Source organism: Quercus robur, chromosome 2 (genome assembly GCF_932294415.1).
Source record: "Quercus robur chromosome 2, dhQueRobu3.1, whole genome shotgun sequence".
In the NCBI taxonomy this organism is placed as follows: domain Eukaryota; kingdom Viridiplantae; phylum Streptophyta; class Magnoliopsida; order Fagales; family Fagaceae; genus Quercus; species Quercus robur.
The window spans coordinates 77,527,507-77,588,454 of record NC_065535.1 but is presented as its reverse complement, the minus strand read 5'-3'; the positions used below and the strand labels follow the sequence as shown (position 1 = coordinate 77,588,454).

The 60,948-nt window shown below is 35.0% G+C and overlaps 4 protein-coding genes across 4 annotated transcripts; all 4 read right to left on the bottom strand.

The window, feature by feature from the left end:
• Positions 1–1,050: 1,050 nt before the first annotated feature.
• Positions 1,051–4,474, bottom strand: LOC126715124 (uncharacterized). The gene is made up of 4 exons (XM_050415566.1): positions 4,273–4,474; positions 3,629–4,110; positions 2,090–2,690; positions 1,051–1,607 (listed from the first exon to the last, which is right to left on the bottom strand). The coding sequence occupies exons 1-4, from the start codon at positions 4,357–4,359 to the stop codon at positions 1,167–1,169; spliced, it is 1,611 nt and encodes a 536-aa protein (XP_050271523.1). The 5' UTR covers positions 4,360–4,474; the 3' UTR covers positions 1,051–1,166.
• A 2,895-nt stretch (positions 4,475–7,369) lies between these two features.
• LOC126703729 (geraniol 8-hydroxylase-like) lies at positions 7,370–8,071 on the bottom strand. The gene has a single exon (XM_050402814.1). It carries the CDS (start codon positions 8,069–8,071, stop codon positions 7,370–7,372), a length of 702 nt encoding a protein of 233 aa, XP_050258771.1.
• Positions 8,072–18,055: 9,984 nt separating this feature from the next.
• Positions 18,056–20,244, bottom strand: LOC126715125 (geraniol 8-hydroxylase-like). The gene is made up of 2 exons (XM_050415568.1): positions 19,195–20,244; positions 18,056–18,939 (listed from the first exon to the last, which is right to left on the bottom strand). Exons 1-2 carry the CDS (start codon positions 20,083–20,085, stop codon positions 18,334–18,336), a joined length of 1,497 nt encoding a protein of 498 aa, XP_050271525.1. The 5' UTR covers positions 20,086–20,244; the 3' UTR covers positions 18,056–18,333.
• A 3,618-nt stretch (positions 20,245–23,862) lies between these two features.
• LOC126703725 (disease resistance protein RUN1-like) lies at positions 23,863–36,242 on the bottom strand. The gene is made up of 9 exons (XM_050402809.1): positions 36,237–36,242; positions 35,788–36,119; positions 30,270–31,368; positions 29,863–30,171; positions 28,911–29,777; positions 28,035–28,804; positions 24,952–26,072; positions 24,561–24,868; positions 23,863–24,104 (listed from the first exon to the last, which is right to left on the bottom strand). Exons 1-6 carry the CDS (start codon positions 36,240–36,242, stop codon positions 28,091–28,093), a joined length of 3,327 nt encoding a protein of 1,108 aa, XP_050258766.1. The 3' UTR covers positions 23,863–24,104; positions 24,561–24,868; positions 24,952–26,072; positions 28,035–28,090.
• Between the last annotated feature and the right edge of the window lie 24,706 nt (positions 36,243–60,948).

Below are 60,948 nucleotides of genomic sequence, written 5' to 3'. Positions count from 1 at the left end.
CTCTCTCTCTCTCTCTCAATTTGACTAAGACTATCTCTTGTATATTTACTATTGAAATCTATTTTACTTAAAAAGTGGGTGGACCAGTCACTAGTGAAGGAGAAGCTAAAACAAAAAATTTAAAAAGGAAAAAAAAAAGAAAAGTTATATTTATCAACAAATTAAAGTGGATTTTGTACTGCTCAAAACTAGGTATTGTTTTTAGTTTATTTGGCACTTAACAAACAAGTCATTAACGAAAAAGGACAAAAAAAAAAAAAAAAAAATCATTTTGAAAACAAAATCAAACTTCCTCACTAACAGATGTAGCTAGTACTAGTTAGTAGTTTCTCACAAAATTATTTGTAGTATGCGAAATGATTGAGAATTCATGTGAGTTGGACACTAGTGTAACAGGGATTCACATGAATGCATGAAGGTAACTACAAAAGATAAACAAATTAATTCAAAATTTCAACCCTTATTTAGTCTTCATTTGACCTCTACTTGGCCTAACCTCTTTGTAATACATCACATATACTTGATTACAAAAACAAAAACAAAAATAAAAAAATAAAAGTCTTGCAGTTCAACTAACTGGCATTTTCGTGGGTTCCAGTTAGTTCAACTAGTAAAACATCTAATGGTTGAATAAAAGATTTAAGGGTCAATTTCCATTTATACCAGAAACTGACTGGTATCTTAGTCTGATGATAAAGAACTATTATTAAGAGTGGACACCATAAATTGAAACTCTAAAAAAAACCTAACTAACACTTTCTATTGTTTTTAACGCAAAAAGAGTTCAAATCCTCATTTCCTATCAGTATGACTAAATTATAAATAACCAAATCAGTTAAGCAAAAATTAATTAGTAGGAGGCCTTGGTCCAAAGGCCTCTCAAATGAGGAGGAGAAATTAATTAGTATCGCATTCCCGAAAGAATCATATAACATTAGGGCTAAGTATCCAACTAGACCATCAAATTTGATATATACATTCACCTCATGAAAAGTAAAAAGAAAATAACAAATTATATTTGAAAAATAATGAAAAAGGCTAAATAACAAATTAATTTCAAATAGTTTATATTTTATTTTTAGCTAGGATCGAACGAAAATAACAGTTACATGCCTTAATGAATTAAATGGCATATCTTTATTTATATATTACTGATCAAGGAGTACTCATGAGATGCAAAAGGCAAAGAGTGATGTTCCCTTAGGGGAGGATGCAAACCTATATCCATTACCCAAATATACACATCCATCACTCACCGACATTCCCCCAAAGACTATGGCTCCTGTTTCATATGACCATAGGATTTCTCCAGTTTTGGCATTCATCGCATATATGGGTCCTCTTGGATTTGTGGATCCAGCAAAGAGCACATTATTAGCCACAGTAACAGGACCAGCAGCGGTGGCATTGCTAGGATTGGCGGTGGACCAAAGGATATTGCCATTGTGAGCATTCATTGCCACCCATCCACCAGCAGTTGTAGTTGCCTTAGATGGTTTGAGAGTGAAGTTCTTGCCATCAGAGTTGGCAATGTTGGTATACACCCTCTTGGTGTCGGTGGCTGCTCCCCAAGTACCCCCTCCCTGAATGCCACCAGGTCCAGCTTCCTGCATCAAAATCTTAGTTAGCAGTAAGTTTCAGTTAACTCAGTTGGTAAAAAATTTTGTCGTTGAATAGAATATTTGGAGTTTTATCTATGCTTACACCAAAAACCAATTAGTAACTTGATTTGGTGATAAAGAGCAATTATCATGAAGTGGACAACATGGGTTTGAAATACTACATTCTCAAAATTAATCTTAGTTAGCAAACCTGGTAAGTAAGGTTGTGTATTCAGTAAGTCTAGATACACAAATGTTTTATGTTCACTGAAGTTACAAGTTGCGAATTGAAAACATTAAATTTGTATCAGTAGTAAGTCCGTGTAAAACATCAATAAATTATGAAAAATGCTCTGTCCCTAGTATTACTCATATGTATTTGATATCATATAAAAAATGTGTCAGAGACAATTTAAATGCGACAAACTAAGCATTTTTGCAAAGGCAAATGTTTCTAAGGCATTTTGTCTAAGATCAAGCCAACTTACTGTAGACCATATGAGGCTGCCATTATTACGATCCAAAGCCCAAGCAAAGCCACTTTTCTGAATAGCAGCAACAATATCTAATTTGGTCTCATTCCTCTTTATGCTTAGCATTAATGGTGCCTCCCCAAAATCAGCATCTAGGTTTGGACCAGGTGGACAATTAGGGGTGGAAAGATTGCTACATGCCAAGAACCATACATCATACCCTCCTAGTTGGTGATACCATTTTATCTTTCCAAAATCTAGATCAAGTGCCAGGATTGATTCTGAGTGGATATCAAGCTCAAGACACTCGTCTAGATGAGTTGGTACAGTTTGATTATTCTCCTTTTCCTGACATTGGGATACATTTAACGGAGTTGAGTATAAGTTCCCAGTGGCAATGTAGACATGATTCCTTGTGATATCAATGGAAGGACTACTTCCCCATATAGCAGCTCCAGAATATCCTCCAAGTTTGTTATGGTTATCAGGCAACATAAAAGTTTGCCATAAGATGGAACCAGAATGAACATCTAATTTGGATAAGCTACCACGGAAGGTGCAGCATTGTCCAATTCCAAGAATTTCTTCTAGTGAAGATGTACCAACATAGAAGCCCCTACAAAAATCAAATATAGCAAATATCACATGGGATGAGCTATGTAGGCAAAATTCACTAATCTTTAATAATATAAGTTCAATATGTTCTTTCCTCATTACTTAATGTGTATTTTCATCTATGGGAAGCGGAAACAAAATTTTCCTTAAAATTAGTGCAATCTAAATTGAATTTCTTTACATTTTTTTTTTGGTAATGAAATTGAATTTCTTTACATAATCGCATAGACTACTCTATAAGATTTGTTTTTCACTCTGCCCTTTTTTTTTTTCTTGTTTGGATATAATAATTTATTTATAAACGTTTTGTTTATTAATTTTTTACAGGCACAAGTTAAGGTCGAATAATATACGTTCATCTTGTTTTGAAATAAACTCAATACTCAATCTATATACATATAAAAAGCAGGTGCTCTCAAGTCTGAACAAGTTGGCTTTCCTTTTCGATCACGAACATGCACCATGGACCATGGCGGCACGGCTTCTTTTATTTTTTGGATAATGTTGCGATCACTAATAAACTATTATACGCTTTAGCATCATGGCAAGCGTCATCATGATCATATTGATCGAACTTATGGAAATTTATTGTTTACATCTAACCAAATAAAGAAATCTTTGATGTATATTGAGTTATTCTTATCCAAGAAAGATCTTTTATCTTAAAAAAATTGTAAAGAACTTGTATGAGCATTCATTGTATCAACATTTTAATAAAGTAGTGTAATCATGCTGGAAATAAGTAATTGAGGTCTTCTTCTTTTTTTGGCTACATAGTCTTTTTAAAAAAAAAAATTATTTACCACTAATTCGATAATTAGGAGACAAGAGATTTAAACCTGAAGTTTTTTTGGTTAGAAACACTAAAAATGATCAATCTGTGTAACTCTAATCTATATACACGCATGATTGGCTATAGTTTATAGATGATTTACTAACCCATTGAAATAAGTTCCAGACATGGTGATAAATCCAGCAGCATGGTTGTCTAGCTGTGTTGACCAAACATGCTTCCCAGTTGATCTTTCCACAGCAATAACCACAGCTGGTCCATAGATTCCAATGATGAGGAGGTCATCAGCTATTGTTGGTGTTGATCTTGATACTGTCCAGTTGACATTAGTTACAAACGCAGATGCTTTAAGGCCAGTTAACTTTTGCAGATTCTTCTTCCAAACTAGAGATCCATCAGACACTTTGATGGAATAGATGTAACCATTCCAGCTTGGGAAATATAGGTTACCATCGAAAATGGCTGGCGTTGCACTTATATTATCGCCAGCATAGAATTTCCACTTTAGACGTAGTTTTGAAACAGTTGTAGGGCTGATTTTGGTCTCCTTGTTGGCATATCTTCTATTATGCAAATCTCCACCATGATTCAACCAGTTTTGTGTACCCTTTGCTCTCTTACTATGCCACTAGCTAGCACCAACCACCAAATGTAATCATTACTGTAACAGTTTTATAAGTTATGAATGCATGTTTTCTAACTTTTATCCACAAAAAAGAAAAAAGAAAAAAAAAAGTTATGTATGCATGAATATGTGTGTGGGCAAAGAGAGAGAGAGAGAGAGATTTACATGGGATCCTGTAGTAGCTGTGATGGTTAATAGACAAAACATGAGGAGTAGAAAGACCAAAGGAGGGTAGAATTTATGAGACCCCATTGTACTGGAGCTTAAATTGTTCTTGGGGTATGGATTTGCGTAAGTCCTTATTTATAATGTTTAAGGGGATTATGAGGGACATTTTCATTCAAAAGCTATTTTGAACTTTGACTCTGAATGAAGACCACTTACTTTTCTTTTTATATTTGTCATCTAAAACAGATTCTAATTTTTTCAAGAATTTTGTATTTCAATAATGTTTCTCAATTTTCTTAATGTGAAAGAACTTATTGAAAATCTTTTCCAATGTAAACAATGAAAGATAAAATTAAGCATGTTCCTAATTCTTAATTCTTACAATCAGGTTGTTCCAAGATCATAATTCTATGTTTCAGTCTTTTTTTTTTTTTTTTTTTTTTTGAAAACTCATATACCATAAAATAAAAAAAAATAAAAAAAATAAAAAAGCGAAATGACAGGGTCAAAATCTTTAAAAATTTATGAACAGATTATACATTAACTTGCGTCAACTCAATTGCTGAAGTGTCCTTATCAAAAAATATATATATTGCTGAAGTATCTTATCAGGGGGCCACACAAAAAAAAAAAAAAAATAATAATAATAATAATTCTAGGAAATTAATCTTGGTTTATTTGTCAATTACTAGTTAACTAATAATTGACAAATAAACCAATATTAATTTCCTTGCCCGGCCAATATATTGTAATTCAATTTCTTAGCCCAAAGCAATAGCAGACACAGCTTGTTTATGTGGAAACAGGAGGGATGCCTGATATTGTAAAGTTAAGGGACTTGATTGAACAAAGTAAATAAAAAACACATGTAGATTTTTACTATAGAAGATGTGCCAACAAGCTGGAGACAAATATTAGCCCTGGAAACTGTCTCAAAACTAAGTTTGAAGTGGGAGTTGATATACACCAGCTATTTTTTTGTGGTACCCTTTATTTTCCTAGCTGGAGTGGATACATATATGTATCCATATACTCTTTAGCATTTGTGGTCAACCTGTCTAAATAATCAACAAAAGAAGTTTCATCACAGATAAACTATCATATACTCTTTAGCATCATGATGAGCGTCATGATCCCATATTGATCGAACTTATGGAAATTTATTGTCAAACTCTAACTAAATAAAGAAATCTTAGATGCATATTGAGTTATCCTTAACCATAAAAATATTTTTTATCATAAAAAAAATTGTAAATAATAACTTGTATGCCAAATTAACCACGTACCTTGTTAGCATTCATTGAATTCTACTCTAACCAAATTTTTGTGTATATATGTGAAATTTTCTTCTGAAAACTTAAATTCTGATCATTGCCCCTATATATTTTTAGGAACTTGTTAATTAATAAGTTCCTAAAAATATATAGGCACATGGCATTAAGGATTTTTCTTTCCTTCAGTCAAAATTCCATGAGGACATTAATCTTAATAATCCGTCACATATATACTTAATTCAAAAACATAATAACAAAAATAAAAAACAATAAGCAGAAGTTAATTAGTATGCTTTCCAAAAAGCACCATATAACGTGTGTGAGCACTATATATAAATATACATATATATATATATATATATATATCTTCACCAGTTCATCAAAAATATATATATCTTCACCTCATTGAAAGAGAAAAGAAAAAAAAAATATAATAAGAAATTATATTAGAAAAGTAAGAAAAAGGCTTAGATAACAAATTAATTAAGTACATCCATTAGGTCCTAATTCATATATAGATTATATATATAGCTGCGATTAATTGAAAATAACAGTTACATGCTTCATAATTTATAATTTATGAAATGGCCTATCAGCTTATTTAAAGATTGCTCGAAGTGTATGTTTGGATAGTACTGAAAAGCACTTTTCAGCTGTGTCTCATGTTTTTCAATGGGTCTCATATACTGTTCACAAGACCAGCAAGTAGTTTTTTTTAGCAAAAACAACTTCAAAACTAGGTCCCATGGTACTATTCACTTCCACATTTTTCAGTGGATCCCATACACTGTTTACTGGACTCGCAAGTACTTTTTTCAGTAAAAACAACTTCAAAACTAGGTCTCATGGTACTATTCACATATTTAAAAATTATTTTGCTACAATATTTTCAATTTTCAATAATAAGTGGTATCCAAACACACCCAAAGAGTAATAATTAAGGGAGGCAAAAGGCAAGGAGTGATGTTCCATGAGTGGCGTTTGCATAATTATATCCACTAGTCACTAACCCATGCGATGCACGAGAAAATTCCAAAAATGAAATATTTATGAAACATTCTAAATAGTTTTTTTTTTAAAATAAAAAAATTCAAAAGCGATAGAACTCCAACGCTTGTGCTTACTTATTGTACAATCTAGAAACTATCCTATAGGATATATGTCCTGCCTATTTCACAAAAAGCATGAATTTGTTCTAACACATCCGAAATCTCATTCAAGCATAGTTCATACAACCCAATTGATGCCAGCAACTTTGAGTTGGCAAGCTCCACAATCAAATCTTTGATCCATAGTTTGTGGTAAGAGTGTAACACTCAATAGAGCATGGTAGCCGTCTACAATAGGTTTCCTTGGCAAGGAATTAATTTAGTATGGACTATAATAGGAGAATCTTGACTATCTCTAAAAATAATGCCCAAACTTGCATAATAGGTGGCTTTGAAAAAAGGTCAGTGCTATGTCTAGTTTTGAGATGAGGAGAAACAGGATTTGCAGTTGTTGGGCTTACTTAATGTTTAAGCTTATGTTTTTTAGCGCAGTAAAATTTAAAGATATTTTAGGCTAGTAAACATTTAAAGTTATTTTGGTAATAAGTGGGGTAAGAATAAGTTGTCACTTGAGAGAGAGAGAGAGAGACAGACAAAGAGAGAGAGAGAGAGAGAGAGAAATGCTATGTCCATAATATATTGTCCATCAAAATAAAAAATAAAATAGGACTAATTATGAAAGCAATAAACTACTACTTATCCCAAACGTATTAGTGGGGACCAACTTGTAGGATTTTTACTTGCTCCGATACCATGTAATTAAACTACCACTTACCCAATATCTGAATCTGATAGAAAAGAAATCCAAGACAAAGATAGAGTAAAAATACTAACCAGCAATAGACGTTCTATCTTAGTTTTGTCCATCTCCTCACTTTTTTCTTCACTGATGTTGAGAAGGGTATCTAACATATCATTGTTCATGTTAGAACTAGACACTTTTCTCAACTCCAGCCTTTGGGTAATGATGTGGTCAAAGATGTCTAACATCCTTCCAAAGTTCACTGCTACACTTCGCCTTAATCCTTGGGGGTCAATCTTCTTAAGCACAGGAAAATAATCTGCCAAGTTTGGTTTCCCTGCATCTTTCATGACATTCCACACCAGCTCCTTCAACTCTTTAGCTTGGTCAGATTTGGACTCCACCATATCCATCGAATAGATTGTGTTTGATAACATGTTAGCCGTAGCCTTGAAAGCTGCTCTGCCAATATCTACTGCCTCACTTGTTAGGCTGCTTTGTTGAGTATCAACAAGGAGTTCTTGCACTTTCTTGTTGCGGATAGCTTGGTTTGTATCTAGTATCTTTTTGGAGAATAATTGTTCTATGCATATTCTACGAAGGTTTCTCCATCGGGTAGAGACGGGTATCAATGGCAAGCTAAACTCGTGGTGTCTGCAGGCATGAAAAGCATCTGGCACCCATCTGTTGGACAAGAGTTGGTCATGTGTTTGAAGGACTTTTTTGGCCATGGTTGCTGAAGAAATGATATTGTTGTTACTTGGCCTAGTTTCAGTTTCATTATAGGGCCATGAACCTTGGCAAGGTTAGCTAGGGACTTGTGGGGTTTGTCACCAAGGTCTAAGAGGTTTCCTATTACTGGAAAAGGTTTTGGACCTGGAGGAAGCATTTTGGGAATTGCTTTGCTTCTTGAAATTATATGGAAGACTTGGACTATGATCCAAATGAGGGAAAGAAATATTATAAAGCTCAAGAAATCCATCTTTCTCTGTGAACTCTAATCTTAAAGGAGGAAGAAGAATGCAATAACAAAACAAGACTCCCATTCTTCCTATATATACACAAAGAAGTAGCACAAAACTTCAAGTTGCAACACACCCACTTGCTCTGTAACTTCACCAAAGTCAGTGGTGGTACCAATATTATTTCTTAGAGGGACCGAGCTATATAGTGCCAACTGCCAAGTTGCAATAAATGAAAATCAATCACAAATGTATATACACACGTACATAGTTAAGCATGCGTTTGATTGAAAAGTCCATCCTTCGAAACTCTTTCTTTGCTCTCTTAACTTTTACTTTGAGAGTGACTACTTTTAACACTTAACAATTCTAACAGACTAGTGAAATATACTAAATATAGAGCATATTTAACAAATATGAAACTCAAAAATAATGAAGCAATTCACGAATCAAGAATCATTTTTAAAGGGTATCATTTCATTCAATCTTTTTTAAGAAATTGATCTCTTCTCTATTGACATACGTACCTTGGGTCATGGGATTTTACATTCTTTCCTACCCCGAAGATCAACAAAAATAGTAAAATGCCAGGGGAACAAAAGGAGAGGAAAAGAGTCATGCAATAAATTGAAAAAGAAAAAAATGTGACTATTCAAGATAAGAAAAACTACGCATTTCCGACACAACAAAACCTACACCTCTTTAGACAAATTTTCGTTACTTATTCCAACAACTAAATAATAGTTTCTACAATTTCATACATCTTATTTTGTGAGATCAATTGCATTTACAACCACTAAAGAGAGAAGATGCCTTTTCGAAGTTGAGGAAAGAGAATTTTATTTTATTTTTAATTTTAAGAACCCACGAGGAAAGAGATAAATTTGCCATTGAACAACTACAAATGGAAACCTTGGAGTTTGTTTTTGCTGTCAAGGATATAGAATTTGAGGTTTATGTACTAAAAAAAATGTTATATGTTAACATGTCTATTTGTAAAGAATGATCACATGTCATGGGCCGACTGACCTTTAATTTTTTCTTTTCTCTTTTTCTTAAACCTTTTTGGGCCAATTAGATTGTTAGGGATGTAATTTGTAGGGGTCAAACTTTTTAAATATTCTTGGGGTGCAATGATAACTCCATGGTATAATGATGAAGGAGTTTCATGTATGTGGAGGTTGCTGGTGTAGTGGCTTAAAATGTGGTGATCGATTTAGGGTCCGTTTGGATATAGTTGAAAATTGAAAACTGAAAAATACTGTAGCAAAATAATTTTTAAATGTATGAATAGTACCGTAGGACCCATTTTTAATGAAAAAGTTGTTGAAAAGTGAAATTTGTGAGTCCGTGAACAGTACACAATGTGCACTGATGGGCTGAAAAGGTGAGAAAAGTCAAACTTTGCAGCTACTATTCATTGAACAGTACATGAACAGTAGCCGAAGTCTCACAAACGCGTGAAAAAAAAAAAAAAAAAAAAAAAAAAAAAAAAAAAGAAAGGGAAAAACACAGACGCAGACGTGGATTTTCAGCCCAATTCAAACATAACCTTAATAAGCTTTTATATTCTGTCAACTGGTACAGCATATTGTACCTTTTTTTTAAGGACTTTATATGTTTATATTGTAAACACACAAAAATGCTAAAATTTTATACATAATTTCAAATATCATTTGCCATTTTTTGTGTATCTATGATGTAAATTTACACTGCAAGTACAATGTAAATATGTATTTTTTTTTTAATGTGATTATGTTTTATTCTATTAAAGAAATATTTGAGTACAACAAAGGAAAGTTGTAGAAAGAAGAAGGCAAAATCTGTAGAAATAAAAGAAGAATATTGTAAGTACATTGTTTTGTGGATGGCAGTTTTTTTTTTTTTTTTTTTTTTTTTTTTTTTTTTAAATAAGTGGATTAGTCCTATTTTGTTACCAATTAAAAAAATGTTAATAGAACAAAATTACAAAAAATTAATTAGTAATTTTGCATTTAAAAAATAAAAGAATAAAATTTAATATATATATATATATATATATAAACACCTCCATTTAGTTTTTGTCTACAGCCAAATGCATCGGCAAGCATCATATGGAAGTCTTCGAATGTGCATAGGCTATACGTAAGCAACTGGCCCTACCCCTATAGCTAAACGATAAATGCCTATTTGATAGTGGTGCTCACCGGGGCCACTATCACCACCTGTAGGCGACAGCCTCCCCTTTTTCTTTTTTTCTACTTTTTCTTCCTCTGTTTTTGGTTGTATCTGGGTTGTTTTGGTGACCGTTCAATTTGGGATGTGAAAAAGCTTGACAATTTGGATTGGTTTTGAAATTTGGGGCATTTGAGTGGTTGTTTTGTAGATATGGAAAAGTAAAGTCCATAACCAAGTTGAAAATGTTAGTAAAGGAAAAGAAGAGGAAATAACTTGAAAAAAAAAAAAAAAAGGGTATTTGGGTCTTGTTGTAAAATGAGTGATTTCTTATGTTCCATGAGTCCACGATATATATTTTTTTAAGATGGTTTCAACTTAAGGGTATGTTTGGTATGCTGTAATAGCTCATGTAATGGAATAATTATTTATATGTAATAGCAATTCAGTCATTTGGTTACATATTTATTACATAAATTAGTTATTACATTGGAATAACTATTTTTTAAATTGAAGAATAGCTATTCCTCTTTAAAATGAATGTAATAGTTATTCCTTAGTGCATATAATAGGTTTTAAAATTAATATATTTCCAAAAATACAAAATTTTCTTATATATCATCTTTTACAAGTTTTGCATATGTAACAACCAAACTTATGAATAGTAATAGCTATTCCATTACAATGTCTTTTATTCCCAGTAATAAAAATTACTATTCTTAATGTAATTTACATTCAGTGTACCAAACGTACCCTAAGTGCTTATTTTTTATGATAACTCTTTATCATTAGACCATCACATCAATTAGTTTTTAGTATAGACGGGAATTGAATCTTAGATCTCTTATTTAGTCATTAAAGACTTTACAAATTGAGCTAATTAGAACCTTGTGACACTTAAGAATTGCTTTATCATGCTTTTTTTCTACTCCTAAAAAGCAACAATATTTTATTAATAAAAAATTCAATCTTAATGGGTGTTGAACAACACCCAATAACAATAACCTTGTTAAGTAGTTGTTTTATGATTAATGGGGACACTATTTGTAAACCAAAATATCTAAAGAGGATTTGAAAAAAAATATCTTCATATATATATATATATAGAGCGGGGATTTCATGCAGGAGAGTTTGATGTTTTATTATGTGGTGCACCCTTTAAAAAGAGAAGTAAATACTTGTAAGCTACATTAGAAATATATTTTAGAATAGGAAATTTTTATTTCCTTTCATTCAAAGTTTCAAGACTACTCTATTTTCGTTGATCCAATGTTTCAAGATTACTATTTGTTTCCTTCGATTCACTTTTTCAAGACTTTTTTTTTTCTCTCTCGCACAAAAAACTCTTTGCATTTTCATTCACCATTTTCACCCATTGCACTTCTACTCCTTTATATACACATGCCTATAGCCCTTCATGACATTTCATCTCAAATACACCCAAACCAAGAATGATGTCATATACCTTCAACCTTTCAACAACACCTGCATAACTCCAACATTGTTGTACCATTTGATCCTAACCCGTATGAGTAGACTATGATCAAGAAAACAGGCTTGCATTTTTTTTATTTAGTGATGAAAGCTTACGGTTTGATATTGAAGTCAGACATTGTGGATTTTGTAAAGGCAGTGATTGACTTTGAGTCTTTGGGTGTGTGGGATTTTGGTGTGGAAAAGTCGTAAATGTATTTTGTTTTAAAAATGAAGAAAAATAAAAAAAAATGAAGTTAGCTATTTTTTATTTTGTTCTAAAACTCATAATTAGTAGGTTTCTTTGTAGTTTTTTTTTTTTTTTTTTTTTTGCTATTTTGTGCGGTATGAGCCATAGTGATAAAAATAAAAATTGATGATGATTTCAAAGTTTTTCTATATTTTTTTTTGTTTTTTTTATTATATATATTTTAAAATTTTTAAGAATACAAAAGCCCAACTAAAGGCAATTAAAATTTGATAAATGAATGTGCTTTTAGCCAATTTCTCTTTTTTTAATCACGTTCTCTTTATGCTAATACTTACAAATGATTTCCTTCATTTCATTGAGATAATGAATTGGGTGTTTGAGATTGGGATCTTTGTATTTGGTTGTGTGTGAGAATGGAGTGGTTAAGGAAGTGTTCGGGGGGTTGCTTAATTAACTTATGTAATTTTAGGATATAAAAAAAATTTATACTTTAAATTCTTAATTTTAGATTTTAATAAAGTCTATTTGTAACAATAAATATTATTTATTACTTAAAAAAATAGAGACTTATAGTGTTGAACAATTTTTTAAAAATAAAATATGAATTAAGAAAATCAAAGTTCAAAGCATTCAACAGTATTGCTGGCAAACATAAATATTATACAACAAAATAAGTATTATATAATATGTATGTGTTAATATACATAAAAATAATTTCAAATGAAATTATAAAGTATTTGAGCGTCGTGCTAGACATAAACTAGTATATAAAAAATGGAGGGCTTAAATATTGATTGAGATTGGGATCTTCATATTTGGTTGTGTGTGAGCCGGGTATGATTCGTTGTCCCTCTCTCCCCCTTCTTCAAAAATGTTTTAGATCACCAGCTTGTTGGTTTTCTTCACATGACCTTTTATAAAGACATTGGTATGGCAATTGAGCAAATGCAGTGCCAATATGTGAGTTGGTCTCAATGATCATGGAGATAAGTAGTTAGAGACCTGCATGATGTGTGGAAATATATAATTATTTTGAAATGAGGTATAATATATTATTCATTCACTAAATTTTATCCTACATAATTTGTTTCCCTAGAATTAAACAATTTATAAAAGTAATTTCTATCTCTTTTTACAAATATATAATTTTATAATTTTTGGTATTTTTGATTGATATTATTCTTTCGTAAAGTGGTTCATATTCTTCTAACTCTTTTAATATGCATTATATTTTCTTAATTTTTCCTGATAAATAAGCATATCCAGACCTCTTTGAATATCTAACTATTCTCTTAGTTAAGGCTATCCATAGCCACCAGTAACCCCCCAAAATCAACTGACACGGTGACGCCTAAACTGAGACTGGCCCAATCAGAGCAATCTGAGGTCGGCAGTGGGTCATCAACGTCAAAGGCCGAAGGGTGCAGGTTGAGTGGCGGTTTTGGGTTTCAAAACCCGATGGAAACCAAACCAACCAAAGGACTTTCACAGTAACACCATCCCTAACCCTCGTCCTCTCTCTCTCTCTCTCTCTCTCTCTCTCCTTGGAGTCGTCGAGATCTAGTTCAGATCCTTTGAGATTTGGTGAGATCTCGTCATTATCCAACGATATCTAGGCCAGATCTCAATGGATCCAGCCAAATATTGGCCAAATCTTGACGAATCCAGCCAAATATTAGCCTTGTTAACAAATCCCAAAACCAACCAACACAACCTAATACCTGACGAGACTTGAATTGGCCGATCCGCTACCAGGTCGGTTTCGAGCTACCTTTTTCCCCCACCCGAGTTTTCAGGTCAAGTCCGGGTTAGGCACAAACCCGACTTGTGGACAGCCCTACCCTCAGTGTATGTAGTCACTTATCCCACACACTCCAGGTTATTATATTTTCTTAATTTCTTTTGGTAGAACTAAAATTTTTAGTTTTCAACATCTGATTCTCTTAAGGAGATTATCATGATAATCAAAACTTATCACATAATTACAATTGATATTACTCAAATAATTGATAGGCGCATTTAAATATATAGCCATGTAGATTGTGTTTTGATTTAAACTCAAATTCTCACTTTCAAACAAACGAATGATTAACTCAAAAATAAAACAAACCAAAGTTATAAGAGGAAGAGAGAGGACTTGTGGTGGGAAACTCAAAAAGCACAACAATACAACACCTTAATAGATCAACCCAAAGTAGCAATATTAAAAAACATAAAAATTCATCTACCTAAAATAAAGTTGCAAGAAAGAATTAAAAATCTAGAGAGAGAGATAGCATAGTCACCTTTTTTCGGGAAGAAAATATGAGAGAGTTTAGTATTTTCTTCAACTTTAAGAGATAAAGATAATAGCTTTATTTATTTTTAGTTTATAGTCACCCAAAATGGACCAAACTTAACTAAATGGACTAAAGTAGACCAAAATGGACCAAATAGACCGAATTGGACAAAATTAAACCAAATTGATCAAAATGGGCCAAATTGGACCGAAGTGGGTATTTATTATCTCTATCTCTTGAAGTTTATGAAAATGACATATGGTTCTCTAAGTTTGCATGGAACTAAATCCCTCAATCTAACCTTGAATACTACATTAGCATACGAAATTGCAAATATGAATATAGTGATGACATATGAGATTTTTTTCGGATTTGTATAAACTATAAATAAATAAATAAATGGTGTCTCTGTTGAAACTATTTGTATTACATGTATTTTCTATTATAAGTTCTTAAGTTACATTTAGGTTCAAAAATGTGTAAAGTCATGATAGTAAAAAGTGATGAACCTATCATGATTAGTAGGTTACAATTAGTTTTGAAAATGTGTTAAGGCATAATACATTATTGCATACATTAATATATATATATATATATATATGACAACTTGTATATAAACAGTGTTACATATGCCTCTGTTAACACCAGATATATAACAGAAGCATAGCAGTACAATCTTCAAATAGTTAAATTTTTTGCAGCGACAAGCGATTACAATTTGCTTCTACTGAAATTTAAACCTTTAGCAGTTTTGCATCCAAATAACTTCTTAAAGCCATCACCAGACAGGACATTTTCTCTCTTTGTTTTGCCTTTTTAGATGAGGAAGAAAATAAGACAAAACAAAATAAAAAATGGAGAGTTTTGTAAAAATTAATACTTGGACTCTATATTCAAAACTCTTAACAACAATTTCAAAAAGTAAAAAATCAAACAAAAAAACTAATATTAAATCTAAGCACTTAGCAATAAAAATGTGGTATTGGTCTCTCTCTTAACTCACATGGACTTTATCTCTCCTTTGTTCAGTGGGTTTTGTGTGCATTTATTTGTTTGTTTTCTAATTTGGAGTGGAAGGCTTGGCAGTGAACGTATAGTGCTTGTAGAAAGATTCATCTCCAGGAATATTAGCCAATATGTAGTAACTTAAGTAATTCCTAGACACATCCAGGTCTCAGATAAATCTCTAAACCCAACTATTTCAAGAGAGGAGAAAGGATCAACGGAAAAAACCCACAAGCCATTTCCAAAAAATTGGCGGTGATACCAGTGCTCTTATTACCAACTCGCACACACTCCAAGGATCGTATATTAAATCAAAGAACGTTTAAATCTTCTCCCTTTCAAACTTGAAATAAATGTTGAACAAAATATTCACTACAATTACTACTAGAGTAAAAAAATTTCGACTGTGATAATTCATTATTTCAATCAAATAGGCTGAAAGCGGACTAGTTAATTAAGTGGAAATTATATTAACCTGCTTGATTAGGGGTCTAATAGAAGTAAACTTGAAAAAAAAAAAGAAGAAAAAAGAAAAAAGAAGAAGAAGTTATTTTGGCTGGAGCTTTGATGAATGGGATGCGGAGGAGAAGAGATTATGATGATTCTTAATTTTTACAAAATCCTCCCTTTTTTTTATCTTATTTTGTCTTGTTTTTGCATGTGTTTTTTGTTTTGGGAAGAGAGAGACATAAAAGTGGAACAAAATTACATATTTAGCCTTATTTTTATTTTTTAACAGATGTGAGTTACGAAACTTTAATTGAGCTAATTTCAAAAGGGTAAAGTGTCAAATTTCAAATTACAAGTAGACAATTTAAATTTTGGTCAAATCACGTGAGACCAAGTTATAATTTGCCCAAGCTAAAAAAAAAAAAAATAGCAATAGAGAAATTAGTCACGTGGAGATGAAAATGAGGACAAAACAAAGAAGAAGAAGGGGTTTCGTTCAGGACCTTTAGGTGACTTCCGGAATGATGAGGGCTACTTGCTGTGAGAGTTGAGTTCTTTGTTCGTTCAACTTAGATTTGTGCTTTCTTCTCCCTCTACTTCTTCTTCTCTATTTTTTCCCCTTACAAATCATTTGGTTTCTGAGGGAGATGGGATTATTTTGGTTTTGGTTTTTGTTTGGGTTTGTGCTAATGTATACTGTTTTGGTTTGGCTTTGGTTTGTACTAGGCTTGTGATATAGAGGGAGATGGGGACGAAAGGAAGAGAAAGAGTTGATCGGGTTTTTTTGGGGAAGGAGAAGGAGATTGATAGATGAGAGTTTTTTTATTTTTTTATTATTATTATAATTATCGAGTTATAGTTTTAGTTTTTAAAAGAAGTATCAGGTGGAGATATAGTGAGAAACAGTTTTTTTTTTTTTTTTTTTTTTTTTTTTTTTTTTAAAAGTAGTGTTGACATGGAAAAATGTGAGAGCTTCAAATCCTGCATGACAAGCTCCAAGGAAGTAAAAAAAAAGTCAAATATAGGTCAAAGGCTTCAGTTTTATAGTATATGTAGATAGAGATAACTTTTTAGATTAAAAAATATATATAAAAAAAAACTACTAAGCAGTTTGTTACTAGAAATGTTTACAATATTTTCAAAATAAATCTTAGATAACAGAATATTATTAGTTATAATTTAAGCATATCATTGAAATTAATTTTTTGCCTATTTATAACAGCTTATTACCTAAGATTTGTTTTAAAAATAATGTTGATGTAACATTTATCATTTATTATTGATAAATAAAAAAAGTGATATTAGTGATGAGCCTAATGAAAAAAAAAAAAAAAAAAAAAAACTTGCCAGCTCAACTATTGTGAAGATTATTGCGTTTATAACATTACTCAATTTAAATATGAATCTCATTAATGAGTGCATGCCGTGAAGGCTACAGTTAAGGTTGAGCTTTTATTCTAATTGATTTTTTTTTTTTTTTTTTTTGAGAAGTCACACACAAGTTAGTTAAAAAATATTTATTTATTTACTTTTACTACTTTTCATTATTTGACCCATCAAAAGAGAACAAGAAGATTATGAAGGTGACATTTGTGGGGCTTAGGCTATGAGTGCCATTGTCACAACAAAATTGGATCATATTTAATGGACCGTATGGAAATGTATTTAGGTTACTATCACAATTTATCAATTTATTAAGTTGATAAATTGTTATTGGAACATTATTTTTACATTAATCCATTACTAAGAGCATCTCCAGTAGATTAGCCAAATTTTTGTACTGTTTGGACAATGAACAGTAACATTTAGTTTTTAGCTACTCACTTTTTTAAATACACTTTCCAACAGATTCTCTATCTCATTTAAATATTATTTCTTCGTTCATTATTTATTTATTTTTTAACAACTACATATCTTCCAACATTTTTTTATTCAATATCTGATTATTATAATAATAAAAAAAAACATTTAAAGAATGAACAGTAACCCATCAGACTTGATAAGCTACTGTTCATGAGCTAAAAAAAATTCCGAGTATAGAGAGTCCATTGGAGACTATTTTTATAGTGTCATTCTCTATTATAGAGATTTTTATGCGTTTAATTACACCATTGGAGATGCTCTAACACTATATATCGCTACATTTATTGCTATGTTACAAGTACCAACTACCCTTATGGGTTACCATTGACAAGCTATGTATGTATATTATTTGGACCCAACAAAATTATGAAATTACAAAGATAACAAAGACAGCAAATCATAGTCACCCCTATAATTTTCCTCCAAAAAAAAAAAAAAATAGTCACCCCTAGAAATAAACATTGGAAAGTAGAGGAGCCAGTAGTAATTTATTAATTTATTAAGCTACGGCACTTTTCCTCCACTGATGTGACAACCTGAATTGAATAATAGGGCCCAGTTTTCAGCTGCAACCAAAGAAAATCTTCGAACTGTTTTTAAACTGGAATAGGGACAGCTCTTAGAGGATGAGCTTTCTGTAAGGTTAGGCCAAACTTATCTTCAATGTTCAAATCCTTAGGTTTAATCCCATCCTCAAGTTTCCAATCAAAGTCCTGGATAAGTGAACCCAACATCAAGTGTAACATTCTCACAGCCAATGGCAAACCAGGACATGTTCTTCTTCCACCACCAAACGGTAAAAACTCAAAGTTCCTGCCTTTGACATCAATTTCCGACCCCAAGAACCTCTCTGGCATAAACGATTTTGCATTGTCCCAAGAGCTCGGGTCTCGGCCTATAGCCCATGCATTCACTAGCACTTGTGCACCTTTTGGGATAATGTAACCATTGATTTCTACATCTGCTCCAGCTTTCCTGGGGAGTAAGAAAGGGACTGCTGGGTGCAGCCTCAATGTTTCTTTGATTATTGCTAGTAAGTAAGGTAACTGAGGGATATCTGATTCCTTAACTTGGTTGCCATTGCCAATGACTTGCTCCAGCTCTACTTTGGCTCTTGACAATGCCTCTGGATTGTGGAGTAGCTCCGCCATTGCCCATTCCACTGTGGCTGAAGTTGTTTCCGTGCCAGCACCAAATAGGTCCTAATTCATAACAACGTTAAGTTAGAGTTTCTTTTTGTAGATCATAAACAATACTATTCATTGTCCATCAAAATAAAAAATAAAATAGGACTAATTATGAAAGCAATAAACTACTACTTATCCCAAACGTTTTAGTGGGGACCAACTTGTAGGATTTTTACTTACTCTGATACCATGTAATTAAACTACCACTTACCCAATATCTGAATCTGATAGAAAAGAAATCCAAGACAAAGATAGAGTAAAAATACTAACCAGCAATAGACGTTCTATCTTAGTTTTGTCCATCTCCTCACTTTTTTCTTCACTGATGTTGAGAAGGGTATCTAACATATCATTGTTCATGTTAGAACTAGACACTTTTCTCAACTCCAGCCTTTGGGTAATGATGTGGTCAAAGATGTCTAACATCCTTCCAGAGTTCACTGCTACACTTCGCCTTAATCCTTGGGGGTCAATCTTCTTAAGCACAGGAAAATAATCTGCCAAGTTTGGTTTCCCTCCATCTTTCATGACATTCCACACCAGCTCCTTCAACTCTTTAGCTTGGTCAGATTTGGACTCCACCATATCCATCGAATAGATTGTGTTTGATAACATGTTAGCCGTAGCCTTGAAAGCTGCTCTGCCAATATCTACTGCCTCACTTGTTAGGCTGCTTTGTTGAGTATCAACAAGGAGTTCTTGCACTTTCTTGTTGCGGATAGCTTGGTTTGTATCTAGTATCTTGTTGGAGAATAATTGTTCTATGCATATTCTACGAAGGTTTCTCCATCGGGTAGAGACGGGTATCAATGGCAAGCTAAACTCATGGTGTCTGCAGGCATGAAAAGCATCTGGCACCCATCTGTTGGACAAGAGTTGGTCATGTGTTTGAAGGACTTCTTTGGCCATGGTTGCTGAAGAAATGACTATTGTGGTTACTTGGCCTAGTTTCAGTTTCATTATAGGGCCATGAACCTTGGCAAGGTTAGCTAGTGACTTGTGGGGTTTGTCACCAAGGTCTAAGAGGTTTCCTATTACTGGAAAAGGTTTTGGACCTGGAGGAAGCATTTTGGGAATTGCTTTGCTTCTTGAAATTATATGGAAGACTTGGACTATGATCCAAATGAGGGAAAGAAATATTATAAAGCTCAAGAAATCCATCTTTCTCTATGAACTCTAATCTTAAAGGAGGAAGAAGAATGCAATAACAAAACAAGACTCCCATTCTTCCTATATATACACAAAGAAGTAGCACAGAACTTCAAGTTGCAACACACCCACTTGCTCTGTAACTTCACCAAAGTCAGTGGTGTTACCAATATTATTTCTTAGAGGGACCGAGCTATATAGTGCCAACTGCCAAGTTGCAATAAATGAAAATCAATCACAAATGTATATACACACATGTACATAGTTAAGCATGCGCTTGATTGAAAAGTCCATCCTTCGAAACTCTTTCTTTGCTCTATTAACTTTTACTTTGAGAGTGACTACTTTTAACACTTAACAATTCTAACAGACTAGTGAAATATACTAAATATAGAGCATATTTAACCAATATGAAACTAAAAAATAATGAAGCAATTCACCAATCAAGAATCATTTTTAAAGGGTATCATTTCATTCAATCTTTTTTAAGAAATTGATCTCTTCTCTATTGACATACGTACCTTGGGTCATGGGATTTTACATTCTTTCCTACCCCGAAGATCAACAAAAATAATAAAATACCAGGGGAACATAAGGAGAGGAAAAGAGTCATGCAATAAATTGAAAAAGAAAAAAAAAAGTGACTATTCAAGATAAGAAAAACTACGCATTTCTGACACACAACAAAACCTACACCTCTTTAGACAAATTTTCGTTACTTATTCCAACAACTAAATAATAGTTTCTACAATTTCATAAATCTTATTTTGTACAATCAATTGCATTTACAACCACTAAAGAGAGAAGATGCCTTTTCGAAGTTGAGGAAAGAAAATTTTATTTTATTTTATTTTATTTTTAATTTTAAGAACCCACGAGGAAAGAGATAAATTTGCCATTGAACAATACAAATGGATACCTTGGAGTTTGTTTTTGCTGTCAAGGATATAGAATTTGAGGTTTATGTACTAAAAAAAATGTTATATGTTAACATGTCTATTTGTAAAGAATGATCACATGTCATGGGCCGACTGACCTTTAATTTTTTCTTTTTTCTTTTTCTTAAACCTTTTTGGGCCAATTAGATTGTTAGGGATGTAATTTGTAGGGGTCAAACTTTTTAAATATTCTTGGGGTGCAATGATAACTCCATGGTATAATGATGAAGGAGTTTCATGTATGTGGAGGTTGCTGGTGTAGTGGCTTAAAATGTGGTGATCGATTCAGTATCATCTTCATTTGTTTTGAAATGAAAGTGGTCCATTTCATAAGCAAACAACTCATCTACGTGGCATTCAGGAAAAAAACAAAAAATAACTCACGAGCTACAAGCCTATAACTTCGGGGCCCAATCTAGTTTGTCTGTTACTACTTATTTATCGAAGAGTGTGTGACCGCAATCTCTCCCATCCAAACATAGGGTACCCCCTTTATAATCTAGTCTTTTCCTTTAGAGTTTTTCATTGCACATACATTTTACCACACACTTTACATATTTATGAATTTGGGAATAGATTTCATCACTTACACATAGGTGTACTTGTGAAAATTAATCTAATCATAACTTCACACATATGCTAATTGTGGCAAGGTACGTACAAAAGTGTGTTTCTATACCTTTTGCTTCTATTAAATATCATACTAAAAAAAAATAATGTTGTACTTCTGGTTTTACTTTTTAATTCGTGCATAAGTTTTATTTATGCAAAAGCTCTTTTTGAGATATATTCATTGGTATCATTACCATATTTACTTTTGAATAAAGGTAAAACTTAGGTATTATTCTTTAGAGCAACATGCCTTAATTTCTCCCATCAAATTGAAACACATAGCATCATTGAATATAACTGTCCTTTGAAAAAGACAATATTATTTATACTTCATTGGCGAATAACATTATTATTTTTTTATAATTTAATTAAAAAATCTAATATATTGCACTTCCCTTATTAGAATGATGCATACATACTAAATGTACACACTATATTTAATGTTTAAATCCAATATTTAAAAAAAAAAAAGAAGAAATCAAATCACTAAAAAAAAAGAAAAAAGAAGAAGAAGAGATATTCAAAGTTTTGAGATCATATCAAAATTCAAATTGTGATAATATTTTTATTCATTAATATAAAATAATAATAATAAAATTTAAAAATTAGTAATACTTAAAAGAATACTTATATTATTATAAGACATAAATATCTATATGGAATAAATATTTCAAGATATATTAGTATTTATATTGTATAATTTTTTGTAAAAAAAAAAAAAAAGGACTAAAAGTACGTTTTTTTTTCATATTTTTCAACTTTTAAGAACTGTTTAATAGTGTATTTGAAACAATAATTTTTAATATTTAAACAATATAATATATTTTCATACATACATATTTTCAAAGAAATACAAATAACGTTGTAACAACGATACTAAACTGGCCACAATTTCAATATTTTCCTCAGGACCCACCCGCCTTTGTCACGTATTCTCCAAACAAAAATCTCAAATACCAAAATATCTCAAAAAAGACCTGGTCCCACCAAGATCATAATCCCAAATGGACCCCACTGTGTTGTGTGCGCAAAACAAAAACTGTCTACAACACCAACATGCATTGCAATTTGCATTTGCGTTTGCAAGTTGCAACTCTCGCAGTAATAAGTACACACGCATTGCCAACTTGAATACCTGCTGTCGATTGCACTCTCATTTTCACTGAGGTTAGCAATTTGAATGATATTTTTAATTTGTTTTTGGTATTAAAAAAAAAAAAGTTTTAGGGACTTTAGGGTCCGTTTGGTCATAATTTTTAAAAATTATTGTTTAAAAAGATGTGAAAATTGTGATTTAAAAAGTGTTATTGAAAAACGTGTTTTTAGTGTGGATAAAACAAAAAAAAAAGTTTTGTATCATGGTTTAAACAACATTTTTCAGTATTCAAAAAATATAAAATATGTGTTTGGTATGTGTGTTTTGAATGATAAAAAAAGCTGACCAAAGTATAAAATAAATATATTTTAAATCAAGAGAGAGAACATGGTGGGCCCATAAATCAGGAAAGAGAACATGGCTGACCAAAATATTTTTAAAAAAAACTGACTAAAGTACGAAAAAACTGACCTAAGCACTAGTGTTTGTTGTTTAAGATAATTACGGAATTGCCACTGAGCACTAGTGTTTGTTGTTTAAAAACTGTCCGGATGTGATCTCAAAAATGGGTTTTATAACATTGGTTTTTGAACAATGTTTTCCAAACAATAGGGAACAGGACTAGTACACCAAACACTTTTTTTTTTTTTTTTTTTGGACACTAGTGTTCAGTGTTTAAACACTGAACACTAGTGTTTAAACAAAGGTGACCAAACCGCACCTTAGGTTTTTATAGAAGAAAATTTCAATATAACCATTAATTTTCTTTTCATTACTTAATTGCTCATTTAAAATTTTTCAAATTTATGTTGGACAATGATGAGATTTATTTATACGGATTAAATGAGTTTGTGACAAAGTACATTAACCCATTTTGACACGAATAATGACTTAAATCATTTCAAGTTAATTATGTGTTAAGTAGATTAACATTAAATTGACCTATTTATTAATTGTGTCAAAGCAAGTTAACCTGTTTGACTTGAACCCATTTATGTTAAACACTAATTAATCTACACAAAAATATACTTATAGTCCTTTTAAAATTAGTGTCACGCAGATAGTTTTAAACATTTCCCTGCTAAACACATAAACACACATCTTATCCATGCTTTGTAGCTTAAAAAGTTTAAAAGAAAGACGACAACAATTAAAACGACTTAGCTCAATTAATAAATTTTTTTGTCGTCGAATGAAGGACATTTTGTATTGTATTATAATCAGGTGGTGATATCACTTATCTAGGTCCATTCCAACAAATTAAAGTATACAAACTACATATATAGAAGTTCTTAAATCAATGACAAAGCCTTTCTTGCGTTCAACCGATCCAATGACAGTCCATGCTAGTAACACCAATAACTGCTATGTCTTCAATCCCCCCTCTTGGAAAACCAAAAGAAATAAAACAAGTTAATAGACAAAAGTGGGTCTAAAAAAGACTTAAATCTAATTACAAAGATCATGTTTAGATTGATCTAAACCCAAATGCATATTGACTAAGCTAGAATTACAACGTCTTGTAAAATAAAATGACATATATATGTAATCAAACAATGAAAACAAAGTCTGAGATGCAAGAACCAGTTCCTGGAGAACAAAGAAACATTCCTTTGCTGGAGGCTGCAATTGCTATCCTAAGTGCTTTAGAGCATACAGGTATACTGATCTAACATCTTCATACTACCTAAGAAAGTCATTAAGATGATGAGCAGCGATTTTGAAAATTCCTATGGACTGGAAGTGACAACTCGCGTCCTAAGTAGCTTGGAATTCAATATGTGTGGGGCTCAGGGAGAGAGATTGATAGTACTTTCATAGGAAATACACACATTTATTACCATTAAATCATTTTGGTGGAGTTGATTATCAGGGTGTTAGTCCTCAAAATAGATGTTATTTCTAATGATCTGCTCCGGATAAAGAAGTCTTCTCAACCTTCCAGGATATGGGTCCTCATAGGAGCAACCAACTTCACTCTTTTGCTTATCATTCGAAGTATCACTTGCTACGGATTGATGGATGAAATCCATATTGTGAGAAAGCTCAGGAGAGCACTTAATGATTGTTTGCCCAAACCCTTCTAGCTCTTGATCAGCACATTCAAAAGTGGGAAGTAGCTTACAACTGGAACCTCAATGTGACGGCACTGATTCAAAAAAAAACAAAACAAATAATAATCTGAGAATAACCCAAAAGGTAAAATCTACATATCAGCATGTTAGAACTTACAATTCTGCACTGTCAAGCTTGGCCAATTTTTAGCAATTGAATCCTTAATAAAGATGAATCGTTAAATTGATAGCAGATAATCCCTCAACTACAAACATTTTACAGAAAGAAATTAATAATATTCATCGAGAGCAACAAGAGTGCATATTTTTGCAATTTTCTTCTTTCCATTTAATTTTACAACACTGGGATTGCAAGCATCTATTGCATTCTCCCATGGAAAATTGTAATAAATACTATAAAGAGAGACTAAAAAGAATGTGGATTTTACCATCGCATAATTGAACTAAAATGATGAGCACACGACCAGTTGCACCTATCTTCTTGTCTGCTATCAGTGCGACAATTTGTCCTCACCAACAAAGTCCAATAAAATGGCCCTTGTCACTGACTAAAAAGAGAAAAATGCAAGCAAATGCCAATGAATTTAAAAAGAAAATATAAATATACAGCTACGAACAAACAAGATTCTTTAGAGTGAGAAAGATGGTGACTTTTACACAATGGGGCTCCGCCATTAGGACTGAACTTGTTAAAAGAAAAATTACTGTCAATTCAGGATGTGTAATGTGTGAAGAAGGAGAAGAAACATTGGGCCACTTATTTACCAAATGTCCATTTGCAAGTGCATTGTGCTTTGCTTTGCCCTTGAATATCAGAGAGGACTCAATTCCATCTGTAAATCAATGGCTGAAGATGATCTCAGAGGATTATAAAGCTGATCATGTTCATGGAATGTTACTTGTACAGGAAAGCAGTGGTATCCTCTGGACAATATGGATAAATAGATATCCATCATGCTACAGTGAGAAGGTTCCTAATAGAATGGCCATAACCATCAGAACAGGGGGAACTGAGCAGATAGGTTCACAATAGATGTTTGAAATATCAGTATAGTATAATATGTTATCAGGGTTGGCAAGGAAAGTTTGTAGTAAATAATATTAAAAAAAAAAAAAAAAAAAAGGAGCAACAAGAGTGCCGAATTTACCCTCCAACACAATTGAACAAAATGACTACCATGCAATCAGCTGTACATGCTTTCCCGTCAGCAAGCAATGTGACACAGTTTCTCCTTTCCAACGAAATCCAAAAACTTTCTCGTACCCCGTATAAGGCAACTAGCAGAAATAGGAATGACAAACTACTTAGGTTAAAAATTGTTGTTTAAAAAGATGTGAAAATTGTGGTTTAAAAAGTGTTGTTGAACAACGTGTTTTTAGTGTGAATAAAACAAAAAAATGTGTTTGGTATCATTGTTTAAACAATGTTTTTCAGTGTTCAAAAAATGTAAAATATGTGTTTGGTATGTATGTTTTGTTTGATAAAAAAAGCTGACAACCTATTAAATTATAATTTTTTAATCCGTTTTTTATCCCTTCTTTATTCCTTTTCTTCTTCTTTATTCCTTTTCTCCAGTCTTCAGTTTTCCCTCAGAGCAGAAAACGGCCTTTTCTTCTTCTTTATTCCTTTTCTCTTCAGTCTTCAGTTTTCCCTCAGAGCAGAAAACGAAAAAGCCAGGTCGATCAAGCTGTGCCCGTGGCTGAGCCAGCTGTGCCCGCGGCTGTCGCCGCTCCGCCTCCGACCTTGGCCGCGGAGGAATCGATCGCGGAGAACTCGGAGAATGGCAATGGAGGAAAGAGGCCAGCCTGGAACAAGCCTTCGAATGGAGCTGTCGCGGAGGTTGGGCAGGTCATGGGTGCGGTTTCTTGGCCAGCTTTATCTGAGTCCACTCGGGCTCCGGCCAAATCGCCTTCCGATTCAATCAAACCATCATCAGATGGATCATCTTCGCGAGACCGATTTGCCTCTTCACGTGACCGATTTTCTGTGAGACCGATCCAGGAAGAAGCATTTTGGCGGTGGAGAGGAAGAATTGAAAACAAAATTTCTGCCGTGACTATCTGTGAGTTGTGTATTTGTGGGTTCCAATTTGTGTTGTTGAGATCTTGTAGGTTGTAATTGGTGTTTTTGAGGGTTGTGATTGCTGGTTTATTACCGTTGTGTGTTGCTGGTTTATTACCGTTGTGTGTTGATGGTGTTCTGTGTGTTGCCATCAACAACGCTGTTCATTGTTTAAAATATGCCCAGACCATGTTTCAAAAATAGTTGTTCAAACACTGGTTTTTGAGTACTAATTTTCAAACAATCCTATTTCAAGATGAGTCACCAAACGGGTTGTTCTTAAATTTGGACACTAGTGTTCAGTGTTTAAACACTGAACACTATGTTTTGAGTTGGCAAACCAAACGGGCCCTTAGCATTTACATCCAGGTTTGCATAAAAATTGTTATTTTACTATCTAAAAGTTATTTTATCTATTATACCATTTTACTTTATAATACATCTAACATCTCGATTTTTATTTTAACATCCAATACATTAAAATAATATAACTATACAATAAAATAGTATAAAGAAATAAGAGAGATAAGAAAAGTCATTAAATAAAGAGAAAGAGGAGAAAGATAATAAAATAATATATATAATTTTACAAACTTTTCTACGGCAGTTCTTAAATATACTAGCATACTTCTGTTCACAATTTCTAAAAAGTTTTAGCAATAGCAACCTGGGTAAAGTGCAGTTTGGGTGTGTTTGAATGTAAAATAGCAATTTGGGAGGTTTTACACCTAATACTTTAAGATTTTACTAAGGGCATATATTAGTAAATTATTTTAGGAAACTTCTTAAAGCATATATTAGTAAACTATTTTAGTAAACTTTTTATGGAAAAACGAAAAAGTGACTAACTTTTTAAATAGATTTTTCAATTTCCCATAATTTTTTTGTAAAATGGATAATTAATGGCATATATTAAGTTTTTTTTTTTTTTGGGGGGTGTGGGATAGGGCATATATTAAGTATTAACCGAACCAAATTACTTAAACTCATTTGGCCTTCTGATAAAAAAAAAAAAAAAAAAAAAAAAAAAAAAAAAAAAAACCTCATTTGGCCTTTGTCAAATATTAAAAAGAAACGCAAGCAAAAGCCAATGAATTTTTAAAAAATAATAAATAAATGATTACAAATATAGCTACAAACAAACAAGATTTGTAAGAGAGAGAAAGATGGTGACTTACAAAAGATCAAAGGTAGAAGGTTTATCAACTTTGCGTAGTCATCAATGCCTCCGTTGTCACGGGGATTCCTCTTCCTCACAATTAGAGTCACCTTGTCCTTGTGTGCATAAATTCCCAATCCAATTTTCAATTAGATTAGGGTGTTGTATCCACTTTGGCCGTGGGTCGTCTACTTCATTAGAAGTACCTTCTCCACTAGGTCTTGCCCCATCTCCATCAAAGTCATCAAAACTTTGCTTAATTTTGGTATCATTTGCTGAATCCTCTAAATTATCCTCATAAGGAGTGATAATGCAGCTGCTTGACCCAGGCATGTTTTGTTTGAGATCTTCCATGTCTTGCTCATATACGAAACGGGCTCCGCATTTTGTCACCACCAAGCCTGGACCCTCGAGGCTTATTTTAAGTTCAACATCAATCTGACTCAATTCCTTGTCCCTTTTCCTTTTGGAAGGAAAATATTTTATCCAAAGGTGATATGAATCAATCTTACCAAATTGTTCGGAAAGACCAACCTTTAAGGTTTCTAAAATTTCAGATCCATTGACAAGAAATAAAATTTTAACCCAATGTGTAGCTTTATAAAATTCCGAAGGAGGTTGGTGAAGTGAATGATGGGGGCGGATTACAAAAACAACACACACAGCGATTCCCACAAAACCTGAAGGCCCATGCAGATTCAGTGAAGTCCCCTCACTTTGATGGCTAAACCATTTCGGAATTTCACTTCCAGGTATAATAAAATTTTGGTAACCTAAATCATCAGGTCTCTGAAACACACAAATCAAGAAGGTTAGAACTTCATGAGAGAGAGAGAGAGAGAGAGAGAGAGAGAGAGAGAGAGAGAGAGAGAGAGAGAGAGAGAGAGAGAGACACCTGAATGTAACGTGCAAGCATTGTTGAGAACATGTCACCGAAACCTTGATTGTCGATCAATTTGACGCAGTTAATAAGATAGAGATGGGGACTAAAAACATCTTCCGGTCTTAAGGGTAATGCTTCCAGCGAAGTACAACCTTCTACCTCAAAATACTTAATATTTAATGGAAGCTCTGGTAGTAATTGTAGATCCTTGCAATCACTCAAAAAAAGAGTGTATAGATTTGATAATCGAATGATATTTTCAGGAAGGAGAACGAAATTATTTCCCCTTAGATTTAAATAATTTAAAGAGGGCAAACAACAGCCAATAGCATCAGGGACTGTGTGAAGATTGCAATAACTTAGATTAAGATCTATCAAAGAGGATAAGCTTGATAAAGTATGCATTAACATGCCCATGGAATTTGGACTCCTTTGCAATAAAGGAAAATTGAGGAGCTTATTGGATGGTTTAGATAATAGAAAATCACATCCACCGACAGATAGTTTTTTGAGATTTTTTAAGAGAATGGTGGATGAAGATAGCTCTCTTATAGCAGTTCCACTCACATCTAGCTCCTCTAGGCCTTCAACATTTCCAAGGTTCTCTGGCAATTTCACAAGTCTCGAGCAGCCAGATAAATTGAGAGTTTTTAGAGACATCAAACTACAAATTGCAATAGGAAGACTTAAAAGGTTTTTGCAACCATTCAGATCCAATCGTATAAGCTTTTTGAGATCTCCAACAGATGCATGAATCTTATATAGTCTTGTACAACATTGAAGAATTAATTTTTCAAGATTTGAGGCTCCACTAAGGTCTGGGATCTCAATTAAGTTTTGAGAGTCACTCAAGTCAATGAGTTTTAACTTGTCTAAAATCTGTTATAAACCAATAAATAATTAGACAAACTCAAGCCTTAATGAAAATGAAGTAAATACAAATTAGCATAAGTGAAAATCTTACCATAATTCCTTTCCATAAGTGTTTGATGCCACTGCAATGCATTCTCAATTCAACAAGTTTATTTGGTTGGAAATTGGTTGGCATGGATTTTAAAGGATATCCATACCAATCTATTATGCGTAGCTCATTAGAAAGATAACTTAGGCCTTGTGGAAGTTGGACATGACCTCTATTAAAGCCTTCTGGAGGTTCCACATAACCAATTTTAAGCAATCTCAAATTGTTCATCTTTGAGAAGGCTTCAGCACTCAAGTGTTCATTTTTATCTACAAGCATCTTTAGGACTATACCTTCAACAAACTCTGTTCCCTAGATACCAAGAACAATAAAATTAGAAAAAAAATCTAGAACAAATTTGAAAGAATATATATACTTCTCTAAATTCAAGTTTAGACTTGTCAACTTACAGTATTACTTTTCAGTACATGCAAGACATCCTTATAACACCATAACCTGCTACGTCTACCAGGCTCTTTAGGGGATTCACAACGAACAATCTCTTGACCCATTTCTTGTAGCAAATCATGCATCCATAAAATTCCATTTGATACAATGGCTATGAGAGATTTGTTGATGAGAACATCAATATCATAGTCAGGATAATGACCTAAACTTTCTAAAGTATCTCTTACGAAATATGTGTACCCTCCTTTGGAGAAACATGCAATATCTAAAAACAATTCTCTCTGTGTATCCTCGAGCCCAACTAAACTTATTTGAAGTATTTCCATAATGCCTCTATTAGGTTTTGCTTCTAGTTTATCTCGAGCACTTCTCCATGCATCAGGTTTTCTACCAAACAATGAAGAACCTAAAATTTCAAGAGCTAAAGGAAGGCCATTAGCATATTTCACAAAATCCATAGACAAATCCACATAATTTTCTTCAAGATGAGGTTTCTTGAAAGCCTTCCAACTAAAAAGCTCCAAAGCTTCACCTTCATTCAACTCCTTAGCTTCATATATATGTTTCACTCCATGCCTTCTCAACAAATGCCTATCTCTACTTGTTACAATGATTATACTCCCTTGACCAAACCAACCTTCATTCCCTACTAATGCTTCTAGTTGTTGTTTTTTGTCCACATCATCAAGAATAATAATAACCTTTTTATTGCGTAGTCTAGTGCCTATAACATTAATTCCTTCATTAAAATCATTTATATTTATTTCAGATCCTATGAAGATCTTAGAAAGAAGTGTTTTTTGTAAAGAAACTAAACCTTTAATTTTGGCATCTTCTCTAACATTATCAAGAAAGCTGCAAGCTTCAAAGGCACTATAAATTCTCTTATAAATTACTCGGGCAAGAGTTGTTTTCCCGATTCCACCCATCCCACAAATCCCAATGAAGCGGACACAATCCAACCCTTCCTTCATGCATAAATTCAACATTTCCTTAACACGGGAATCCATTCCTACCAGGTGCTCGAAAACACTTGAGAATTTATGATCCAGTTCAAGAGATATCCTTTGAATGATTTTTTCAATAACTGTTGATTCACTCCTGCAAAGAATATAGCAGAACGACAGTTTTGATGAGGTCGAGCTAGATACATTAATTTAGGGACAAAACTATATCAGCAAAAGTACAATCTTAGCTTTGTTCATTAGCAAAAGGGGAACTCTAAAAGTGTATAATATATACATGGCACAAACTATACATGCAATGTTCTTCAACCAAAGTCCAATTCTTCTCTCAAAATAATACTCCTAAAATAAAACCAAAGTCCAATTCTACAGTGGACAAAGAAATTTGTCATGTGGCCAAGTAAAGAAAGAGCTATTCCTAAGAACATAAATTAATGTATAAGTTACATCTCATAATTTATAGAATAATTGTTTGGACAATAATATTTTACTAAAATGTGTATTTACCATAAATTTAGAGAACAAATAATAAAGATACTACCTAGTTGGTGTGCTTCATAATATTTTATTACAAGAAAAATAAAATACCGTCAATTTCATAAGTTTGAGGTGTCGGAGTTGAGGCACAGATTAGGTTGTTCTTTTGAAACAAAACACGCCATCTAGTAGACTAGCAATTATGCATGCTGTCCCCACAATACAATTACCTTGCTAATTATTCTTTCATGCATATACCACTTATAGGATAAAAAGCTCTCAACAGTAATATTAGTTTAAAAGAAAATATTGAATGAGCAAGTATTTTAACAGTTTAATGTTACGTGAAAAATCAGTAACAAAAATTGATATTTTTCTCTCTTCTCAACATCTATGGCCGGACATGATGTCCTCTTATAATATTGTAATGAATCTATTCCATTTAAAATCCTTTATAATGAGTTTATAAATGACTTCCCCTTTTTCCTCTTACTATCCTCACAAATCAAAACAGTAAATAGTCCTCATATTACTAACGTTATTCATGTATAGAACCTGTTATTTTTGGAAACGAATTCTAAGATATGATTAGTATTAACTATTAAGCAGTTATAAAACAAAGAAATTCTTAAGTACTCATAGAGTACGGTGAAGATGCTTTCTCTTTTAATATTCATGGCGGAGTTCAATTATTAAATTCATAATAAGGTTCATTAGATTCTAAGAATACCTAAGAATTTTCTCATAAAAAATTAAAACGTTGGGCAAGAATATGTTTGAAAAAATTTTAAAGTCACTAATTCCAATGCTCATTTCATAATTGATAACAAAAAGAATATAATTACAGAATTTGTATGTCAATTTAAGAATTGGTAAGAAAGTGGAACGTCCATCAATAAAAAGCTGATCTTATTTTTTTTTTTCCCTTTATTGGCAATTTATTTTCGGAATTAAAATAATATATAAATTTTTTTTATAAAAATTTCCAACAATCTCCTATTTATTTTTATAAAAATGTATGTAAAATACGTATACAAATTTTCTAGGTCAAGAATAGGGTGTCAATGGCTTGAATCCTCACTTAGTGCTTCGACAATGTTATTCCAAAGTCAATAGTGACATTAAAACTTTTCATCATACACAAAATATTCCAGTACTTTGCCATGAGCTTCTAAGCGAGCACATTATAGCCTTGTGCTTGATCCCAGCTTTCATGAGCAACTTAGAGAATTAGCCCTATTGTCATAGGAAGCGGCCTCATTTCCATCCTCACCTAATAGAAAAACTCATCCTTTATTATGTTATGAGATACAACACGTACACCATAGGGAGTGACAAAGAGTACTAGTACTTAAAACTAAACTAAGTGCGTGCATATTATTCACATTAATCTATCGATCATTCTTTCCTTTGAACTTAGTTCTTGGGATCTCTAATCCTATGTAAGGTATCCTAATATGTAGTTTATTCTTCTTTGGATTTTAGTCTTATTCTTCTTGATGTTCATCTAGACCTTTGGCTGTAGCTATAGATTTTTTCTTCTCATACACAACTTGACAAAAGGTATAGATTATAATCGCATTAAAAATTGCTAAAATTTTATAATTTTTGTACCACCAACTCTTTTTTGGCTCACTTTGGTGGATTTCACAAGGACCCTTCATATTTCACAGTTACAATAAATTATATCCACCATCTCAAAACAACATATATAGCCAATATAAATATATATACATACATATAAATATATATATATATATATATATATCTCTAAATCACTCTTGTCCTTTGTGGTTTCTTTTGTACAAAATTTATTCCCACTAAATCTTATCCACTAGTCCAAAATACTAGTTGGATAATTGTATGCAAACTTCTAATTTTTTTAAAAATTTTTTTTTATCATTTCTCAATTCATATATGTATGGCAAGAGATGTAAATCTATTAGCATCTACATAGGGTTAGTAGTAGGGGTGTTTGTGGTGCATTTTAGTGTGGTTTTGTGCCATTTTTAGCATTGCATTTTGCAGTGCAATTTGGCCAAAACTATCACTGCACCGCACCTCAATTTGCAGTCACATGTCTGGTACGATGCGGTGTACAATGTGCAGTTTGGTTGGTTTTGGGCTAATATATTTTTCAAAATGTCATAACCAATTACTGGTTTACTATTAATAACCAAGACAATATAACGGTAAGTTTTAATATATATATATATATATATATATACCAAAAAAAGTAACACGAATATATACAAGACAAAAAAAAATCCATGATAGATTTATAGTAAATTAAAAGTACACAAATATATACAAAATAAAAGAAATAATCCATGATAGTAAACCACACAATTATACATGTTAAACAAATATAACATATAACACAAAAATGCTTAACAAGCAACAACTATAAGGTCCATAACAGTGTACCATATGCACTAGTCATGCCTACTAAGAGTGAGAGGGTATCAAGAGAGAAGGGTGAGAGTGTGAGATGGAGAAGTGAATGAAGTTTTAAATTTTTGATTTTGTATTTAACCAAAATGAAGTCATTTTAATGTGAAACTAGAATACACTAACGTTGGGCTGACCAATTAATTCATATAATATTAAATTTTAATCTCTATTATATATATGGGTGTGGTGTAATGAGGTTGTATCAGTTTTACGATAATAAAACCGTACACTACACTGTATAGTGCAGCGCAGTTCATTGCCACCTGCAGTGCAGTGCACTACTCCATTTTGCGGGCAATTTTGATTAGTTTTGGTGCAGTCATGCGGTTTGAGTGATTTGGTGAACACCCCTAGTTAGTAACTACTTGGAACCACTTTTAGGAACAAAAAAGAAATGTTCATAATTTCACAAGAATAAGGGACTTAGTATTTTTGTAAAACTTGGCACCATAATAACACGATTGTATAATATGAATGCCTACACATTTTCAGTTTTTTTTAGGCACATATTTAAGTGTCTACTTGAGTACCTTGGCACAAAAGATAATATCAAATGAAATTGTGGTATTATTGTATCTCCATCATATAATAGGAATACCAACTTCAAATGGCATTATTATTTTCACTTAACAATAGGAATGGCCTTTTTTTTTTTTTTTTTTTTTTTTTTTTTTTTCATAAATCTACTTTTTTAACACTTGGGGCAAAAATAATTTTTTATTTTTAATTCTCAATAGAATTCACATAGTTAAAATTTATCATCAACTCTTCTATGACTCTCAAAAAATATTTCAGTAATCCTACTATTTGAGAAAATTTAAATGAAAATGAGTCACATAAAATTCATAATTTCCAACCTCAAAAAAATTAAAGACGTGAACTTTTCTCAAAATGATCAAGTTTCTTAAAATAGAAACACTATTTTCATTAGGTTTATAAATAAATAAAAAAATCATGAGATTTTTCAACTTCACATAAACATTTTTTTTTTTTTTTAATGAAGCACAATAGTATTTCTTAATCATGTATCTCTAAATTTTTATTGTAGTTAAAACTAGGCGAAAATACTATTTTGATTCCTATATTTTGAGGTTATTGTCAATTTGGTTTCTACATTTTGATAGTAATTAATTTGGTCCCTATTCTTTTTAACTTGTAGTAAATTTGGTCTCTATAATTGGTGGAGTCAAATTGGTTCCTATTTTTTTTAACTTAAAGTCAATATGATCCATGTTATTTTCAATTTATAGTCACTATGGGTCCAAATTTGAGGGTTTTTTTTGTTTGTTTGTTTGTTTGTTTGTTTGTTTGTTTGTTTTGTTGAGTTGATATGTGTTTATCAGAGTTAGAGATTAGAAAATTTGATTTGCGTTTTGATGTTTGGTTGCTAAGAAAGTGAAAGAAAATGTAAGAAAAGCCGTGATTTGACATTAAAGACTAAATTGACTACAAATTAAAAATAACAAAGGTCAAGTTGTCCGCTATCAAAATGTAGGAACCAAACTAACAATAAACCCAAAATAAAGAAATCAAAATGATATTTTTGACTTAAAAACATTCAACAGAAAGTAACGATAAATAATATTAATTAGGAAAAATGTTAAACAAAAAAATAAAATCTTACTCATCCTGTAAATCCCATCCTGAGATACCAGCAACTTTTGTCACAATAGCTTTCCAAGTTTGCACATTCTCATTGTTATCGTTGAGATGTTTCGCAAAAGCTTCTGCAAAAGTCCCCTTCAGTTTGCGCACATCACTAGGATCCACATCATAGAAAACAGGCAGAATTGTCAACTTCTTCTTGTCCATGCACTCGACGATCTTTGCTAGTTCAGTCAAACACCAACTCGACGAAGCGTAGTTTTTAGAGAAAATGATGACAGCAAATCTTGATTCTTCAATTGCTCTCAAGAGCTCAAGAGCTCTGGAGAGATGAATTCTCCTCTCTCGAGACTTTCATCGTCCCTAAATGTGGTTATGCCATTCCGTTTCAACGCTCCGAATAGATGGCTTGTAAATTTTTTGCGAGTGTCAGAGCCTCTAAAACTGATAAAGACGTGGTATTCGTACCTCCATCCAGGCACAATAGAAGAAGAAGAAGAAGAAGGAAAACATGAGGAGGAGGAGGCGTTTTCTGTGCCCATAGAATTGCTATCGGGAAATATACTAAAGATATGTATTAAAAAAAAGTTATTCAACTAGTTTCAAAGAATTGACACACGAAAGGTTAGGGAAGAAGAAAGCAGAGCACTGGATCTGGATGGAGTGTTTGTTAGTGACAGACATGAGACATGAGACACAGCACTGGTGCATTTATACATCGTCTGCTTGCAATCACGTGCATGAAGGATATTGATACTAAGACTTACAGATCAGGGTAAATTTATCTTTGAGATAGAAGCTCACAGATCGGAGCTCTCTCTCTACAGTTGACTTGGGTCGTCTGTAAAGGAGTAGATATGGTTTGATAGGAAGAGAGAGGAAGAAAGTTCAGTGCGTAGAGAGAGAGAGAGAAAAATGAGACAGAGAGTGATAATTTTTTCTGCATAATCCATTTGCAAGTGGCCAGACAAATAAAATAAAAAAATTTGCAAGTGGGGTTAATTTCCCTTCTGAGTCAAAGCAGCGTGTGTAAATATAGTTGAAGTGGGTGTCCGCTCCTCGACTCTTGCACCAAAGGAAACATCGTAGCAATGAATGAAGTAAGAAACAGAGTAGGAAGCCCTGCAAACAAATTTATAGAGTGATGCCTTTTTAAAATACAATCTTATTCCAAGATGTATGTTGCAAATGCTGCATAAAGAGTAAGGTGGCAGTTAAAAGAGAAGTGACAGTAAGCTGGTTATGTGTATTGCACATTACTCTAGACATTTGTCACTTCTTTTTGACTGGTTGCAGCAACTCCTCTCTCTTGGAAGAAAATCCCGCGTGGAGGAATATGTTGGTTCATTGCTGAAAGTTTAGATAAGAGACTCTTACTGCTCCAACAACTACTTAAATTAAACATAATATATTGGTTGTTAATGGGAACAATTATCTAGGGCCGGCTCGGTCAAAAGACTTCTAAATTTTAACCAATAGGATTATGACTAATTTGTTATTTGTTAACCAATAGGATTAGGATTATGACTTATTTGTTATATATTAATTATCCAATAAATAAAATAATAATCTTTTATCGAATGAAAAAAAAAAAGAAAAAAAAAGAAAAAAAAATGCTACATTTATAAAATTTTCACAATATTTTCACAATAAATCTTAAATGGTAGGTTGTTATTATTGGTAGGCAAAAAATCCATTTCAATGATGGATTCAAATTAGAACTAGTAAAAACCTAATACAATGAATGTAGCACTTCTAAAAAAAATGCTACATAAACAAAAAAATTTCATAACATTTTTCACAACAGTTGAGTTGACAAATTTTTACATTTTGCCTGCTTGTTCACCATATTCTGCCCTTCTTTTGGGGTCCTTATATGTTTACATTGTACTTGCTATATAAATTTACATCTTAGACACAAAAAATGGCAAATTTTGTACATTTTCAAATAGCATTTGCCATTTTGTGTGTCTACACTCTACAATGTATATTTACACTACAAATATGTTGTGCAAATAGCACCCTAGGACTCAAATCAATAACAGTAAATAAGCAGAAATTAAATAACAAACACACATAAAGAACACAAGAATTTACGTGGTTCGGCAAACTGCCTACCTCCATAGCAACGACAGAGAAATTTCACTATAAAAATAGAAAATACAATAGTGCACAATAACAATCTCTAGAAACCCAAATCCCAATACACCCTAACTCTCTCTCATCCACAAGCCAAAAATACTCTATTCTTCTTCTTATGCGGTTGCTACTAGGTTTTTGTAAATCTCTTATAATTGCCGCACACTAGCATTTATATATTGCTATGCTTAGGTCGGCAATATAGGATTCCTTGTATCAATTGTATTTGGTCAACTACTGTGACCGACTTGGACTTGTGGTATCCTATTACAAGTTATATTTGGTTTACTTGTAAGTTGTAATTGACTTGGGCTTGTGGCAATTCAAGCCACACACGCTGGCCCACTTCAGCAAAATACAATGTAAATATAATTTTTATAAAAAAAAAAAAAATTGATACATGTTTTATTCTATTAAAGAAAAATTTGGGTACAACAAGTAAACAAAGGAAAGTTGTAGAAATAAAGAAGAAAGGAAAGTCCGTAGAAATAAAAGAAGAATATTGTAAGTATATTATTTTGTGTGTGGCAGTTTTTTTATTTTTTATTTTTGAATAAGTGGATTAGTCCTATTATGTTACCAATTAAAAAACAATTTTTAGTAGAACAAAATTACAAAAATTATAAATTATTTTGCATCTAAAAAATAAAAGAATAAAATTTTAAAAAATTATATATATATATATTTATATATAAAGACCTCCATTTAGTTTTTGTCTAGAGCCAATTAAATGCATCAGCAAGCATCGTATGGAAGTCTTTGTATGTGCATAGGGTATACGTAAGCAACTGGCCCTACCCCTATAGCTCAACGATTGATTCCAATTTTTATGTCAATTTAGGAGGGGACAAAACTTATCATTCCTGGTTGTGGTGCTCACCGGTGCCACCACCACCACCACCACTTGTAGTCATTGGCCTCCCCTTTTTCTGTCTATCTTTGTTTCTACTTTTACTTCCTTTGTTTTTGGATGAATCTAGGTTGTTTTGGTGACTGGGTTCAATTTGGGATGTGAAAAAGCTTGACAATTTGGCTTGGTTTTGAAATTTGGGCATTTGTGTGGTTGTTTTGTAAATCTTTGGCAAAATGAGAAGAAAAGCAAATTTCGGCAACACCATTGCCGAAATTCTGAGAAAAAGTAGGAGAGAGGAGAGAGAAATGATGTTATGTATGTGGGAGAAAGAAAAAGGAATTTTGGCAATGATATTGCCAAAAATAAAAAAATTGAATTGTGGCATTTGAATTGCCGAAATTGAAGGATGAAAAAAAAAAAAAAAAAAAAAAACTGTGGCAAGAGTAATGCTACGGCCACAAAGTATTTTACCATATTTTTATAAATTGTTGTTATGATCAATTTCTTACTGGTTCTCATCAGGACCCACCAATAACATCACTTTTTTATTTACCAATAATCACTCATTCAAGCATAGTTCATACAACCCAATTGATGCCAGCAACTTTGAGTTGGCAAGCTCCACAATCAAATCTTTGATCCATAGTTTGTGGTAAGAGTGTAACACTCAATAGAGCATGGTAGCCGTCTACAATAGGTTTCCTTGGCAAGGAATTAATTTAGTATGGACTATAATAGGAGAATCTTGACTATCTCTAAAAATAATGCCCAAACTTGCATAATAGGTGGCTTTGAAAAAAGGTCAGTGCTATGTCTAGTTTTGAGATGAGGAGAAACAGGATTTGCAGTTGTTGGGCTTACTTAATGTTTAAGCTTATGTTTTTTAGCGCAGTAAAATTTAAAGATATTTTAGGCTAGTAAACATTTAAAGTTATTTTGGTAATAAGTGGGGTAAGAATAAGTTGTCACTTGAGAGAGAGAGAGAGAGACAGACAGACAAAGAGAGAGAGAGAGAGAGAGAGAGAGAGAGAGAAATGCTATGTCCATAATATTTTCACAACACTTTTACAATAAATCTTAAATGATAGGTTGTTATGAGTGGGCAAAAACATAATTTAAGTTGTGGATTCAAATTAGAACCAATAAAACTTACCACATATGTGTTAGGCATTGCTCAAAGGTGTAAGTTTCAAGCTTTAAGTTCGAGCTAACTCCAGAAAAGAAAGTCAGAATCTGCCAAGCCGATCGATTGAGAATTAGGCCTGATCGATCGAGAATCATAGAAATCAAATTTTACAAAATTTTTAAACCAAGCCCAAGCTCACGAAAACGTTTAGGGTTTCAATCTAACTTGTCCACATATAAAAAGGAAACCCTAGTTATGTTTTGCAGACTTTTGGAAGAATTGTGTGTTACTCTTTGTGAGATCAGAGAAGTTTTGTATCTTCTAACTACACAAGAGTCTACCGAAGCAAGATCTACAATCAAGCGGTGGTAGAACCTAGTTGCTGCTACAAAGATCAAGAACTGAAGGTGATCTAAAACCTTTGAGTGGGATCCCAAAGTCACAAGCGTGGGTGCTTGTGTTGCTGTAAATCCAAAAAGAGAAGGAATCCATGGATTCGGAGCTTGCATGTGATCGTGTCAGTAAGTTACTACTTGAGGTAGCAATAGATTTAGGATAAAATCTAATTGTAAAAACTTCGATTCTCTTATAGTGGATTTGCTTTACCTTGAGGATAGCTAGGTCAATTCCTCCCTAGGTTTTTACCTTGAGATTGTTCGTTTCATTGATTTTTCTGGGTCATCATATCATGGTGTTATTTACTTTTCTGCTATTGTGCAGGATATGATTTATTATTGTTTAACCTATATCTGAATAATTAACCTAAATAATCACTTGGCTAATATATTAGGTTAAACAATCTGGTATAAGGGGTCTAAATAGAACAAATAGTTTGGGAGTGAAGTTATTGCCACCCGAGTTAGCAATGTTTGTGTACAACCTTTCATTGTCAGTGGTTGCTCCTTAAGTACCGCCTCTAGTAAGGCCACCCGGTCTAGCTTGTTACATAAAAATCATAGTTAGCAAATCTGGTAAGGAAGATTTTAAGGAGGTTCAGTATATAATTCATTCATAGGATGAGTAATATTGGTAAAGTCCATATCTATGATAATCGTTACACAAAATTTGAAAAACAAAAATGTAACAAATGGATATTTAGATGTGGGACCAAGGATTTGGGTGAAGATGGAGCTTATGGAATTTTTTATTGAGGGAGTATTGTGCATCCTCTCCATTTCTAATGAAAAGTTGTTTTCAAGATATATGGTTTAGATTTTATTTCTTGAATCTAACAATGTACCCATTGTAATGTAATTTAAAATTTTTAATTGATTTAATAATTTGTATAATGATAAATTTGTAGTATTTTCTCTAAATTAAGAAATTGATTCTTTTCATTTCAAGTAAAATGCATTTTCCCCTCTCACACATAAAAATAGGTCAATGTGCTAAACCTAAAGGTGGAATCAACTCTAATGTGAGAGGAAAGTATAATATGGTAAACTAAATGATTTCACAAAAGAGGGTTGGAGTACTGAGATGTACCAAGGTATATTTTGTCTTAGATCAAGCCAACTTACTGTAAACCATATGAGGTTGCCATTATTGCGATCCAAAGCCCAAGCAAATCCACTTTTTTGAACAACAACAACAGTATCTATGTTATGACATATGTGATTCACTTGTTAGGAACATATGTTACTATTTTATGTAATTGGCTAATCCTTTGATAAAACGCACTTTACTTGTATTTGGGTAGATCTAGGATGTGTTTAATGCTTCAAGAAATCTCGCTTCAAGTTCAAGTGTTAAAGCCATGAAAGTCTGTCCAAGATTCAAGTGCAGGAAGTGTTGTTCATTAAAGCTTGACAGCTAGCCATCTATCGAGCCTTGAAGAGTTGTTCTAGCCCGTGGCTCGACAACAGCTCGACAGATAGGCATCTGTCAAGGTTTATGAAAAACAGAGTTTCAAATTTTGTTTTGACTCCAATTTAGTGATTGTATGTTTGGGCTTTCTTTTCTCACAACCTTAGACATATAAAAAGATTATTTTAAGGGCCGTCAAAGGTGGAGCAAGTTGCACAAGTGTTGAGCAAAGTTTGTTCAAGCAAATTGTGACCGGAGACAGAATTTGTCCTAGTTCATCTTTCTTGTGAAGAAGCTGTTGTATTTGTGTGCAGTAGGGTTTGTAACCAAGGAGCTTCTCGATCTTCATCGTGTGATGAATTGAAGAACTTTGCAGCCAACAAGCTTCTCTAGTTGGTGATTGAAGTTGCGTATTGGGATCTGCGCAATTAGTTAATTACGTATTGGGAGCCATGCATTACAAGGAAAGATTGTCACTACATAATAGGTGCAATTGGGTATTGGGGTAAGGGTTCAACTGTAGGTTGGTATAAGGTACTAGGGTTCCTTTACCTGTAACCGCTTGTTTTAATAATAGCGGATTCTCGAGAGTGGTGACTTTAAAATCACCCAGTGAGGTTTTTGCCGTGTAGGTTTTCTCCATTCGTAAACAAATCACCGTGTCAATTTATTTTCCGCTGTATTTAGTTTAATTGGTGATTTGTTTGTGCTGCCACATATTTTGTATGTTAAATTGATTAATTAATAAACTTGGCTAATTAATCAATTAATTCATCACAATGGGTCAATACATTCTTTGCCTATCAATCTAGATTGGTCGAATTAATGGTGCCTAACCAAAATCAGCATCTGGATTTGGACCAGGTGGACAATTAGGGGTGGAAAGATTGCTACATGCCATGAACCGTACATCAAAGCCTCCTATAAAAACCCAAAGCCCTTAAAATAAAAGGTACGCATAATTTACCCCAGCTCTGGCATTCTAAAGTTGCGAATATTCTCTAACTTAACCTTCAGAGGGTATTTGGCCTGTGCCACACCGGTACTTTCTATAAGGTTTTCTTCTTCTTTGTTGCGCAGGTTTTATCTAGAGCACATAAGGACTATGCAGCTAACTAACGATTTTCAGCATCATCAGTTGGCATCATCTATAGGAAAAACGAGGAAGTAAGCTATACTACCATTTCCCCAACAAAAAGTTGCATGGTACTTACTCGCTCGATGGCGACCACTAATAACCATCAAGGGGATGAACCACGTACCACCACCCTTGAAAGATAGGTTCAAACTCTCATAGTAGTAGTAGAACGTCTCACTAAGCAAAATCATGACCTAGAGGAGCAATTACGCCAAAAGAACGCATAGCTAAACACCCAAGAAGAGGACTAGGAAGGTACCAGTGCTGAGAAAAGGAACCAAGAGGGGCTGGAAGGCAACAATGCCCCAAGCAGATAAGAGCGACAGGATACAAGTCGCCTATCTGCCGTAAATAATGCTCCACCATACAAGGTCGCGGAAATGCAGATGATGAAGGAAATAATGGACTTCATGATGAACGCCCTTAGAGGACGATGTCAAGCGACCTCGATGAGTTAGTCCATCAAACGGACTCACCTTTTACCGCACCTGTCACTTCATTCCCCTTTCCATCGAAGTTTCATATGCCACAGGTAGAAGCCTACGATGGGTCAAAGGATCCTTTAGATCATCTGGAGTCGTTCAAACCCTCATGCACTTGCAAGGTGTGGTAGACGAAATCATGTGCTGAGCCTTTCCGACTACGCTGAAGGGTCCTGCGAGAGTATAGTTTAGTAGGCTGACACCCAACTCCATCAGTACCTTTAAGGAGCTGAGCACGCAATTTGCCTTGCACTTTATAGGGGGCACAGGTATAAAAAGTCTACTATGTGCCTAATGAGCATTAAGCAACGAAATGAGGAAACACTAAGATCCTAAATAACCCGCTTTAACAAGGAGGCCCTCTCGATTGATGAAGCTGACGACAAGATACTAGTGGTTGCATTTACCAATGGGTTATGGAAGGGGAAGTTTCTATTTTCCTTATACAAGAATGACCCAAAAACCATGTCAAATGTACTTTACAAGGCTACTAAGTACATGAACGCGGAAGATGCACTGCTAGCCCAATAAGAGAAGCCCAAGAAAAGGGAAAGACAAGAGGACGCACGACAAGATAGAGGACGGAAGATGGTTAGGATCGAAGACCACCGGGAGAACGGGCGCTCCAAACCCCCCACTGGGAGGCTCACAAGCTTTACCCCACTAACTGCCCCGATCGACCAAGTCCGGATGCAAATCAAGGAAGAAGGAGCTTTGACATTTTCGGGTAAGCAGAAAGAAGATCCTAGTAAGAAGTATAGAGACAAATACTGTCGTTTTCACCGTGATCATGGTCATGATATGTCTGACTGTTACAACTTCCTAGGAGAAATAAGGATAATCTAAGGGGAACCACAGCTTCCAGTTTGTCCAGGAAGGCACGCAAAACCTATCTACGGATGGTGCAAAATGTCCAGCTGACAAGCTTCGTCCCAACGATGGCACAGACCTACAACCCTGTAATTGGGTTCATAGAGGAAGATGTTGATGTCTCCACCACCCATACGACGATGCGCTCATAGTTAGCATACGGGTGGGGGACTACAACATCCACCAGGTCCTTGTGGACAATGGGAGCTCTACTGATATCCTCTACTACCTGGCGTTCCAGTATATGAGGATTGAGAGAGAACGGTTGGTTCCAACCAACGCATCGCTCGTTGGATTCGGAGGAACAAGAGTATACCCCCTTGATACGTTCACTGTGCCTATTACAGTCAGTGATTGCCCTCAACAAATTACCAAAGATGTCTCATTCTTGGTTGTTGACTGTTCGCCCGCTTACAACGCCATCTTGGGCCGTCCTACCCTTAACTCATGGAAGGCCATAACTTAAACTTATCACCTGATGATCAAGTTCCCCACCAAGTACGGAGTGGAAGAGGTACGAGGAGATCAAGTAGCAGCACATGAGTGCTATATTGCCATGTTGGAGATGGATGATCGTTTACAAACTATGTGCATAGAAAAGCAGCGAATAGTGGCAGAACCCAGGGAAGGACTAGAACTCCTTGATAACTCTAGGCTTGAGCGAACGACCAGGATCGGCACTCTCACTAGCCCACTAGTACGCCAAGCGCTCACAGGATTTCTAAGGGAGAACCAGGACGTCTTCGCCTGGAGCCATGAAGACATGTCTAGGATTGATCCTTCGGTCATTGTCCACAAGTTAAATGTATCACCCTCTTTTCCTCCCATCCGTCAGAAGAAATAGGTATTCGCACAAGAGCGAAACAAGGCCATAGCGGAAGAGGTTCGCAAGTTACAAGAAGCAGAGTTCATACGAGAAGTATACGATCCTGACTGGCTGGCCAACGTAGTGATGGTCAAAAAGACCAACGAGAAGTGAAAGATGTGCATAGACTTCACGGACTTAAACAAGGTATGCCCCAAGGACAACTACCCACTTTTGTGAATTGACGTCTTGGTGGATTTGACAGCAAGACACCAGTTGCTGAGCTTCATGGACACATTTTCTAGTTACAACCAGATTAAGCTAGGTAAGGCTGATCAAGAGAAGACTTCATTCGTCACCAGCTAGGGTCTCTTCTGCTACAAAGTAATGTCGTTCGAACTCAAGAACGTGGGTGCCATGTATCAAAGGCTGATGAACAAAATTTTCACACATCAGATTGGGAGGAATGTCCAAGTCTACATAGACGACATGTTGGCAAAAAGCATTTGGGGGGATGACCATCTGGACGACCTCAAGGAGACCTTCAATACCCTTCGTTCTTATAATATAAAGCTAAATCTGAAAAAATGTGCATTAGGGGTGACGGCAGGAAAATTCCTGTGGTTCATGGTGTCCCAGAGAGGTATTGAGGTTAACCCAAATAAAATACAGGCCATAATGGAATTGGCTCTGCCAAAAAACGTTAAGGTGGTATATTATCTAAACGGTAAGGTAGCTGCACTGAGCAGGTTTTTCTCAAGAGCAACAGATAAGTGCCTATCTTTCTTCCGCACACTAAAGAAGTCCTTCAAGTGGACGACCGAATGTCAGTAAGCTATCAAAGACCCAAAGGCATATCTTTCTTCCTTGTCGTTGCTGAGCCCATCCAAACTAGGAGAAAAATTGTTTCTCTACCTAGCCATCTCCCTAGCCGCTGTCAATGCGGCCTTAATTAGAGAGGAGAACAGGGTACAGAAACTCGTATACTTCATAAGCTGAGCACTCCAAGGCGCAGAAGAAAAGTACCCTCTAATGGAAAAGCTAGCTTTCGCTTTGGTGACCGCGGTCAGCAAGCTCAAACCTTATTTTTAGGTGCACATGGTGATTGTTCTAACGGACAAACCTCTACAGAAAGCAATGAGCAACCCTAAAGCCGCCAAATGGACGGCACTATAGGCTATTGAGTTGAGTGAATTTGACATACAGTATTGCCCACGCATGGCCGTTAAGGGACAAGTTATTCATCGCAAAATTCACCAACATGAAAGGACAGGGGGCATAAGAGTGTCCAAGGTGGAGTATCCACACAGACGAATCGTCCAACAGACAGGCAAGTGGAGCTAGTGTGGTACTCCACAGCCCATAAGGGGACGAGGTTGAATGCATGGTCCGACTCGATTTCCCCACGATCAATAACAAGGTGGAGTACGAAGCTTTGATAGCAGGGCTAGATCTCACCAAAGCAGCAGGAGCTGCAAATGTGTTCTTGTATTGTGACTCTCAAGTAGTCCCCAGTTAGGTTAACGGTGACATGAGTGCAAGGTAGAATGGATGAGGAAGTACCTTGAGCAAGTGAAGGATCGAGTAAACGACCTCCAAAAAAAGTTTGTTTAAATCCTAAGAGAGGAGAACGAGCATGCTAACCATCTTGCCAAGGCTGTATCAGCAGAGCATATGCTTATTCCTAATCAGGTACTGTCCTGCGTTCAAATATCACCATTGATAGACAGTATCAGTGTGCAAGAGATAGGTTCCGAGAATGATTTCACAACACTAATAACCTCCAACCTGAAGGACGGCGTGCTACTTGACGACAAGGAGGCTGCAAGGAAGTTAAAGGTTCAAGCAACACGGTTTGTGTTAATTAAAGGCGTCTTATACAAAAGGGGCTTCTCCCGCCCATACCTGAGGTGTCTTATCCTCGAGAAGGCAGATTATGTCATGCGAGAAGTCTACGAAGGAGTCTGCGGAAACTATTCTGGATCACAGTCCTTAGTGCACAAACTAATCCAAGCAGGATACTATTGGCCTACCATGCAGAAGGACGCTATTGCATATGTCAAAGCTTGTGACAAGTGTCAGAGTTTTGGCAACCTCATCTGGCAGCTAACAGAGGAACTTACTCCAATGACGGCCTCATGGCCTTTCGCTCAGTGGGGATTGGACATCATGGGTCCGTTCCCAATAGCAATTCAACAGCTAAAATTCCTGGTGGTCGATATAGACTACTTTACCAAGTGGGTAGAAGCCGAAGCCTTGGCCACCATCATGGAGAAAAATGTGCGAAGCTTTGTATGGGGGAACATCATTTGCAGGTACGGTATACCTAGAGTATTGGTCTCAGACAATGGGAAGCAGTTTGACACCGACGCATTCAGAGACTTTTGCTCACAACTAAAAATCAAGAATCACTATTCATCGCCCTCCCACCTTCAGGCTAATGGACAAGTTGAGGTCATAAACTGATCCTTGCTCAAAATCATCAAGACTCGGCTCAAGGGGGTAAAGGGTATATGGTTGGAAGAATTACCAAGCGTTTTATAGGCATATAGGACGATAGCAAGGATGCCTACAGGAGAGACGGCTAGGACGCCTACAGGAGAGACACCGTTTCGATTAGCATATGGAAGTAAGGCAGTCATCCCGGCTGAAGTGGGACTCACAAGCTACAGAGTGGGAAACCATGACAAGAGTAGAAATGATGAAACTATACGCCTACAGCTTAATCTAGTGGATGAGGTCAGAGCAACGGCTAAATAAAGGTTAGCACGGTACCAGGACCTCATGGCCAAGAACTACAACTCCAAAGTCAGTCACAGGGACTTCCAAGTTGGAGATCTTGTCATGAGAAAGATGACGGATGCCACAAAAGAGACCTCCCAGGGGAAGCTAAGACCTAATTGGAAAGGACCGTACAGGATCGCACCATAGCATAAAAAGGAAACCTACCACCTGGAGACACTGGATAGACAAAAGTTGCATCACCCATGGAACACGAAGCACCTGAAGAAGTACTACTAGTAGACAGGGGCCCGAATAACTACACTCCTCATTTCCAGTTTATTTCCTTTTAGCTAATTTTTACTATTTATAGTACTTTTAAGCAGTTTTTCATTTTTTAAGAACAATTTCTACGTGGATTTATCACATAATAAGAGGAGTTATTCAGAAATATCTTGCGCATATATGCATCTCTACAAAACCATGTCTATAACCAATTTCTTATGTGAACGGATGCCTTGCAACTTGTTAAAGTCTATCAGTGGATGGGTTCATCTTAAGGGGTGATCTAGAATTATAGTCCATAAGTGGACGGATGCCTTGCAACTTGTTAAAGTCTATCTTGCCCAGTTTTTTGCGTAGATTCCAATTTTGGACTCCATTTCTTCATTTGAATCTCCAAAATTAGTCAATTGGCATATTCTTCATTGCAGTTTCTTCAAATGCATTCTTCAAGGCATCTCCAAGGGATCTTCTCATGCTTATCCAACCTCAGCCTTCATCGAGCTTCTGCCTTGAGTTTGAGGGAGGATGTTAGAGATATATTAGACATATTAGCCCAATGAAATAGGCCTAAGCCCACTCCTGCTTGTACTAATAGTCTAAGGTTTAGTCACCTATATATACTCATGTTAGGGTTCATTGTAACACAAGTTATTGTACTACATTCTTATACAATAAATATGTAGCCTTTAAGGGATTTCTCTGTGGATGTAGGCCGACATGGCTGAACCACGTAAGCCTCGTGTTCTCGGTGTCCTATTCTATGCTTTCCCTTCCGCATCCACTCTAGCATATACAATATGGTATAACACATTGTGTTGCTAATAAGATATTTAACATGGTTGATGAATCAAATCAGATCATTCATGATTTTCAATCTTCCTAAGAAGACAGACATGAGTTTTATTGCTTAAGAAATAATATGGAATGGTAATTATAGCACTTTTGTGTCTTTCACTCACTTGAACTAGAATCACTGACTTTAATTTCGTTTAAATTATAATACTTTTGCATAATCTGACATATATGTAGTTTTTTTTTTTTTTTTTTTTAAGCTATTATTTTTCAAGGCATAGTAAACAAGGAATGATGAAGAGTCTCTGGACTGATTTCTGTGGGAATTGCTCGCAGGAAGATGAAAACACATGCAATTATGATATTATATCCATATTCCAACCATATATACATGCACCAATCACCGTTTGGTCTTTTCTCTTGATCTTCTTCTCCTTGTCATATTCTTACATGTCATGGTTTATAGATCATTCTCAAGGAAGAACACAGCATCCTCAAAGTCTATACACTTCTCTTTAAAGTTGATATGCTCAGCCATTTATAATGGTGGTCTCGGTTTGGGGATCTGGATAATTGGTGAAAATCTGGATGCAAAGAAAGCCATATTAGCTTTGCATGGATGACTAGTGTTGCAATTCCAAGGCTTCACATGGATGCTGCTTGATTTTGCAGTAATTATTGAGAAGCTACGCCTCCCAACTGTCACAACAGCAAAGCTTTGTTATATTGCCCCCATCTTATTTGCAGGATTCCTCTGCTTTTCATCTCTTTGGGTTGCTATTGTGGACAGAAGGGCATCTATTAAGATGGTTTTAGACATTTTGTCATTTCTTGGAGCAATCCTGTTGCTCTTGTTAGCTTTTCAGGAACATAAGTATATGGAAACTAATCCGGACATCAGATATGATACTTTGTATGCACATTTGCCAGGTGAGGAAGCTAGTGACACTGGTGAAAATTGTTCAAATGAGAATGTCACTCCTTTTGCCAAAGCTGAATTTCTTAGCAAAATGTCAATTTGGTGGTTGAATCCATTGACAAAGCACGGTAAAGACAAAATCCTTCAGGAGAATGATGTTCCACATTCACGGCAGGAAGATCAGGCACAAACCTGCTAGAGAAAAGCCATTTATTTCTCAAAGCTTTTTTTATTGAGGTTACTGAAACAAAAGAAGCCTTTAAATATGAAAGCTATGCACTCGCTGGAGTGCTCTTCTTACCAAAGTGTTTTGATTCATCATTAGAAAGGTAATGGTTTTATCAAACTAGGTTGATTGGGCTCCAATTAAGATCTTTCCTATCTGCAGCTATCTATCAGAAGTAACTAAAGCTCAAATGCTGCTAAGGTGAATCCTTCTCCTGGTGAGATAATGAACTCTGTCATAGTAGATGCCTATAGAATAGGTGAATTTCTATATTGGTTTCAGCAAATATGGTCAACATGTCTTCATCTGCGTATTGCATTAGCTATATATATTGTCTATTACTCTGGGGCTGGCAACTGTTGCAGCTCTTGTTGTAAGCACCTTAATGAAGAAATTCTTGGTATTGTGAATTTCAGGTTGAAGCAAGATCAATACAGTGAGTAGAACAAATTGTAGTAAACAAAGAAGAAAACCAGTGAGAAGGAAGAGTGAGAAAGAGAGAGAAAATTTTGAGAGAAAGCAGGGACAGAACCAGGATTCGAACCTAAGAGGGGTCAAAGCTTAAAACAATATATATATATATATATATATTTTTTTTTTTATGAAAATAAAAACTAACATCTATTTCACATTAAACAAAATACTACATATAAAATAAGTGTTTCTTAAACATTTGATATTATAAACATTTCGATAAAGTATAACATATAAAATAAGTGTTTCTTAAACATTTCAACACATTTGTCTGTAATTTTTTTTTTTTTTTTTTTTGGATGAGAGTTTGTTGGTTATTGATGTTATACTTTCAGTCCATTTTTTTTTTCTTGTGGGTCAATATCTAAACATTTCAGAAGAGATCCAAATATATACATAAATATATATATATATATATATATATATATATATATTAAGGGAAATCTTAGGCCCCATTTGGTAGAGTTGTTAAACAACTCATTTTCAGTTTTTAAACAATATTATACACATTTCCATATACTTTTTCACTCATACGTATTTCAAAAAATTACAAACAACATTACTCAAACTCCTCTACCAAACGGGCCCTTAATTTTTTAGGTTTTTTTTTTTTTTTTTTTTTTTTTTTTTTTTTTTAAATGGGGGAGGGGGGAAATGGCCCCCCTGCCCACCTGTAGGTCTGTCCCTGAGAGAAAGAATCACCATGAGTAGGAAAAATATCTTGCTTAATATTACAGTTGATCACTAGCTCACTATTTACATCAATCACTCCACAGATCTTAACAGAACAATAATTAGATCCAAATCATGCGGATCAAGCCCGTATATCACGGAAGGACTAACAGCTCAATAACTAACTTCCGCACCATTAACATCTGAAGCTTGAACAGAGTCAAACCTACACCGTTTTCAATTCTTCTATCACTCAGGCTCAGTGTTCTCCAAAACGGTGCATTGCTATGCAATCTTTTAATGAAACTGTGCGTTTTATGACACAGATTAAGTACCACCGTTTTGCTTTCCTTGTTCTAGTTGCGACTTCATCAATGGCCAAACTGCAGCATAAGTATCAGACAAAGCTCATGGTGGCACAAGATATGAGACTAAGGGCCATCACATAGTCTCTTGCAAATATGAAGGTCTTGAAGTTGTATGCTTGGGAGAAACATTTTAAGAATGTTATACAAGTGCTAAGGAAACAAGATCAAGAGTGGATATTAGCAATTCTAATACAAAAGGGGTACTATTTTATTTTGTTTTGGTAATCTCCCATTTTAGTATCAGTTGCCATATTTTGGGGATGCTACTGCTTTGGAATTCCACTCTCTGCCAGTAACGTTTTCACATTCCTGGCAAGTCTGCATATTGTTCAGGAGCTCCTTATCAGGATGATCCCTAATGTTGCTGAAGTGTTCATTGAAGCAAAGGTCTCTTTAACTCGGATTTTAAAATTCCTTGTGGCACCAAAGTTGCAGAGCAGATATTCCAGGTTCAAGCTCTATATTTCCAGGTTCATGTTTATGGAAATATAGCATTCGTTTCTTAAACAGTCTAGATTCAAACAGGATCTATTCAAGAAAATATTCTTTTTGGGTACCCCTTGGATTCACATAGATACCAAGATCTGCTAACAAAGTGGTCTCTTATAAAGGACCTTGAGATGCTTCCAGTTGGTGATCAAATAGAAATAGGAGTAAGAGGTGTTACTCTAAGTGGTGGTGAAAAGCAATGGGTTCAACTTGCCCGTGCACTCTATCAAGATGCTGATGTTTATCTCTTGGATGATCCATTCAGTGCCGTTGATGCACATACTGCAACTAGTCTATTTAATGTAATGACGTCTCTTAAAGATGCAATTTGTGCTACTAATGGTGCTTTTTCTAAGAGAAATCTAACATGGCTTGTCTCCAGGAATATGTCATGGAAGCTATGTCAGTGAAGACAGTTCTGCTTGTGACCCACCAAGTCGACTTCCTTCCTTTATTTGATTCTATTTTGGTTGGTATATCAGTGAAACTACTACTGCTTTCTCTGTGTGTGTGTGTGTGTTGGTGCTACTCAATATACATATTCTTCTTAACTATGATCACGATCTTTAAAATAGAACTTTGCAAAAGCAGTTTACATAAACTTCAAATTTTTGGCAGTTTATGTTTGAAGGGAAATTTCTAAGAGCTTCCACATGGCATCAACTGCTACCTTCAAGTCAAGAGTTTTAAAACCTTGTCAATGCACACAATGAAACTGTTGGTTCCCAGAAACATGCCAAGTATGCTCTTTTCCAACAGTCTAAAACCTCTACATGTGAAATTTTGAAAATTTGTGAGGAACAGTTACTATTGACTTTAGATCAATTGATTAAGCAAGAAGAAAGGGAAACAGGAAACACTGGTCTAAAATCTTACATACTGTGTCTGAGTCAGAGCAAGGGCTTCTTGTCTCTTCTAGGCAGCTATATGCCACTTCATATTCTTAGCTATGCAGTTGATACAAAACTATTGGTTGGCTGCTGAAATTGAGGATTCTACCGTAATCAGATTCATTGCAATTTACTTCGGGATTGGGTTTATCCTGGTTTTATTTTTACTCCAAAGAGCCTTTTCTGTTGTTGGTTTAGGTTTTGGGGCATCACTATCTAACTTTTCTACACTTCTGAGCTCTATTATCAGGGCACTGATGTATTTTTACGATGCAACAACACCTTTGTGAAGGATACTCGGCCAGATAAGAGTTTCAAAAGCAATTGTTGTCATGTCATCAATTTTCATCCAAGATATAATGACATGAACTGAATTGACACGATACCAAAAGGTTAGGGACCAAATTAATACAATTAAAAGGTTAAGGACCAAATTAAAATATGGTGTAAAAAATAGGGACCAAATATCTAGTTTACCTTTTTTTTTTTTTTTTTAATTTCATTGCTCCCATGGTACCTACTTATCTGAGTGTTATGATCATCAATTGTTTTTAGATGATGAAGATTTTTGAGCCCAGTGCAGCAAAAAGGAGCAATAATCTGAAAGTTGAGAAAACAAGATAATTCTGTCAGCCATTATGCAATGTGTGATATCCAGGTGATTTGCTTGCCCTTGAATTTTCTCCTTCTCAAAATGTGATGGATTTATGGGAATAAAAATTAAAATTTCAGCATCAGATGTAAGAAATAAATTTTCAGGAAATATTAGGTTCTGTTAAATTCCACAGGCCACCCTAGATGAAATCTCAGGAAAATTACAGACAAGATATATAGGAGTGGGTGACAAATAAGAAGAAATTAATCAAATTATATCTAAACGCTCCATCCATTGCTATAGCTCATGGTTCATGTTCTTGATAACTTATTTTCATGATCTCAATCAATGTCTTGCAATTTTTTTTTTTTAGTTTAATATAACTAGTACTTAAGCACTTGTTAGTCTTTTCCGTTTCTGGGATAATTTTATAACCAATTCCAATAAATCCTGCATCAAAAGTATGAGAAACAAAATATATTGGTTATATATTTTAATTGCTTGCTAGAAAATTTAATTGTTTCTGTAGAAAGGCTAGAATAGCACATGCATATTCCTAGTGAAACTGAAGAAGTTATAGATGGTTACTCACCCGAACACAGTTGGCATGTTATTGGTTAGGTGACGATATGTGATTTGAAGGTAAATGTAACACCCAAAAAAACTTACTACTTTTTCTATTCACAACTTCTAGAATAATAAAAATGTGTTTACAATGTTGGACAATTTTTTTTTTTTTTTTTCAAATTGCATTCTACAATCAACAATTGGGGATGAGGCTTCATATCATCCAACACACATTGATTGAACATATTCATCAGTTGTTGTTTGTCTTTTAATAATTCATTGCCAACCTCAAGGTTTGGGGACTATCATAGAATTGTCGAGCCTTAGTTTGAAGGTAAATGCATTCCACCAAAAGTAACTGGTTGCAGGTTCGAGTTTGAAAATTAGCCTCTTCAATATATCGGAGGAATGATATCTACCATGACATTTTTCAAACACTAAAAAAGTTGGGAGTTTTTTCACTGAGTCCAACCTTTTAATTTGTATGTTTGTTATTGTTGTTTTTGTGTTTACAATGTCTGCATGAAACGAGTTAGATATTGGCTTCTAGGGATAAGTTGTATATTTGAAGGAAGGCACAAAATTGGAATTGTTGGCTGGACCGGTAGTGGAAGGACAACTCTTATCGGCGCTTTGTTTCGTCTGGTGGATTCTATAGAGTGAACTATCATTATAGATGACATTGACATTTCTCAAATTTGAAGATGACATTAAAATTTCCATAATTGGGCTTTATGATCTAAGATCACGATTAGTCGTGATGGCTCAAAACCTATGATCTAGTCAAACTCAATCAGACCTAGTGGATTATTTTTTAACATATTCAATCCAAATGGATTCTTCAAAACCATATGGGTTTTTTAATCAACCTAATCAATTCACTTATCTATATAGTTCTATCCAGTATCTAGTAGTAAATAGTTTGCCATTTTAGTCTTTTGAAAAAAGAAAAAAATTATATTAGTGTGTTTGGATACCGCTTATTTTGCTGAAACTAAAAATACTGTAACAAAATAATTTTTAAGTATATGAATAGTGCTGTGGGACCCATTGTTAATGAAAAAGTTACTAGGAAAATGAGTTCTACTAGTGCCACATAAAATAGCACAACAAATGCCACAACTCGCTCATATGGCGAGTTGTAGTTGGTGGAGAGGTATCCCCATATGGATCCACCACCACCCTTCTACCAATCACAACTCACCACACGGGCGAGTTGTGATATTTGTTGTATCACTTTATCTGGCACAAGACTTATTCTGGAAAAAGAGATTTGTGGGTCTCGTGAACAGTGCATGGGACCTACTAGTGTGACATAAAGCCACAAAAATACACTTCTCAAAAAAAAAAAAAAAAAAAAAAAAAAAGGAAACGCAGACGCAAATGCTGGGAGTTTCATTCATATCCAAACGAATACTTAAGTCATGAAATCAATGAATATAATATTTTCCATGATATATATACAATTAATTCTTCTAAAAAAAAATTTTACAATTAATTCCAACTGGTATAATATTTATTATGAAGAAAATTAAGAAATTTGAAAATGGTTTAAATTTATTTTCATTTCTGTGGGGCCCAATAATTTGTGGGCCAGGCCCATTTATTCGTTGGGGCCCAAAGGCCCAAGCCGAGGAAAGTTATGGCCCAGGCTCTGTAATACAAGTACAAAATAGCCTTGGGATACCGCCGAGGATGATTCAGTCCTCGGCATGTCCGAGGTCTCACCGAAAGGAAGGGCAAAAACGGTATAGGACCAGCTTGGAAGAAAATCTAAAATATCTAGGTCAATAGAGAAGGATAACGTTGGAAAGTATAAACGACCAGGGAAAGCTGCCCTTACTGCCATTCAATACTCTGCATCTGACAGAGCCATACTCTTCAGCTTTTACAACCACTCCCAACCACTCTGGGTATGGGCTGATGGGACAAGTATCAGTCTGGCAAAAGTCGATCCTACACGTGGACGAAGGATAAAGAACACATGTGAGTATAAAAGGAAAAGAGAGGAATCCAGAGAAGAGGCTGGGAAAAATGGCCAAAAACCAGAGCCTCCCAGCCCGCCTCCAGGAGAAAGACTCCTAGGGCAAAAACGACTTAGCCATGTATGAACACCACGAAAAACCCACCGTTTGGTGACCAAGGCCTAGCCTTTCAAACCCACGCTCTATAAATGATATTGTTTGGGCCTTTTTACGTACGAACCCAATACTGTTACGGGTCATTACGAACCGTGTCCTTACAATTGGCGCCGTCTGTGGGGAAGGCTTGTGTGTTGGCATGGACGGTAGGTCGAGACAGTTCCCTTGTCATGTCTAACAGCCAGTTGTAGTGTTCTAGCGTAAAGTTCCACTAGGGGCTATGTTTCTTTACTAGGGGCAACGCTTCGTAGTGTCAGCCGCATGGATGGTTCCAGGGGCTGGGCCGAGAAGCTAATTCCCCTAAAACCAAGGTCCCAGGCCATAGCTGAGGGGTTATTTCCCCCAGAAAACTGAGTTTTGGACAGAACCAAGGTATTACATGGTCATCGGACTCAAACCTATGGGGAAACCAACTACTTAGATGAGAAAACTGAGTTTTAGACAAAACCAAACCTATGGGGAAACCAACTACTTGGATGAGAAAACTGAGTTTTGGACAGAACCAAGGTATTGCATGGTCCTCGGACTCAAACCTATGGGGAAACCAACTACTTAGATGAGAAAACTGAGTTTTGGACAGAACCAAGGTATTGCATGGTCCTCAGACTCAAACCTATGGGGAAACCAACTACTTAGATGAGAAAACTGAGTTTTGGACAGAACCAAGGTATTGCATGGTCCTCGGACTCAAACCTATGGGAAAACCAACTACTTAGATGAGAAAACTGAGTTTTGGACAGAACCAAACCTATGGGGAAACCAACTACTTAGATGAGAAAACTAAGTTTTTGACAGAACCAAGGTATTGCATGGTCCTCGGACTCAAACCTATAGGGAAACCAACTACTTAGATGAGAAAACTGAGTTTTGGACATAACCAAGGTATTGCATGGTCCTCGGACTCAAACCTATGGGGAAACCAACTACTTATATGAGAAAACTGAGTTTTGGACAGAACCAAGGTATTGCATGGTCCTCGGACTCAAACCTATGGGGAAACCAACTACTTGGATGAGAAAACTGAGTTTTGGACAGAACCAAGGTATTGCATGATCCTCGAACTCAAACCTTTGGGGAAACCAACTACTTAGATGAGAAAACTGAGTTTTGGACAGAACCAAGGTATTGCATGGTCCTCGGACTCAAACCTTTGGGGAAACCAACTACTTAGATGAGAAAACTGAGTTTTTGACAGAACCAAGGTATTGCATGGTCCTCGGACTCAAACCTATGGAGAAACCAACTACTTAGATGAGAAAACTGAGTTTTGGACAGAACCAAGGTATTGCATGGTCCTCGGACTCAAACCTATGGGGAAACCAACTACTTGGATGAGAAAACTGAGTTTTGGACAGAACCAAGGTATTGCATGGTCCTCGGACTCAAACCTTTGGGGAAACCAACTACTTAGATAAGAAAACTGAGTTTTGGATAGAACCAAGGTATTGTATGGTCCTCGGACTCAAATCTATGGGGAAACCAACTACTTAGATGAGAAAACTGAGTTTTGGACAGAACCAAGGTATTGCATGGTCCTCGGACTCAAACCTATGGGGAAACCAACTACTTGGATGAGCTTGGATGAGAAAACTGAATTTTGAACAGAACCAAGGTATTGCATGGTTCTCGGACTCAAACCTATGGGGAAACCAACTACTTGGATGAGAAAACTGAGTTTTGGACAGAACCAAGGTATTGCATGGTCCTCGGACTCAAACCTATGAGGAAACCAACTACTTGGATGAGAAAACTGAGTTTTGGACAGAACCAAGGTATTGCATGATCCTCGGACTCAAACTTATGGGGAAACCAACTACTTGGATGAGAAAATTGAGTTTTGGACAGAACCAAGGTATTGCATGGTCCTCGGACTCAAACCTATGGAAAGGGTGGCTACTTAATAAAAATTCTAAGTTGCTCAATCCTCGGCTCAAATACCAGAAAAAAGGTTAAAGTTATGAAAGTTGTTAGGAAGATGGTGAAGCACCCTATTACTCTGCAACCTGGAGTGGCTGTTCATTTTTGGGCTATATTTCTTCGGATGATTACCTCCTACACCGCACCGAGCATTCAGTTGTCATCTTGGCTATTTTGGGGTAAGTGTTGTTTTCTCAGGTCGGCGTTATTGTGCCAAACAACTCTATTAAATTCATGATAATATCTTTTCCTTAGCAAGAGTTTTGACCCTAAGTGTCATTTGTTCAAGTCGGTATTATTGTGCCGAACAACACTCGTAAGTTCATAATAGTGCATTTTTCCTTGATAAGGGATTTCGGCCCTAAGTATTGTGCTCTCAAGTCGGCGGTATTGTGCCAGACCGCCCCAATAAGTTCATCATAATATCCTATCTTTTTCTTCTTAATATGGGTTTCAGCCTTAAGTATCATTTGTTCGATTCAGTATTATTAAGTCGGATAGTTTTCATAAAAACACAGAGTAAGATCTTTTTATTAACTAGGATTTCGGTCTTAGATATCGGTCAAAGTGTAAAAATAAAAAAGAATTCACAAGATAGTATGTCTATTCATGACGTAACCATTTCAGAAGTAAAGAGATAGAACATGTGAAATAAAGCAATAACGACTTTTTATTAATATGAAGAGGTATTACAACGTACAAAGAAGGGCTTAAACAAGCCTATGCAGAAGGTGGATTACAAAAACAAAAAAAAAAAAAAAAAAAAAAAAAAAAAACAACAACAACAACAACAACAACAATAAGACAAATAAACAGTCAGATATCTTTTTAAACTCGTCTCCGAAGTCCTTCCAAACTTTGCCCCAGTAGCGCTCATATTGAGAGGAGGACCTTCTTTAGAGAAAGAATGAGGAGAAGAAGAGAAAGAAGGAGGAGAAGAAGAGGAAGAAGGAAAAGCACCAGGATGGATCTGGTGGTGGAAAGAAGAAGAAAGAGAGGCAAAAGGAGGCACCAGTGAAGGAAGAAAGGAAGAAGCAGGGATACTTGGTCCCTGCGTCAGTCCTGACTCCTAACACGCTGGTGCCATGTTAGATATGCTCATGAGAGAGCGGCTGGTACTGATAATGGGTAACCCCAGCTCAGTCGCGCCAAAAGTTTGACGCGACGAACCCCTGCTTTGGATTTTGGCTGAAAGGAGAAGAAGAGGTATCTTGAGTCTCTGTCATCCCTGCCCTGACCGAGCCATTTTTAGCTTCACAAGAACATGGTATTCTTGGGAAGGGTATGGATCCTTCATTACTTACTCCTATCTCGAACGTATTACAATTTAAAGTGTAAACTAGCGGATAAAGTAAACTCTGGAGGGGGCTAAGGGTTTCAAATTTCAGAAGGATTAATTGGGTCTCTGTACAGGAGAGATAACCTCTCGCTTTTTCTTCTTATATGAAGGGCGAAACGGAAGGTATTTAATCTGTTCAAATTTCCAAGAAAATCTGTAAACAAGAACATACCCGTTCCACTTTCCCACACCATCAATAACCGTCGAATTCAAATGGTCTCGTAAGGGGAAATCATTAAAGGCACGTTTTGGATAACCAAACGGCAGGAACACATTGTGAATGAATTCAGAGGAATGTCTCATAGACCGGTACGTTTCCTGGGCAAATGAAGAAACGCCAACATTAATGAAAGGCTGAGTTAAATGAGCCGTAATAAAGGCTTGGTATTACCAAAACCCTCCTCTCCAACCAAGAAGTCGGACAGCAGGGTTTTGAGGGGCTATTGTGGGGCCCAATAATTTGTGGGCCAGGCCCATTTATTCGTTGGGGCCCAAAGGCCCAAGCTGAGGAAAGTTATGGCCCAGGCTCTGTAATACAAGTACAAAATAGCCTTGGGATACCGCCGAGGACGATTCAGTCCTCGGCATGTCCGAGGTCTCACCAGAAGGAAGGGTAAAAACGGTATAGGACCAGCTTGGAAGAAAATCTAAAATATATAGGTCAATAGAGAAGGATAACGCTGGAAAGTATAAACGACCAGGGAAAGTTGCCCTTACTGCCATTCAATACTCTGCACCTGACAGAGCCATACTCTTCAGCTTTTACAACCACCCCCAACCACTCTGAGTATGGGCTGATGGGACAAGTATCAGTTTGGGAAAAATCGATCCTACACGTGGACGAAGGATAAGGAACACATGTGAGTATAAAAGGAAAAGAGAGGAATCCAAAGAAGAGGCTGGGAAAAATGGCCAAAAACCAGAGCCTCCCAGCCCGCCTCCAGGAGAAAGACTCCTAGGGCGAAAACGACTTAACCATGTATGAACACCACGAAAAACCCACCGTTTGGTGACCAAGGCCTATCCTTTCAAACCCACGCTCTATAAATGATATTATTTGGCCCTTTTTACGTACGAACCCAACACTGTTACGGGTCGTTACGAACCGTGTCCTTACAATTTCAATTTTTTAGACATTTTTCTTATTATTTTCCCTTAAAAATGAGTGTGTGTGTGTGGGGGGGGGGGGGGGGGACCAAAATTTGGCCCCAGGGGTAAGGCTCGAGAGTTCAATCCGAAGAATGGACCCGGCCCAAGGTATGACCATAAATGAAATGATCTTCTAAACAATAAGAAGCCCGTCGTACTTACAACCATGGAAATCTAGGATAACGGCCTTTCCCAAGGTTCATAATTGAGGTGACCTCTTAAACCTTCGCCCCTTGGTGACAAAGGAGCCTCGGATGACACATCCCTTCCTCGATTGGAACCGCCCATCTTCTAAGTTCACCCCAAGGGACACGATAAAGAAAACACAGAACCTAATGAAGCAATCACCTCCGCATTAATAAGTTCCCTCACCTAATATCAATCGTATTAAATGCTGAATGATTGACTTGGATAGTG

Coding starts and splice junctions, on each gene's coding strand:
- LOC126715124 (XM_050415566.1), bottom strand. CDS start 4,359: ATGGGGTCTCATAAATTCTACCCTCCTTTGGTCTTTCTACTCCTCATG. Junction 2,691..3,628: donor TCTGGAACTTATTTCAATGG/GTTAGTAAATCA, acceptor TGATTTTTGTAG/GGGCTTCTATGTTGGTACAT. Junction 1,608..2,089: donor GCAGCCTCATATGGTCTACA/GTAAGTTGGCTT, acceptor ATTTTGATGCAG/GAAGCTGGACCTGGTGGCAT.
- LOC126703729 (XM_050402814.1), bottom strand. CDS start 8,071: ATGGCCAAAAAAGTCCTTCAAACACATGACCAACTCTTGTCCAACAGA.
- LOC126715125 (XM_050415568.1), bottom strand. CDS start 20,085: ATGGATTTCTTGAGCTTTATAATATTTCTTTCCCTCATTTGGATCATA. Junction 18,940..19,194: donor AGATAGAACGTCTATTGCTG/GTTAGTATTTTT, acceptor GTTATGAATTAG/GACCTATTTGGTGCTGGCAC.
- LOC126703725 (XM_050402809.1), bottom strand. Junction 29,778..29,862: donor ACTTATGGAAAGGAATTATG/GTAAGATTTTCA, acceptor GGTTTATAACAG/ATTTTAGACAAGTTAAAACT. Junction 28,805..28,910: donor TGCTTGCACGTTACATTCAG/GTGTCTCTCTCT, acceptor TGTGTGTTTCAG/AGACCTGATGATTTAGGTTA.